This window comes from Trachemys scripta, chromosome 4 (genome assembly GCF_013100865.1).
Source record: "Trachemys scripta elegans isolate TJP31775 chromosome 4, CAS_Tse_1.0, whole genome shotgun sequence".
Lineage (NCBI taxonomy): Eukaryota > Metazoa > Chordata > Testudines > Emydidae > Trachemys > Trachemys scripta.
In genome coordinates this window covers 126,638,595-126,708,940 of record NC_048301.1, presented here as the reverse complement: position 1 = coordinate 126,708,940, position 70,346 = coordinate 126,638,595, and the positions used below count along the sequence as shown (strand labels likewise).

The window sequence follows — 70,346 nt, the reverse complement described above, 5'->3', positions numbered from 1 at the left end:
GAATTGTGTTTGTTTAGTCTGAAAAAGAGAAGACTGAGAGGGGACATGATAGCAGTTTTCAGGTATCTAAAAGGGTGTCATAAGGAGGAGGGAAAAAACACTTGTTCACCTTAGCCTCTAAGGATAGAACAAGAAGCAATGGGCTTAAACTGCAGTAAGGGAGGTTTAGGTTGGACATTAGGAAAGAGTTCCTAACTGTCAGGGTGGTTAAACATTGGAATAAATTGCCTAGGGAGGTTGTGGAATCTCCATCTCTGGAGATATTTAAGAGTAGTCAAGTATCAGAGGGGTAGCTGTGTTAGTCTGAATCTGTAAAAAGCAACAGAGGGTCCTGTGGCACCTTTGAGACTAACAGAAGTATTGGGAGCATAAGCTTTCGTGGGTAAGAACCTCACTTCTTCAGATGCAAGTAATGGAAATCTCTAGAGGCAGGTATAAATCAGTATGGGGATAACGAGGTTAGTTCAATCAGGGAGGGTGAGGTGCTCTGCTAGCAGTTGAGGTGAACCAACCCATGCAACAAACCTCGATGCCAACTCTGCCCACATATCTACACCAGCAACACCATCACAGGACCTAACCAGATCAGCTACAACATGACCGGCTCATTCACCTGCACATCCACCAATATTATATATGCTATCATGTGCCAGCAATGCCCCTCTGCTATGTACATTGGCCAAACTGGAGAGTCACTACGCAAGAGGATAAATGGACACAAGTCAGATATCAGGAATGGCAATATACAAAAACCTGTAGGAGAACACTTCAACCTCCCTGGCCACACAATAGCAGATGTGTGGGTAGCCATCTTACAGCAAAAAAACTTCAGGACCAGACTCCAAAGAGAAACTGCTGAGCTCCAGTTCATTTGCAAATTTGACACCATCAGATCAGGATTAAACAAAGACTGTGAATGGTTAGCCAACTACAGAAGCAGTTTCTCCTCCCTTGGTGTTCACACCTCAGCTGCTAGCAGAGTACCTCACCCTCCCTGATTGAACTAACCTTGTTATCTCCACACTGATATATACCTGCCTCTGGAGATTTCCATTACTTGCATCTGAAGAAGTGAGGTTCTTACCCATGAAAGCTTATACTCCCAATACTTCTGTTAGTCTTAAAGGTGCCACAGGATCCTCTGTTGCTTTTTATGGCTTTTTAATGCATCTCCTGCGGCTCTTTGCAGCACATGATATTAAAACACTGTGTGATTTAATGATTAACCAATCAGGATGCTTTTACTGTGTTATTAATCAACTGTAGTTGATAAAATAGTAACTTGGTCAGTCAATTTGCTGGGAGAATAATAGAGTAAATGAAACAGTGAATTCACACTACTGTGGCTCTTTGGGGTAATGTTGATCCCTAATTTGGCTCCTGAACCACTGAGGTCTGAATATTACTGTTTTAAACCATAGGAGACAGTCCCAAGCTAACAGAAGAGACAGTAGCTTCCCATGTGTAAGGGGACTGTTGCCCCTTACTAACATTCAGTGGGGGTGTTTTGGTTGGCTGCTCCCAGCACTAAAAGGGGAGGGGTCGATGGGAAATCAGGACCCTGAGACTGACAGTCCCCAGGAACAATGGCAAGAGGCCAATGTTCCAGGTCAGCCTGATTGACAGGGCGGGCAGGCTAATCAGCATGACAGGAGGCCAGGGTGGGTCTCGTCCTCTGTGTGAGTTGGAATTGCCTGGGTCAGACTGAGTGGGGCCTAGCTAAGGAGAAAGCAGGGGCCCAAGCTGAGCTAGGGAGCAGAGCCGGGCCAGATCCAGAGGGGAAAGAGGCGCAGCCACAGAGCCAGAGACGCAGCCCAGGGAGAGCAGATCCTGTGCTGGGAGCAGAGCTGCAGCCACAGAGCCAGGTGTGGTGAGCAAGTGGGGCCAGCCAAGGGGGGACCTGGGCAAAGGGCCCAGCACAGAAAGACACCCCTAGCCAAGGGCCCTCGCAGGCCAGACCGGGAGGGGGACCGTAACCCGACGGGGGGCTGACGCTGGGAAGAAGGGTCCCACCACTCAAAGTGTTGGGGTTGTGTGGCCACCACCATTGCAAGTGTACAACCCGCAGCATCCCTGCAGCACAGCCAGGGTCTGAGAAGGAAATCTGGGACCTACAAGGAACAGACTGGGAACTGCCCTTATGTCCAGAGACACTGTTTGTGATGTTCCCTGCCACAGAGCGGGGTGATGTGTTTTCCTTTAACCTCTCCCATTTTTCCTTATTCTTTTCTTTAGATTGTTAATTAAACAACTTGTATTTGCTTTAAATTGTATGGAATAATCAGTGGGTCAGGGAGGTGCCCAGTGCAGAGAGGGTACCCCGGAGTGGGGACACCCTAGCCCTTGTCCTAGGTGACCACAGCAGGGTTGGAGGTTGAGCCCCCCAGGAATCCTGGGCCCAGCCTTGTTGGGGTTACGAGGACTCTGCCAGACAGGAGAGTGGAAGGGGAGCCCTCAAGGGCAGGGAGGCATCTGGGTAAAAGGAGTGGGAGCAAGGACTCAGATCCTTTCGCTAGCCCACTTCACCGGGGTAGTGCAGAAGCCAGGAAAGTTCCCCACAGTAGCGGGACCATTCCCCCGCTTACACATGCATGGTTCAGAGGCTATTAAAAAAGGAAATACAGAGACTTTTTTATTTACAGGACCATGGATGGCTTTTAAAAACTGGATTGTGGATAATAGCAGATTAATGTTACATATTATACAGCACCTTTCAGCCCACCAGATCCAAAAGCATTTTGTAAATGACACTAGATAAGGATCCCTTCACTTACCATTAAGGTACAGCAGTTTGGGCAGACTTCTCAGAAGGGCTCGGAACTCAGCATGCTGGGGGCGGAATGTTGTTTAGAAAACCTGGCTCTAATTGTGGATTGCCGAGCTCCTGAAAATCTGGCCTCAGCTGGGCAAGGGGCACTAGCTGTTTGAAAGGTATCCAGCAGCACTCTCAACTCTTTAGGACAGGAAGTGAAGCACGGTTATTGGCGTGAGGCTGTGTGGTGGCAGAATGCAATTGCCCCAATTGGAATATCAAACTGGGACATGAATCACACCGACTTGTAAAGCACCATGTTCTCTCTAATGGCCCCAAGCAGTCAGGACTACCATTAACATCTCATCTGAAGGCCTCTGGTAGCACCGCAAACCCTAGCCCTGTGCTGGGACATTAGTTCGTTATTAATTCAGAGAGACAACACGGTTGTGTTTCAGATTACTGGGAGATGCTCCAATCCAAGCCACAGTGCTTGCTGCTGAGGTATCATTAGACCACAGCTAGAATGATGAATGCAGTGTAAAAATATGGATTGAGAGGTGAATAACTGAGGTTCATTGATCCTGTCCGACCGCTTGGCCGTGCATCTGGCAATGATTAAATTCCCAAGGTCCTCCCCCATCCTGTACTGCGCTCATTATAAAACCTGGGATGGATTTTCAGGGGGCTGGTCCTTTGGTTGTTCCACAGTTCTGGTCAGGAATATAGAAAAGATGTTGCTAGGGCTTTAAACACACACCGTTGCAGCACATTAGATTTTCCTTGGCCATCTCCCATGCAAATATCGAGCAGACCCAATCTTGCTTAGTTTATGTACGCTATACCTACTAGGTATGGCACTCTGTCCCCCTCTAGTGGTGGCTAAGCTTCATGGAGGTTGATGTACCTGCCATGGCTAAAGGAACAGCTACACTTACTGTGGCATTAGCGTACAGACACTGCATGCCCAGCTAGCATGGGTATAAACAGCAGTGTAGACGGTAAGGCCTGGCTTAGGTGAGTAAAGTGTCCTACCCCCAGAGTATATATCCTAGAAGAGCTGTCTACATGCCCAAGAAGTGCTCACCACTGCCTTCCACCTGCCAGAGCCTTTCCTTGCTGTAGTGAAAGGCTCTGGAAGTGGGGAGCTGCCAGAGCCTTTCACTGCAGCACGTAGCTGCACTGCACAGTGACAAGTGTGGACACGGCCAGCCTTCACTGTGGCATGTAGCTATATGTGTCGTACCTGTACTGTGCATGCTGCCATGAGTGCAGACGTAGTCTAAGAGCTGGCTCTTTCAGTTCAGGCAGTAGCGGCTCATGCATTGAGATCCAGAGTTCCCAGGTTCAATCCCTGTTTCTGATGACCCACCTGGGGGCATAGGAGTTATGTTTGGAAGATCCCACACTAGGAGAATCCAAGGCCTTCATCTGGGAAGAGAAAGGAAGACTCTCCTTTTGTTTAGGGGTGGAGCAGGAAGACAGCCAGGACTCATGCCAAATGATAGGAAGTGAGACGCTAATAGGCTGGAACTGAGATGGCTCAGACTCAGCCCTCCAAGGATTAAACTTCATGTCTGTTTCCCATCCTCCTCTTATTGCCCAAGTGGCCTGCATATGCAGCTTTCTGAAGTTGCTAGGTGCAAATGTCCGGCCCTCAGGATATGTTCAGCCAATGGAAACATTCTGGTGCTGTCATGCTTTTGCCTCATGTTCTTGTGGATGTTATCAATCAATATCTTGGTGGCGGAGGTGTGGATTGAAATTTGGAATAAAACAGAGTGTGTTGGTGTAATGTGCCCCACCAGAACAGGGTTGGAATTCAGCACCTTCAGCATGAAAGCATATACTTCTGCTTTTTTGCGCTAAAGAAGTAGTGCCGTTAGCCTGCTGCAATAGTAGGCTATTATCCCATGTGGACAAGCCTCTAGAAGGGCCATGGTGCATATTTGACAAGCTCACTCATGTAGACGAACTAAGCTCTTCCGCTCTTACAAAACAATGTCTGTTTTCTTTTGCAGTTTGCCTCCAGCATTTGCATTACTTTTCATTCCAAGCACGACATGAAGGATTTGCCTGAAAACAGGATCTTTGTTTCTCAACAGTGCATCTGCTCATTATTTTCCCCATCTTGGAGTCCTAAGAATCCTTTGTTGGTTAAATTACATCCAGTTCCACAGCAACCAGTTGTCATGCTACTGACCAAGGTTGTGACATCATCAGGTGCACATCTGAACTGAGTCTGAAGATTCTATTTCTGCACAAATGCCTTGGAAAGAGGAAATCTGGGACGTACACATAGAGAAGCAGGAATGTTACTGGAAAATATTGGGCCAGATCCTCAGCTGTTGTAAAGTTGTTCTTGTATGAGACTGTGACACAGAGGTCCATTGGTGGTTCACTACTCTGTGTCAGCAATTCTTGTGGGGCTTGATATACTCACCATACCTAACACACTGTTGTCATAGTATATCCCCAAAAGGTCCAGTAATATAGCACTGGAAAACTAATAACTCACTGATCATTAATATTCTTGCGTGGTGTATGGAGGGGGTGTGCACAGAGTTATAAATACTTGCTAGAATTATGTTCTTAAAATGTGCTTGGCAAGCAATGCATAAGCCCAGTCTGTCCTGGACAAAGAAATGTGTATTTGCCTGTCTGTACCAGCCTGGTCATCGATGAAGTGACAATGAAGGTACATCTATAAACAAGCTAAACAAAGCCATCAAACTAGTGGGGGAGACAGCCTCTTAGGTATGTAAACAGAGGGATCTGGACCTCAACTGATAAGCAGTTGAATCAACTAATTCTATACAATGTTACTGTATTACGCAAATGTATTCTGTAAGGGCTTTTATGTGACATACTGGGAATTAAATATCACTGTGAAATGTCTGCATTAACACTATGAGTTATGGCTACTCACTGATATTATGCTTTAAAGTCTGTGACCAAACACCGAGAGCAATAGGTTTTCTCCCAGACAGGAGTAAAGGCAGCTATTTTCCTGTCTCCAATGTCAACTAAGCTGCGAGGAATCAAAACAATGGAAGCCCAATTTGCATACAGGGGGATGGAGACTTCACCCCTATGAGCCTTCCTATCTCTTGAAGCAGGGCCAATAAGCTTTCGGATGACAGCAGGGCATCTACACCCCAGCAGGAGAGAGAAGCTTGGTCTGGGCTTTTTCAAAGAATACATTACAAAGGTTGACTGGAGTATAAAAAGACAGGGAAGAGAACCCCATGGAGGTCCATCACGTGGGGGATTCAAGGGGCCAGAGCTCTTAAAATCACAGAATGTTGGGTTCTTCAACCAATGGGGCTGAACCCTCTGGGAATTGAATATAGATGAGAAACCTGCATAGGCAAAGATTGTAACTTGCTGACGTTACGTTTTAGTCTTAGATACCTATTTTTACTTTTCTTTGTAACCATTTGTATCCTTACACTTGGTGTCACTTAACTTTTTGTTTAATAAACTTGTTTTACTTTTACACTATAAACCAATCCAGTGCTGTGATTGAAATAAGAATGTGTCAAACCCCAGTTCAATTAATAAACTGCAGTGTATTGTCTCTTTAAAAGAGCAATGGACTTAACTTCTGTGAGCGTTCTGTGAGACAGCTGAATTCTGCAGGGAGACAGTTTGGGGGAAATTTGGGAGAGGAAGGTGTTGGGGTCAGTTTGCAAAAAATAATTGGGTGGTGCAAGCCAGCGTGTGACTTGTACACTGGCTCTGGGTATCAGACTGTGAGCCACAGCACAATAACATGTAAGGTGCCCTGAGTTACAGGGGTGACAACTCCTCACTGGTCTGGATTGAACCCTGACACATTCCAAGGACACACAGGTATTTTGATGATTTCAATGGGAGTTAGGCACCTATGTACTTTTGAGGACCTGGCCAAAGAGACTGAGTGTTTCATGACATTAGGTCATGCAAGAAGTCTATGGTAGCAAAGGGTCTCCCATGTCCCAGGGTGGCACCTACCACTGGAGCATGGATCTTCTCAATAAGATGCTTTACGTGCTCCACAGTTTGATAATCTAGTTATGTCAACACATGGAAAAAATGAGGTTTACAGAGGGTTGTATATCACACAGCATTTGTTCATGTCCCAGATTTGCTCTCAAGTGTCATGTGAATGTTTGTAAACAAAAAGTTCTTAAAATACATTTTACAGAATGTAGGAATGCTATGTGATCTTACAGCTTCTTGTGAAGTAGATGGGCCAGATTCTGATCTCACTCATGGTGAAATAATTGGGAGTAACTTAGTAAATTTACTTCCAATTAACATCACTAAGGACATACAGCTCAAGAGTGCCAAACCTTGACAGTCACACTAGTTGACACACATTTACTTGCAAAGCAAAGACTGTCACCACTTTGTTAATGACAAGCGCCTTCAGACTGTCAGGTGGGCAGAGTGCAGATGGGATTGTTAATTGGAGAATTACATTCCATGACCATTCTTTTCAAAGTCTAAATTCCACTGGAAGGGAGCATAGCATAGTGGCTAGCTCACTTGATTTGGAATCAATTCCCAGTTCTGTCTCAGGCCTGCTGGGTGACCTTGTGCAAGTGACTTTCCCCTGAGTGCCTCAGTTTCTCTATCTGTGAAATGGGATTAATGATACTTTGTAAAGCACTGGGAGATCTAGCGATAAGAGCAATAAGTGTATTGTAAAGTTCATAGGTCAAATCCTACTGTCTTTACTCAGGAAAGATTCCCATCAGGAATGGATCAGATCCAAGGTCCATCTAGTCCAGCATCCCATCTGAGAGTGACCAACAGCATCTGCTTCATAGGAAGGTGCATGAACCCCTGTAGTGAATCATTACGGAGGAATCTGTTCACAGGAAAATCTTTCTTGTTGGTTTATATCCCAATGCAGGAGGATTTGGAATAATCCCTAGCTCTTACCTAGCACTTTTTGTCAGTAGCTCTCAAAGCACTTTTCAAGGAGCTCGGTATCAATATCCCCATTTCACAGATGAGGAAACTGAAGCACAGAACAGGGAAGTGACTTGCCTACAATCTTCCAGCAAGTGAGCCACGGAAATAGAACAAAGGTCTCCTAAATCCTAGTCTGGTGCTGAAGCCACTAAGCAACACTGCCTTTCTGTTATGAATCCATATATCCTTTATAAATTTTAACCCATCTAAGATAGCGAGGACTGTTCTCATTGGCCATATAAATGTCCAATCCTTTTTTGAGCTCTTAGCCTCAATGACATCTTGTGGCAATGAACTCAAGTTGTTCACTGCAATGTGCTTTACCATGCATCTGCCATCAGCTTGTCCATTTACCTGGCTTTATTTAGAACTTCTGACATTCCTCGCCGGCTCCTCTGGCTTTGATCTACATAACTGTGTGTCCCCTCCAAACTCTGCCATCTCACTGCTCGCCCCTTATCCAGGCTGTTAACAGATATACCAAACTTCATCAGCCCTAGAGTGGAACTCAGGGGGACCTGACTATAAGGTTTTGTCCTGACAAGTGTTATTCCAATGCTGTCTTTAGCCATTTTCTAATCAATGACGGTGCTTTGCTTTTCACCTGTGGTGCTTTGATTTCTTCAATAGCCTCTTGTGAGAGACTTTGCTAAAGGCTTGCTGAAGGCAAGGAGAGTTATGCCCAAGTAAGGACCACAGTGGTGGGCCTTATGTCAGGCTAAAAGGCAGTTTGAGAGAGCACTGGGCTAGAACTCAGGAAACCTGGGGTCTATTTCTGACTCTGCCATGGGCCTGCTGAGTGACCTGGAGCAAGCTAAGTATTACTATTAAAACTCCACTTATTCTGATCTTGGTTAGGCAAATGTAAATTCAAACTAACCTCACTTCCTGGATTGGAGTTACTCTAGATTTACTGCTGCATAAGTAAAGATCAGGACAGGGCCTTTAGGTAAGCACCACTCGGCTTCACTTCCCAGCCCTGAGCTGCTCCTAACGGCGTGCTCTATTGCATAAGCCTGAGTTAGAAGTCACAGTCATACAAGGTACACATCTGAGTTTCCTCCAGATAGATTCCACGAAGCCATCCCATTTCCCTTTGCCGTCAGTCCTAGCCAATCACCTTAGTCTCCCATTTAATTACCACTGCATTTACCGCTTGACAGCAAGGGAGCTATTGCTGCAGCAATAAATCCCAGCCCCATCCTTCTCTGCACAGAGATATATTGGGACCAGCGAGGTGCCTCTCCAAGACAGAAGGGTCAGTGCAGATCTTGGAGGATGTTACACTTCTGCCTCCAACCAAATGGCTGGCCAAAATGGTTTCACAACGTGGGAGGTGGATTCCTTGGAGATAAAGTTAGGTCAGGCCTTAAACCCTGCTGTATCCTGGAGAAAGCACTGTGAGAGCACACAGTGTCGCTCCCTAAAGGTTACCTTAGGGTTAAGGGCCTGTGGTCACTGCAGCATTCTGCACCTGGATTCTCTAGCACTCTGGTGCAGCACGCTGGAAGTCCAGGTCAATTACAAACTGGGGGTGTTCACTGACCCAAAATACAAGCAGGGTAGAAGTGACTTATGTTTCTGTCAAATTCAATTTCTTGTCTCTATCCTTCAATCGCTAGTTTTCCATGCGCTGCGGATTGTTGCATTGATGGCGCGTAACTGCTCTGGAAGCATTGGCTGGAGGTTCTGACAGGTGGGCAGACGTTACCTGGGGCTTTTGGCACCCCGGAAGGCAGGCTGGGAACATGGGATGTTCCATGCTGGCTGGATAGTTCTGCGGAAATGATCGGCAGTGAAATAATGAACCAGGTTGCCATTTAAACTGCTGTTCCTGGTTTCGGAGTAAACGCTCCCTGGAGGTGAACAGGGATAGTTCACACCTCTCAAAGCTATTGTTTCAGGCTGTCGCCAGGTTCAGGAATGACATGCACGTTCAGAAGGTTCCTTGTGGCCCTAACAACTAGGTAAGATATTTTGAAACCAATTAAAGTTTAGATGGTGGAGCATGATTCTGCGGTGAGGGAGGGTGTCCATGGGAAATTTGGCAACATCATAGAATATATGGGACAGGGGTTAATGGAAATGGAGAGCCATCTGGGTGCCTTGGCCGTGCCGGAGCACAACAGTCCTGCATCCATAGCTATGTGGCAAAAGCAGGTGCATGATTGCCTCGTACCCTAGCCTCCATGGAGCCCCTGGAAATAAACCAGCATGGCACTAGGGCTGGGAAACGTTCAAAAATAGCCGCAGCTCTGCACAGGAACACCCCTGGGAACTGATGTGTACACTGCTGGCTTTGTCTTCTGGCAGGTTGGCTGGGCGTGTGCTTCCTGTCATAGAATTCCCAGATTAGCACGGGCCTTGGGCTGCCAACAGCTGCTGCAGCTCAGCTCATGCAGCCTGTCCGGAAGAGCCAGGGATTGGTCCAATTAGGAGTCTGAGGCCAAGGCAGAGTTTGGAGAACACTTGCCCGAGGTCACTGGTTGAAGCGCTCAGCGCTGCTAAAACATGGGGTGGAAGTGCAGGATGAAGTGAGGTCAGCTGCCACCTCCCAGGCTTGGGGTTTGTTGACACCATTAGTCGCAGTGGCCTGTGCGTAAGGGTGTCTGACTGGCAATGGTGGCACACTGCTGATGGTGTGACTCCGCACCAGCACAGAGCAGGGGTCCTCATAACAAGAGGGATGGGTTTCTGTCATCCTCTGATACCTAGGCTACCCATCAGCAAATGGAGGAGGTGGGATACCTCTCTCTCCAGTGAGTGACAGAGCCAGGGAAGAGGAGATCTCATTTCTCACTCTGCAATTGGGGGAGACCCCCACAAAGTAAACAGAGGGGTTCTCTGTCTTTCCCTCTCTCAAAGTGAATGGAAGATGCTCTGCATCCCTAGTCAATCCTGCTTTGGTGTGGAAGTGGACCTGATAACCTAACAATAGATCTTTCTCCTCTCTAAACTTGGCCATGAGTGGGGAAGGCAGGAGAGATTTGTCCATCTTTATGCTCCCTGCAATTTTCTAAATGATTTTTTGAACATGGAGTATACAAAGAACCAGCAAAAAAAAAAAAAAAAAAAAAAACCACACACACACAGGAAATTAATTCAACACAGAACTTCATTTAATAAGTGGGGAGGAGTCTGTGAGTTTAGGGGGAACTGAGAACAATCAATCAACGTAAAACACTTACTCTAAAAATACAGTGGATGCCAGCCTAGTACAGATGGGGTCATCCCTCAGATGGCAGGGAGAGGAGAAGGCAAGAGGATAAACATTCAAAGGGGGGAAGACATAGACACTGAAAGAGGAAACAGGAACAAGCTGGCAGCTAACAGACCTTGTCCCAGACACCAGCCTAGTGGGGACCAAAGAACAGGTTTCAATCTTCTTTCTTCATCTGCTAGATGAAGGGGACTTGCAGACTCATCGTGATCAAAACATAAGCTTGGTCTTGGGGCCACTGTCACATCTCTTCTAGGTGCAGGCTCTGGCCAGGGCAGAGAGAAAGTGTGTTACCGAATCACTCTGGCGAATGCAGAGCTGTCTGACCAATAGCTAAGCCTGCTGCCCAATCCCACCAGCTCTTGGCACACAAGGGAACTGAGAAGTGACTCCTTCTCCGAGGGCCAGTCTCATGTGTATGGAAGAGGGATGGTCAGTCACTACTGGAGTAGGTTCTCTGGTATGCAGGAGGTCAGCCGAGATGGTCATACTAGTCCCTTCTGGCCTGGAAGTCTATGAATCTGTAGTCTCTCCCCTTCCCCTTCTGCTCACTCGCCAATGGCCTCCATACTCCCGTCCCACAATCGTGCCATTACAGGTGCAAGAGCTTTCTCCTCTGCATGTCCAGCCGTGTGGACCAGCTCCCCTGAACCTCACTTCCTCCAGCTTGCTCCAGCCCCCAGCTGAAGAGTCACTCCCCTTCCCTGTGGCTCTTCACTTCCCTCTCCATTTGTTGCCATTTCGCTTCAGAAGCTGTTACGAGCAGGGGCATTAGTGGCAGGGTAGACTGGGCTCAGGCATTCCCAGCACTGGGCCCTGAGGCCGTGGCCAGAAAAGGTGCGGAACCTGGACTTCACTGGCTTGTCCCATTGCTAGCACCAGTGCTGAACAATGGGCTGGACAGTTACTAGCATTGACAAGACCCAAGGGTTCCTCTCCCTCTGGTTGGTCTGGTGCTCACGCTCGTCCCCTCCTGCGCTTGCCCCCGGCTCTGCCTTTGACGGTGAGAACAGGCGCAGAAGGGCTCTGGGTTCTAGTCCCACTGACTCTGTTTGTTGCCATAGTCGCTACTTGGCCTCATTTTCAGAGATGCCAACACTGGCGGGTCCCCGCTGGCTTCTGGGCCCCTGGAAATCCAGCCCTTAACCTCAGTGCCTCGGTTTACCATCTGCAAATGGGGATCACACCTATCCACCTCACTGGCTTAATTACTGCATGCAGAGCCCTCCGAGAGCCTCAGAGGACAGGCACTGCAGCTGCGCACAGTGTCAGGATCCCACCCGCACTCCTGGAACACAGTTTGGAGGGGGAGAGGAAGAGCATTGATTGGCTGAGGCAGGGGAGGGGCAGATGGAGCTATAATCGTCCTTAGCAGTAAGTCCCCAGGTACCATCACAAGCTCTTATGCAAACTGCCACTGCCTGCGCATCACACAGCGAGCCAGCCGCGCCAAGGCTCGTGTGCGGGGAAAAAAAACTAAATGCCACGTTCTGGATGAGACAAGGCAAAGCAGCCGCCTCCGCACTAGGTTTTTAAAATGATAATTGGGCACTTCCCCTCCCCCCCCAGTGCAGCTACCAGAGAAAAGACAAACAATTGCACTTTGATCGAGTGAGAAACAAAATCCTCCAAAGAATTCCACACCCACCCACCCGCACAGGGCCGGGCAGTGGGCACAGGAGCCCAGCTGCTTCGCGGAGTGCTGCGCTATGCTTTGCTGCATTCCAGATGGGCATTTCCCACATGGGGTAGGGAGGAAGAAGCTTTGTCCCTGCTCCCAGCCGTCCTCGCTTTGTAAGGGAGCTTGCTGATCCCTACCTGCTCCGGTCTCGCACCAACGCTGAACTCGGGCTATGGGAGTGATATTGAACCAGAAGCACAGTGCCGTTTTTAGACTGAGGTTTGAAAATTCACTGCACTTCCTCCTCCTGGGGACTGGTGCTTTCTTTCACCAATCATTTTATAGCACACTCAACTTCCTCCCAGGATCTCTAGGCATTTTATAAACACTGCACTAACTCCAGCAACACGCCCGAGAAGAACAACTGTTATATATTCCATTGGAGAGATGGGGAAACTGAGGCACAGGTGGTCGAGGCCAAGATTTTAATAAATGGAGGACTAAACTCAAGCTCCTGACTCCAACATTTAGTCACCTAAATAAGTGGCCTGATTTTCAAAGTGCTGAGCTCCTATGGACTTCAGTGGGAGCTTCTGGGCGTTCAGCACTATTGAAAATCAGCTCATTTACTTGGGTGCCTAAGTATACGCTTAGAGCCTAACTTGAGGTCCCCTTTTTTGAAAGCCTTGGCCATCGCAACTCAGTCTTGGTCACACAGTCAACAGCAGCAGAGGCAGGAATAGAACTCAGGAGTCCTGCCTCCTCGTCTGCTGATGTAACCAGAAGAGCATATGCCATCTGGGCATATCCCACCTAATCAATCCCCCACCATTCCACTGGTAGCAGTTCGCTCTCTCCTCTCCTCTGCCTGTCACATGCAACAACGTAGTCTGCTGAGGACTGAAATGCTTTAGTTTAACCCAAATTTTGGGGCTTTCCTGGGGTAACCGGTGCAATACAATGGCCTGAAGAGGTCAGACTAGATGATCTAATGGTCTCTTCCGCCCCTAAACTCTATGGGTGCGTCTATCCTTCACACTCCTTATGGCAGCGTGTAGAGCATACACCTCAGCAGCTCCCCAACATGGCTCTCAACAGCATGGCTTAGGTGAGTAAAGACATGCCTGAACTTTACAGTATGTACCCTACGCGGCCCTCTAGAAGCCAAGCAGCGCCTCCCCCATCTACACTGCTTTATTTAGCAGCATAGCGTCCCACGGCCTCTCTGCTGCCGGAGTCTCCCCCGACTGCAGGAAAAGGCTCCCGCAGTGGGGAAAGGCTCTGGCAGGGGGGAGGCGGAGGGGAAAGGAGCCTTTTCCCACTGTCTCGCCTCTGCCAGAGCCTTTCACTGATGCATAGTGACACCCCACAGTGCGGACGCAGCCTGCTTTTCACTGTGGCGTGAAGCCACACATAACTTACACCACGCTGCCAGCAATGTGCAGTGTAGACCCAGCCTATGAGATCTAGGCGTGGGGCTGGCATTTTGAACGCTCAAAACGCCACGTACAGAAGAGCCGTTTACCACCAGAGTGTAACTTGGATTGACAAACAGCAGCCCCGTGAGAAAAGGGAATGTGTAGGGCACCAGCGCACAATCTCACAGCGCTCCTGGAGGCTGTAACTCAGTGACCCAGTCCAGAATGCCCTTCTGTTTCTGACTGACCTCAGTCTGCTTCAGGAGCTCCCAGTCCATTTGTTCTCAGGTCTACCTGGGCTCTCCCAAAGTGGCCAACAGCTTCCCCAGCTCCGTCATCAGGAAACCTGGATTGGAGAAATAAGTGCATCAGGAGAGACAATCACTGGAATTTACCCCACGCGTGCTAAAGAAAATAGGAATAATGCTTTGCACTTATCTAGCATCGTCCAAACACTTAGTGGATGAAGTCTCACAAATCCTCTGCAAACTAAATATTATCCCCCGTTTGCAGACGAGGTTAAAAGAAAGTGACTCAGTAGCAGAGCTGGGATTAGAACCCAGGATTCCTGACTCTATCCCCTTTCCCAGTCATTAGAACATGCTGCCTCCAGCAATAAACATGACAGCTATTGAACGTGCTGAATAGAAGAGGCACAGAGCCAAATTCTGATCTTGAGCAGTGAGAGCCAGAATCTCTCCACTGCAATCCAGCGAGTTACTCTGGATGTGCACCGCTGTAACTCAGAACAGAATTGGGCCCATTGTCTGTGTATGGGTATGTTTCTCCTCCATTGAAAAGTGGGTAATTTCCAATACCCATTCTACACCTTCAGACTTTATAATCTTGCTGCCAGCTAGCAGACCCCGAAACAAGCTCCCTAGTCAGTGTCTGGGCATGCTCCAGCTCTCTGATAATGGTCATAGATAAAACAACACTTAACAGACAATACACCTATTAAACAGTAAGGTCAGATTGTCCCACAGCCTGAGAGCAATTGAAGGCACTAACTACCTCCTCTGATCAGCAAGGGCCTTCAGGAGCTAATGGGTCATTAGCCCAGTAAAGAGATTCCCAAATTACTGATCGGTCAATACACAAAGTAAAACTATTTCCCCATGCTTATTCCCCCCCCCCCCCCCCCGCCCCCTTACAGTTCCTTATATCTTCTTGTCAAGTGCTGGAAATGGGCCATTTTCATTACCACTAGTTATTTTTCTCTCCTGCTGACAACAGCTCACCTTAATTGATCGCTCTCCTCATGTTCCCTGTGTATATATATATCTTCCTTCTGTATTTTCCACTACATGCATCGGATGAAGTGAGCTGTAGCCCATGAAAGCTTATGCTACAATAAATTTGTTAGTCTCTAAGGTGCCACAAGTGCTCCTGTTCTTTTTGTGGATACAGACTAACACGGCTACTACTCTGAAACCAAATTACTGAGGAGCCTAGAATTCTGTTTGTGTGTCTGCAGGAGTCTAGGCAGCAGTTTTACATGGTTCCCATACTTCCGCCTTCTCAGCCCACAAAGACGGAGCAGTTCTTGCTTTAGCTTGATTTAAAGAAAGCTCCATTAGATGTTGGATACATCCCCCAAAGGAAGGGGTGGGAGACCCATATTTGGGACATTTCAAAACAGAGAGCCAAAAGCCCCGGGGAATGGACTATAGCAAATAATTTTGCATTGGGAGGTGGGAGGAAAGGAGATGGATAAATGATCCAGCAGGCTTTCTCCATCCCCAGTTGTGTGGCTGTACAAAGAACTTCTACAGGACTTGGACACTTGGAACATACATGGCTTTAGCTGCCACACAATAGATGCACGTGGCAGCAGACACCCCCGCTTTGTTCCCTTGTTTGTACAACAGAATATCACAAAGCATATTTATAAATTCTTTTGTTCTAACCAGGTAACAGTGATGTTCTCCAAATGCCTGAAAAGCACAGCCTGGCTGCGGATGGATTCTTTGGACATGGGCAAAGAGATCATTTGACTAATGTAGCACACTGTACTGCAGCTATTATAGGAGGGAGGCCTGGATCTGTTGTGTTTTTAATTGATTTGGCAAATTTAGTGCAAGCGAAAAGTGCTGGGTCTGGAGACTGATTTCCTCTCTTCATCCAGAGCCTAGATACAGCACAGCAATTATAATAGGCCACTCTCTTACCACTTCAGAATTTATTTCTCCTCCCTTGGTATCCTGCTGTTAATTGATTTATCTCATTAGACTGACTTAACACTTAGTAAAGCAACCCACATCCTTTCATGTATTTATACCTGCTCCTGTATCTTTTACGTCATACATCTGATGAAGTGGGTTCTAGCCCACGAAAGCTTATGCTCAAATAAATTTGTTAGTCTCTAAGGTGCCACAAGGACTCCTCGTTTTTTTTGTTGATACAGATTAACATGGCTACCACTGAAACTTCAGCTTTGAGATTCCCACCATGGACAAAAGGTGATTTCGCTCTCCCTGGCCCACTTATTCCTTGGCCTCTCTGCTTAGAATGCCAGGATGTGCATTTAAACCAGGTCATGGGTTTACACATTTTGGATGTCTGAGACCGACCAGTTCATTTCAGAACCAGAGATCTGGGAATGAAGTACATCTGGACTCCTCTTAAAGCACTTGTCATCAGTGACTTTAAAAAATGGCACCTTCTTACTAACTGTATCAACTCCCTGTGCATCATCAAGTCAGAGCATGTGACTGACACAAACCGTCCTTTCCTCCTGCAGTTGCAGTTATAGGAAAGTGAGCTAGAGTCTGTTCTGCCTCACCCATTGTCTGAAATGAATCCTTATCAAGAAGCACCCTGCACAGGACAGAAATACCTATGGTCTGACCAAGGCTGATGCTCAAGGTGAATTATGTATGTGCAGCCCGGTAAAGCACTGGCTTTTTTGCAATAACATCTTAATTATTTTTATTTATTATTTGTACTGTGGTAGCACCTAGAGCCCCAGTCACGAACCAGGACCCCACTGCGCCAGGTGCTGTACAGACACAGAACAAAGGCATGTCCAGCCCCAAAATGCAAGCACATGGTTAATGTGCTGCCCACTGTATGAGATCAGTGTTTTTATTATAGCACAGAATGATACAGGAAGCTGCGGAGAAATTTTCACATATTTACCTCTAGGTTGCTCTAGTTCAGGGGTGGCCAACCTGAGTCTGAGAAGGAGCCAGAATTTACCAATGTACATTGCCAAAGAGCCACAGTAATACATCAGCAGCCCCCCATCCGCTCCCCCACCCTGCTCCCAGAGCCTCCCACGCATCGGCAGCCCCGCTGATCAGCGCCTCCCCCTCCCTCCCGATCAGCTGTTTTGTGGTGTGCAGGAGGCTCTGGGGGAGAGGGGGAGGAGTGAGGGCACAGCAGGCTCAGGGGAGGGGCTGGGAAGGGGTGGAGTGGAGTGGGGGCAGGGCCTGTGGCAGAGCCAGGGGTTGAGCACTGAGCACCCACCGGCACATTGGAAAGTTGGTGCTGGTAGCTCCAGCCCCGGAGTTGGGGCCTATACAAGGAGCCGCATATTAACCTCTGAAGAGCCACATGTGGTTCCGGAACCACAGGTTGGCCACCCCGCCATAGAGACAAGTGTGTGTGGGTGAGTGTGTGTGTAAACTGCTGCCCTCTATTGGATGGAATGGGAACTGCTCAAGAGTGTGTCAGGATCCCTGCTGCTCTCAGTTTGTGATTTCCCTTTAGCCCTGTTGTTGCCAACAAATTCCAAGCAGCCAGCTAGCCAGGCCAGCATCACAATGTTTTATATTATACTCTCTTGTACTCAGTGTTTTTGAACACCAGGATAGCTTATTCACTAATGTACATGGGGAAATATTTATTCAGTCTATTTTGGGAAATAGATTATTTGGCTCATGTGAGTTGGAGATCAATTTCCCCCTCTCAAACGGACCCTGTACAAACTTACACCGCTCATCTCTACTAAAGACATTTCTAGCCCATCTCTGGGGTTTTTTTTAAAGTCAGACGGTGCCACCCAGTGGTCAGAGAAAGTATAACCATGGTTGGGCTTCCAGTTCAGTACATTCTCCCAACTGCACTGGTAACTGCATCGCTTGTCCTGAAAAAAATCTTAAATACAGTTCGACTTTGTGAAACTAGACAGAATTTGGACCGTATCTGATTGGGGTTGTGTTTATGCTTGCTGTCTTTGTTGAAGAGCGTTGTGGATCTCACCTAAAGATCAGGGCAGTACTGGAAGATTTTGAAGAGATGAGATGAGGCTCAGGTGTTGCAAATTCATAAACAGTTAGATTCAGAGTGGATCCCTCTTCCATTTCCAGCTGCACTGGGTTTTCCTGGAGGTGGAAATGCAGGAAAATGGAGGTTGAGGACAGATGAGAATAGAGAAAAGGGACTTATATCAAGATACTCTCTACACTGCAGTTTGGATCAAGTCGGGAAACTATTTTCAGGAGCTGACCTTGAAACACATTGTCCTTCTATACCGAGATTTCTATCAAAGGATCTCAACAGATTTTATCTTGTAGAATATGTTATTATCCCTGTTACATATGGGGAAACTGAGGCACAGACGGGAGGAAAACGACTTGCCCAGGATCACACACAGTGGCAGTGCCAGAGCTCAGAACAGAAGCCAAATCTTCTGACTCCCAGTCCCCTGTTCTCACCACTGGAAATTCCTACCTCCCCCAGTTTGTCAAACAGCTTCGGATCCCGTAAGGTGGTTCTGCTGGCTGACGTGGGCAGGGGAAACCTATCAAAAATCCTTAGATCTATGACAGTTTCCCTGCACCATTTTAAAAACCTTGCCCCTGTCCATGCTGTGTGGCACTGGCCAACAGATCATTTCTTGTAGATGGTGTCTTAATACAACCCACATTGCAGCAGAGATGGGGCCTGACTACTTCATTGTCTTGTACCCAAATAAATAAATATAATGGAGGTATCCTATCTCCTAGAACTGGAAGGGACCTTGAAAGGTCATCAAGTCCAGCCCCCTGCCTTCACTAGCAGGACCAAGTACTGATTTTGCCTCAGATCCCCAGGTGGCCCCCTCAAGGATTGAACTCACAACCCTGGGTTTAGCAGGCCAATGCTCAAACCACTGAGCTATCCCTCCCCCCAATGCTATGACATTTCCGCACCCAAGCAGAGAAACACTCAAACACAACTGCTTTATTGAATTGCTAACTCCTCAGCTACCCTGAGTTCACTTCCTGAAGCTCTACCAGTTCCTGTGTCAGCTTTAAAGTGACAATGTCTCTTGGCTGAACAAACATATTGTACTGCAGACAGTATTGAGGAAGGCAGCAGAAAAGAAAGAATGGCCCAGTGTCTAGAGGACTGGCCTAGGACTGAGGAGACCTGGGTTTAAGTCCACTACCTCTATGACCTTGGCCAAGTCACTTAGTCTCTCTGTGCCTCAGTTTCCCCCACCTATAAAAAGGGAGTGTAGCATTGTTCTGCCTTACAGGTGCCCAGATACTATGATAGAGGGGCCATATAAGTGCTGAAGACAGATAGCACCTAGAAATCTAGCCAGACAGAGAAGTGCATATTTGAGTGTCTTGGAAAGGGTGGGGCCTGGAGGGTCAAATGTAGCACTCCTTGCAGTAGAGAAATGGGGCTCAGTTGCACCCATTTATAGTCTATCTGGGTGAGTCCAAACCACTCGCCTCCATCTCAGAACCCCTTTTGGCGTCACTCAAACTGCCTTGCAATGACATTTAACGGAGGTAATGCCAGATGGTGGGAACTGTACAGCGCCCAGTGCTATGAATTTGGCCACCCTTTGAATTGAAGGCCTCAGAGAAGGATCAGATTGAGTTGTTGTGTCTCCTCTTGCACTGTTTGGAATGTTAATTAGGAAAATGCAGGTGTCATTTCAATGGAATTGTCAATGAAGGCAAAATAACTTTGCAGACATACCTCCTCTCATCCAAAGGACTTGATACACTAATTAAACCTCACAGTACACCTCTGTCAGGTGGTATATATCCTTTTCTTACAGATGCCTCGAGAAGTTAAATGACTATGGTCACTAGCATATCTGGGAATAGAACCTCAAAAACCCTGAATACCAGTTCCCTGCTCTAACCACTACACTGCACTACTTCAGTTTTAGCATTAATTTTTTCATCCTTCACAGCTCTAAGTGCCTCCAAGGCACCGCCCTCTTGCAATCGGGGAGGCCAGCTGTGTTGTCAGGACCACGCATCTTGCAGTTACATAACCCAGCAGAGGCTTTAGGTCATCTCTAGCAGGAACTTCAGGGGCACAATCTAGAAATACTGCTAGGTCCTGACAGCAGAATCTCAGTTAGGGGCAAGGATGAAAGAGGCAGAGAGGACCCAGCAGGATTTTCTGATCCCGGTTGGGTATACAGCATTAGCAGTTGCAAAAATATAATGTAAAAATCACTGATTTGAATTTGAAAGCAGAGCAAATGATATCTGGGATCAGCAGGCGAGAATAAAGGAGAACCCCAGGCTGTCCTTTTAACAGTCCCTTTTCCAAACGGGTGAGCGCTTCTCCCTGCTTGTAAAGTAAAAGTGAAAGTACCTCACCGCTAGTTTAGCCCACTGCTCTGTAGTATATAACCAACCTTAGGAACAGGAAGCTTCCGTCGCTGCTTGTACATGTTGACGAGTTTGTTCCATGGAGACAGCTCTGCCTTCGGAGATCCTCCATTTAGATCCTCTGTTTACAAAACCCCACAAATAAAGCAGTGAATCCTCTGAGTGGTCTCATCGTACATCCTTACGCTGTCCCATATGGAAGGGTAATACATGTCCCAGATACAGTATTTGATCAAGGGCTAACTCCTTTGCTGGCATATCTCCAGTGGAGTGAATGGTGTTAGGCCAGTGGAGAGCTCAGCCCCTCGTATTTAAACAGATGAGATCATATAAAATTAACTAAAATGAGTTATAAAGGGTGGCCACATACTGTGGTGATAAGGATCATAAATGCACTTGGATCAAAGTGTCATTTCTCAGCTGGACTCTTCATGGCTATAGAAAGGGCTTCTACTCTGTTTCTGACCCAACCACAGTGGCTTCTCCTCCCCAGTGCTGAGACCTGCTTCCATGTCCATTGGACTGAGCCCAGAGACTTTCCCAATACAGCACAGAGTACAGTAACTGAGTTCTCAAGATTCAGGGATCAGCATGGATGTGAAGGAATAGACAGAGGTATCTGGAAACCTCGTCTACCTACCAGAATACCTGACAATTCTCAAGAGATGTAATTCCCAAATGGATCATGAGGGATTCCCTTTCCCTGCAGCCCCTCTATCATTCCTCACCTTTCAGGAGGCACTCTCTCTCCTCCTTGGCATGGAAGTCCTTGGGGGTCATTGCCAGGGGTCCTGCAGTCAGTGTGATTCCTTCGTTGTCAGCAGGCAGAACCTGGGAGATTCCAGCCCTGAACCCAGAACACAGTTACGCATGGTTGGGTGCTTATGAACAGGATGGCACTCAAGTGACCACATGCTCACTCACTCCAACCACGAGAACAAGGCCTTCGCCCAGTTCAAAGCAAAGAGGTGGATCACATTTAAAACACCAGCACAACCGTCACTGACTGTCCCACTTGTTGAAGGACTTGACCTAAAGAGGCCAAGGACTGGAAGGGGCCACAACGCTGATCGCTCATGTACACTTAAGTGCAAAGCAACTCCATGAACGTCAGTGGTGTTAGTCCAGATTTACACTGGAGTTACTCCACATTTACACTGGCATAGCTCGAAGCAGAACTGGGCCTTTCACTTACAATGTCAGGAGTGGAGCCCGGTTACTGTACATCCCAGGATATTTCTATAGCCCAGCTAGTATGTGCTGGTGCTGACAGCCTATTGCAATGGGTGAAGAGCAAATAAGATGCTGCTTGCTTAGTGATCTTCTGTAAAGCCCGAACTAGTGGCCCTGTATAAATGGACCATTTCCCAGGATCTGACAGGCTTCCAGTTGTCAATATGGGCCCACAACAAATTCATATTTACTCTGAGGCATCCCACAACCCTCTCCACTATCTAAAGGCTGAATGCTTGTCTCATTTAATGGTCCCCCAGATCTGTGAGGGAGGGGGACTAGGAGTTTGGCCACCTATCTCAGTGAGGCCAGGATCCGGCCTTGTGTTGCTAACAACCAAACTCACTTTCCCCATGTTCCTGTGTCACCAGAAGCTTCTCCCACCCTTTCTGCCTCCCTGCCAGAGATTCCGCTGCATAGATCCTGGGCTGTTTTATCTTTGCCCACAGCAGTGTTGACAAAGCCACCAGAGTCTCCCATCTCCATGCCACTGGGGTCCAGCATAGGAGGGGATCTCCTGCCATGGCTGGAAGGGGCTCCCCCAAGACTGATATTCTTCAGTTCTCCAAGGATCTCCTCCATGCGGTTGCCTGTTGCATCTCCATGGGTCTCATCGGTCGGGTGGTCGCCCGTTAGCTCTTTGGCCGCTGGCTCGCTGGTCTCAGACTCAGCACCAGCAGGCAACAGGGAGCTGTTTTCTTCTAGGTCCCTGACGTCCCCGCTCTCTTGTGCATCTGCTCTGGCTTCTGGGCCCTCCTGCACGCTCTGCCTGAGCCCAAAGAGGTTTCTAACAAGCTGGAGCACCGAGGGCCTGCTGGAAACAAGGGGAACAGTCAGAGGATTCATCTCTCTCAACCTTTGCAGGAGGGGATCTGGTGAGCTCACCCCGACAGCTAGGCTGAGGTTTCTCAACAGTTTAGAACCAGGGATTCAAATTGAAATATAGCCGCCTCCAGAATTCAGAACTGCCTAGGAGTTCCAGAGTTCTGCGGGGGAGGCGGAAGACCAATCGAGCTGAGATGCTGTGCAAGAAGGGAGCAATCAGAGAAATGGTGGGCGCTCATGAAACATTCAGTCATAGCAAGATGACTTATTTATATGGAATCTCCGCTCCCCACTCCTGTCATCTGGCATTGATTTGAAGGCTCTCCACTTTGAACTCTTACAACAAGATGGAAGGAAAAGATAGGTCAGTAGAAATGTGGGCAAATTGCTCCAAAAAGGGATACTGGTTAAATAAGGAAGCTAAAAATATTTACTTTTGCAGTAGGTATTGTTAGAGCAAATGGTCTAAAAGGAAGCAACTCCACTGGTCACTGGGAGATAATTCATTCCTTGCAACCATAAGAAAACAAAGAAAGCAGTTCATTTCTGATGGTTTTACAGTTTCACTGATGAGTTCGGCCAGGTCAACATTAGAAACATTTGCTGGTTCACATTGGCTCACAGCAGTGTTGACAAAACCACCGGAGTCTCCCATCTCCAAGCCACTGGGGTCCAGCAGAGGAGGGGAAATGGTGGGTAGGGTTTGTGATTTTTTGGTGTCTTTTCTATACTGGCAAAAGCCCTAATCCTTTGCTAGTATGAACTGCATCTACACTAGGAGCGTTCGTCAGTGTAGATACACCAGTAAACCTTTTTCTAGTGGAGACCTGGTCTTAGTTCTCAGTTGTTGTGCAGGCTGCTTTTTGCAGGGTGACATTTTTCCACTTCGGCTCTAAGGTCCCCTCTGCATCGTGACAATCAGGGACCCTTATTCTCCACAGTCCCGCACCCCACCATTTACACCAGTCCACAGTGGGTATAAAACACTGCCATTCTGATCTGGGAGCATCTGCCACCCTCTTTGCACTGGCGTACGTGCCTCTGCAAAGCCAGGGCAATGGAGAATCAGGCCAGGGTGTGTGGGATCCCTGTTACAATACAGAACTGCTCTGAGGCGGTTAAAAGACAGCTCAGTCTTGCCATGAAGATAAGACCAAGCAGCATTAGCACCAAGTTCCTGAATCATGCAACGGCCTTGGACGCTGCTGAGCTCCAGCACAGTTCAGTCCCATCGCACTGCACGACCAAACCGGGCTTCACCATGTCAGCAGAGCATTGCATTGTACGTGGATCCCCCTTCACAGTCGATACAGAAGAGATGGGATCTCAAAGACCTGATGATCTCAATTACCTTCAGCTGTCAACACCATTTCCCAGTGGTCTTAGTACCTTTCCCCCCTTCATATTTAATACTTTCAAATCCATTTCCTGGTGTCCTGGATACCTCTCTCTTTTCCCCCCTCTCTCTGACACACACTCCAGCCACACCCATTTGCAGATGTATCATGTTACTAGCGAGAGGAGACGCTTGTTGTTTGAATCGTAGCTTCCCCCCGGGGTGGAATTACTGGGAAGCTCATAGGCCTAGAGTAGAATCTCTCACAACTCTTTTGTGGACCAAGGAGCAGGTTCTGATGGCCCATGAAGACCTGGCTGATCAGTTGATATGAGTTCTCCTCCTTGTTTCCAGGCACTTAAGGACAGCCACACAAGAGAAACGTAGGATTGTAACTGACCAATGAGTATGTCTTCTATAAGGCTGTGTCTAGACTGGTATTTATCTTAACATCTCTCCCCCTTGCTACGGCGATAGTAACAGTGGAGATGCTAGCATAGCTGCTCAGAGCAGATCTGGACAGCAGAGTGGTCAAACACCAGCAGCCAGTGCCCACTAGCAGGGCAGCACCAGTGTTAATGCAGCGATGGGCCGTTTTAAGAGGAAAAAAATCCAGGCCTAAAACTCAGATCTGCCATTAGCTAGACTGAGCCACAGACAACAAACTTGTTCATGCAGAAATAAGATTGCTTGGAGCTGCCTTGTGCCCTTCCAGCATGTCAAGGTCAGCTGCACTCAAACCTTTGAAACCAGGAAATAGGAAGTGAACTCACTGAAAAGTTCAATCAACAACATATTAATGCAATGCTATTACACGGCACTAGTGCTCAGGAAGCAGATGTGGCAAAGTTGCCCCCACCTGACCTTGAATATTCTTATGACTAATCACAAACAGAAGTGGTTGGATTCAGTCCACTCACGCCACTGGAGTTACACTTTGCCCATAGTGCTTCAGTCATTCACTCCTGTGTGATTTGCCGCCCCATCCCTACTCTCTGCCTCCCATCAGCCATCAATGCCTTACCTCCCCAAGGGCCATCTCTCAGCAGATGCTCCTCCTGCATCTCCTGTTTCAGAGCATTGCCCGCACGGCTCCCCTGTTGCTCCACTTCCCATGCTCTGCTTCTCCTCCACATCCACGCTGGCGTCAATGCAGCTACCGCTCTCAGAGAGGTCTGACAAGGCCCAGTCACCGGAGTCTCCCATCTCCATGCCACTGGGGTCCAGCATAGGAGGGGATCTCCTGCCACGGCTGGAAGGGGTGCCCCCAAGACTGATATCCTTCAGCTCTCCAAGGATCTCCCCCATGCGGTCGCCTGTTGCATCTCCACGGGGCTCATCGGTCGGGTGGTCGCCCGTTAGCTCTTTGCCTGCTGGCTGGCTGGTCTCAGACTCAGCCCCAGCAGGCACCAGGGAGCTGTTTTCTTCTAGGTCCCCGACGTTACCCTGCTCTTGTGCGTCTGCTCTGGCTTCTGGGCCCTCCTGCGCGCTCTGCCCGAGCCCAAAGAGATTCCTGAAGAGCTGGAGCACTGAGGGCCTGCTGGAAACAGGGGGAATGGTCAGAGGATGCATTTCTCTCAGCCCCGGGGAGAGGGGATCTGGTGGGATCACAAAGGCAGCTGGGCTGAGGTTTCTCAACAGTTTAGAACCAAGGATTCAAATTCAAACATCCTCCCTCCCCCCTCCCCGGCAACAGTTCCCAGGAGTTCTAGAGTTCCATGGGGGAGGGGAGGGATGCAGCTAATCTATCGGTAACGACTATTATATCACTTAGATTGTAAGGGCAGGGACCGTCTTTTTGTTCAGTGTCTGTACAGCACCTAGCACAATGGGGTCCTGGGCCACAACTGGGGTTCCTTGGTGCGACTGTAATAAACAATAATAATGTACAGGAATCAGTTATTATTATTTGTCACTGTTCATACTGCTGCTCCTCCACATCCGAGCACTGTCCATGTAAAATTAATAGCGAAATCCCTAGTAGATTCCATGGACTTTCTTGGACTGCTCCCTTTTGGGGTGAAATTGCTGCTTGGACTAGAGTTGGTGTTTTTGATTTTTGTTGTTGTTGCTAGATTTTATTAAGTTATTCTCCCCCCCAGCCCTTATGGCTACAATTTTCAAAAGGGCTCAGCTCTCATTTAGGAACCAAAAACATCTAGCAATTTAGTGTAAGAAAAGGGAGTTTCTGGGTGAAGATCTAGCCGCTATTGCGGGTGGAAATCTGACCTGAGCTCTTGGCAAAATCTCCCCCGAAAACTATTACTCTAGTTTTGCCCCCCATTTATTTCCTTTATCTGTAGACGATTCTAGGAATGTTGCTCTGTGTGTCAATCTGAAGCATCAAACGTCTGTTGGGTCAGTGAAAAGCGCAGGAAGCAGCTACAAGCATGGCTGAGAACTTTTTCCTTAGAATATCGCCACGTTCAATCATCCCTGGTTTCCATGGTCCGTTACCACCTGGTTTTTAAGTTCACAGCCATTTTGACGTTATGAATTACACCCGTGCAGCATACAGCTACAGTAATGCATGTATCTATAACATGCCAAGACATCTAGAGACCATTGTACAAAGGTAACAACCGGTCACCCTTACTCTACAGCTAATTTGCACGCAACAATTCTATGGTTGTGTGAGGGAGACTGCACAGAGGGTGGATTACTTGGCCCTAATGCCATACCCGTGCACCCAGCTGCCACCTGCCCAAATCTCCCAGCACAAGTCAACATAATCACCCACAACACCCCACAACCAGCAGATACCCTCCCAAATGCTCATAGCCCCTCCCTGCAGCACACATCCCTCATTCGCCACCTGCACAAATCCACACAACTCTCCCAGCACAACCCAACTCACACACCGATCAACACACCCACAGAGCCAGCACACACGATAACCCCAAACATTATTCTGGAGCCTAGAATGTCTAAGTCAGTGTGAAGGGAGGGAAGCGCATGGCCAAGAGCTTTTTTTGTACAGAACATCACCAGGTTCAATCATCGCTGGCGTTTGCAGTCTGTTGCCACCCAATCTTTAAGTTCTCAGCCATTTTCAGCTTTGCCTTGCTTTTTTTCAAATACACACACATGACTTTATGGACTACACCCATGCCACTGTCACCGTTTCAGGCTAACTGCCCCTGTATTTCCCTTCTGTGGCCCCTCTTGAGGGCATTGACTTAAAGATTTCTGGCTCCCAGCCATTACCTCTCTTGGGCAGAGACCTGTGTGTCTCACTCCCTCCGGACCCCGGGTTTTAAGGCTGCACAGGTCCCTGTCTTCTACACTGTAATATCCCCAGCGAGCCAGTCTGCCGAAAGAGACCAGTACCTGTGCATTCCTTTTCCTCCATGGGCTGTGACTAGTGTATTGCCTGCAGTTACAGACTACCACAAAGCTCCTTCTGAGCAAACACATTTGTTGTTAAGGTGGACACATTACAGAGAAAGCATCTAAAAACAAGAGAAGAAGCTACACGCGTGCTAAAAGCCTACCAGAGATCAGCCCCAAATCCAACCGAGGGCCCTGGTGGTGGGTGTCAGTCCTTCAAACCCCACAAATGGGTTTTCCCTGTGGTTAGAAGTTCGTATGTCTTTAGATCAGGAACCAGAACGAAGCCCTAGGTTAGTTTAAGCTCAAGCTATTTATCCAAAAGTCCTTTCTTTACCTGGTGGTCCCTGGAGAACCAGTTTGAACCAGAATATATGAGCCTTCCTAGGAGGCAGTTTTCACTCCTGTTTTCACTTGGTGGGGCAGCTGTGGCCCACCATAATACATAAACAGCTCATACACTTAATACAATATGGTCTCCCAAAGTTATTGCAGGAAGTTGCCCTATCTGTCACAGCCACTGTACAGGCTTTTAGCTACTAGCTATTTTAGCACCTAAAACAGTGGCTCTCATCCTTTCCAGCTTGCTGTATCCCTTTCGAGAGTCTGATTTGTCTTACGTACTCTCAAGTTTTACCTCATTTTAAAACTACTTGTTTACAAAATCAGACATAAAAATACAAAAGGGTCACAGCACACTAGTACTGAAAAATCGCTGCCTTTGTCATTTTTACCATATAATTATAAAACAAATCATTTGGAATATAAATATTCTACTTACATTTCAGCGTATAGTATATAGAGCAGTATAAACAAATCATTGTCTGTATGAAATTTTAGTTTGCCCTGAATAAACCACCCCTCTGAGTGACATAAATTACACTGACATAAGCGCTCATGTGCACAGTGCTATGTCGGCAGGAGAGCTTCTCCAGCCACCATAATTTGCCATTCGTGGAAGTGGTTTCTTCATGCTGATGGGAGAGCTCTCCCATCGGCATAGAGCATCTTCATCCCACGTGCCGCATGTGTAGACATGACCTAAGCAATAACTAGACCATTCCTGACAGATATTTGTCTAACCCAGGGGTTCTCAATCTTCATTTCACCGCAACCCCCTTCTGACAACAAAGTTATGACATGACCCTGGGGGTGGTGGGCTGCAGACTCAGCCCTGCCACTCTAGGTGGGGGTGGAGCTTGGGTTTCAGCTTCAGCAATGGGTCCCAGCAAGTCTAATACAGGCCCTGTCAACCCTATTAAAATGGCGTCGCGACCCAATTTTGGGTCCTGACTCAGAGAACCGCTGCTCTAACCTGCTCTTAAAAACCTCCAATGACAGAGAATCCACAACCTCCCTAGGAAATTTGTTCCAGTACTTAACCAGCCTGACAGGTAGGAAGTTTTTTCCTAATGTCCAACCTAAACCTCCCTTGCTGCAATTTAAGCCCATTGCTTCTTGTCCTATCCTCAGAGGTTAATGAGAAAATTTTTTTACCCTCCTCCTTGGAACAATCTTTTAGATACTTGAAAACGGTTACCATGTCCCCTCTCCGTCTTCTCCTCTCCAAACCAAACGAACCCCATTTTTTCACTCTTTCCTCGTAGGTCACGTTTTCTAGACCTTTAATCGTTTTTGTCGCTCTCCTCCGGACTTTCTCCAATTTGTCCACATCCTTCCTGAAATGTGGCGCCCAGAACTGGACATGAGACTCCAGCGGAGGCCTTATCAGCGCAGAGTAAAGCAGAAGAATTACTTCTCGTGTCTTGATGCATGATACTGTTGTGCTTGCTTTTCCCTGAAGAAAGCTATATTTCCCAGAAAAGTTCCTGCTGGGAGGGTAGTGGCTGATTCAGCCCCCTTCGCATCACATGTCACATAGCTCAAATCCGCATGGCCCCAGCACCCAGCCACGGTGGAAGGAGCTTTGAAAAGACTCAGTGAGAAGCTTTGGGCTAGAAGGAGCCTCTAGAGGGAGCTGAAGCTGTCTTTCTATTTGCATCTATGGTCAATTCGTTATCTCCACTCCTTCCTTTCGCATGCAATCGGCGTTCCCCCCCCCCCCCTTCCTAGGGTAAGGAAGCCGATGCAGAAGCAGGCGAGGAAGCCGGGGATGATGAACTAGGGCGCAGGGGCAGCTCCAGCCGCATCCCCCCCCCCCCGAGCGCTGTAAAGCCCCGGTGCAGACGGGAGGAGGAAGAGGGTGAGTACGAATCTTGCGGACGCTTCCTCCCCTCTCCCAGCCCAGCGCCCCGGGATGCAGCATCTCAGCCGCGAGCTGGACAAAGGGGAAGGGAGGGGTCCAGCCAGCTGGCGGGTGGCCCGATGTGCCCGGGGGGGACAGAGCCGGTGGGGCTAGGGGAGCTGCCCCGGGGCGCCCGCTGCTCGGAGAGCCCCGACCCGGGCAGGGGGTTGCTGCGCTGGGAAGGTGCCGGGCCTGGCACGGGCGCTGGGGTTGGGACACCGGAGCTCCCGGGATGGGGCTGGGCGCGCTCTGCCCGCAGCGTGCGGGGCCCGGGAGCGGAGCGTTGGCCTGTTTTAGTGGCGGGACGACACAGGGATAAAGCAACAATCTATAGGGATCCAGCCACTGGTGCCCAGGAACTTGCGTGGCAAGGGTGCAGGGCTCCACCGTGGGGGTGCCACTCGGGCGATGCAGACCTGTGACAACTCTGGGGGCATCACTGTCATGCTGGTATTGTTTGGGGTTGGGGAGGAGGAGTGATTAGCGCAGGGGTCTGGAAAGCATACACCGAAGGGATACCGTGTCACCGTGGGCGAGTCACCACCTATCTCCCAGCCTCCATTTCCCCATCTATAAAATGGGGATAATGCCCTGGCATTCTGAGGGTTAACTAGGAAGTGCTTGGGAATGTATAGTCCTCTGTAACTGGTCAGGACAATCAAGGGCCCTGGTCATGGAATCATAGAAGTGTAGGACTGGAAGGGACCTCGAGAAATCCTCTAGTCCAGTCCCCTGCACTCAAGCCAGGACTACATAATAACTAGACCATTCCTGACAGGTGTTTGTCTAGCTTGTTCTTAAAACCCTCCAAGGATGGGGATTCCACAACCTCCCTAGGCAATTTATTCCAGTGCTTAACCCCCCTGACAGTTAGGAAGTTTTTCCTAATGTCCAACCTAAACCGCCCTTGCTGCAATTTAGGTCCATTGCTTCTTGTCCTATCCTCAGAGGTTAACAAAATACCAACGGCATGTGCTTGAATTAGGCATATGAGCAGATGAGTTAATACCATTCAAGTGCTTAATGTTAAATGTGTGAATAAGTATTTGTAAGGTCAGGGCCAAAGATTTCACTGTAAGTTGACTGCTGGAAGAGGGGGCGTAGAACCCCTTTGTTAAAATATATTCTCTGGTGTTTTATAGTCATGCCAAAGCATGACAACCTACAGCAGTGAATTGGGACAGCCCTGCAGTGTTTTCTTATAAAACAAGTAAATAAAGGTGGATTAAAGGCTTAAATACACCCAAACGATTTTTGAATTTGGACTGGGATGCGTTTCTGAGTTAATGCTGCAGAAATCTGCAGTCTCCTGACTCTCTGTGTCTCTGTAGCTTTGGGCACTGTCTTCCCATGCTGAGTTACCAGACATAACCAGTCACGTGTATAGTTTTGAAATTAATGAATCATTTCAGCACCTTCCCATGTAGCAGTGCAGGGGGGGCCCCTACTACATGGGCCAGCAGCGCTCTCTGTTTGGCCTGTGCAGGCAGACAGGAAGGGAGCAGAGGGGGCGGATGTGTGGCTTTCTGTCAGAGCAGGTCCTAAAGGGGAATGGGTCAGCAGCTGTGGAGCCTGGTGACCCTAGTTTGCCAGCCCTGTGGCTGTGAGTTGTGCTTCCCGGGATAATATTAGCAGTATGAGTATTCATTTGTAATGCAGCATTGCCCCAAGGCCCAGGGTGTTAGATGCTGTACACACACACACACACACACACTGCAGGCAAGTGTTTAGTTACCTTCCTGCCCACTGTGCATCCAGTGGTGGAATCTGCCCCAAGTTCCTTTGTGTGGGCTAAGGGCCTTGCCAAGAACATGTTTCCTTCGGGAGATATGTGCGCACTTCCTGAAACCGCGTCAGACTGTACAACACACCAATGGCAGTTTTATTGCTCCCACAGAAGAGGGTGAGCCGGCTTCTGTTCAGAGCTGCAGCTGCCAATCAGAGGGTCTCTCTGTCTCTCCTTCCCCTTCTGTGCTTCTGCGGATCCCCCCCATACCCCGTGATAGGTAATGGTTTCTAGCCGCCATGCTGGCCTTTCTCCTTAGTGCAGGGCCAGTGGCTGAATTTCCACCTCACCTTTTATTGAGGTGGGTGGGGAAGCCTCAACCGGGATTTGGTCTAGGGGAAAGGTGCTGAATGGGTTTGGTGGATGGGGAGGCAAGCGAGGGACATGCGATCCAGGAAGAACAGGAAACTCACCTGAAACCTTTAAGCAAAGTGGAGGAGCGGGAGGGGAAATGCACTCAAGGCAAAGGTCTGTTTTACTCGCCAATAAAGATAAGCTGCTTTGCCATCTCTGAGGTGCTGTTACGCCCACACGTCACTGCGGCTTTAACCCTTCGTGAAAGTAAGGGCTGGGTGAGCTGGGAGGTGATTAATACCTCGGTAGCAAGTGAAGACTAAACACAGCTCCTAGCAAACCAAAATCCTGGAGATGCTGAATAGGCGGTGAGTTATATGTGCCCGTGGTGCCCGTGCTCCACCAATATTCAGGAACATGGGCCCGGCTCTACCAATGTTAGGCTTATAGTTAATCAGAGCCATCCTGTCCATAGGACGGACCAGGGCAACCGCCCCGGGCCCTGCGCTTTGGGGGGCCCCCTGCTTCAGGGGGACATGGGGTCCAGGACAGCCTGGGAGGTTAACAGGGGGCCTGGTGCCGGCAGCAGCGAGCGACCCAGCCCCAGCCCGCCCCCCTCTGCCCTGCCCCCATTCCACCCCTTCCCCCAAGTCCCTGCCCTGCCTCTTTCCGGCTTCCACTCCTGTCCCCCGAGCGACGCTGGGAGCCGAGTCGCTTGCTGCTGCTGGTGCCAGGACCCCCACTAACCTTCCAGGCTGCCCTGTACCTCGCATCCCCCTGAAGTGTGGGGCCCCCCAAAGCGCGGGGCCCGGGGGGGGTTGCCCCAGTCAGTCCTATGGATGGGACAGCTCTGCTTGGACCCGGTCTGGGCCCCACCAAAAATTATACAAACCTGGCGCCCATGGATGCTGGGGGAATTGTACTGTCAGGTGCCCCTCCTCCAACTCGTTCCTGGCCATACTCTTTGGGCCACAAGGTGTCTGAAGCCCTTGTTCCCAGGAGCCTAGGGACCTCTTGAAAACGTGGGTGGCAGGTCCTCCTCTACTCTTTCTCAGGGCCATAGGGATTGGTCCCCATTAGATTGGTCCAACTCCAGATTAGCTTGGAAGTGGTTAAACTTGGGAGGAGAGGAGGCTCTTCTGGTGCTTGGGACCCTGGCCAGCCTAAGATTTTGTTCAAATCTTAGTCCATCCCTCTTTGTTGCTGTTGGGGAAGATGCGTATTAGCAGCAGTTGGCTGTGGATTGTTGTTTCGAATGGGTGAGAGGCAGTTGGTAGTTCCCGATGAGTTCGAGGAATGTGACTTACACACCCCTGCATGACTTTATTGTGGTAGAGAAGAGATCTGTGTAAGAAATGTGATGTGATGGGAAAAGGCCAAAAAAAAAGAAAATAAACGGAAATTTTCCCTTCTTAGAAATGACAAGCAGAAGAGGAACCTGCCTGACAAAAGGGGCTCACTTCCTTATAAGTTTTGCAAAGGGTAAACATGAAAAATAAGAGTAAACAACTGCGTCATGAATGCAGAAATAGCATCAGTGCGGACAAGCTGAGACTAGGAATCTTTCAGATGCAGAAACCTGCTCTGCGCTAGAAGAATTCCCCCTTGCCAATGGTAGGTGTTGGGAATGAGTGCAGCTGGACTGGTATTAAACACAACTGAGCTGCAAGGGTGGACAAGCATGATGAGTGTTCAGGACTGGACTAGAATCTATGGTTAAGACCTGCACCAAGCAAGCTGCAGGTGTTACCAGTGGTGGGTCACTCTTCGAATATGGCTAGATCCACCAACCAGCTCTGTGTTCTCCCCTACCCTTGCACCTGAACCAGAGTGACTCCAGCTCTGCTTTTCTATGATTCTATATGTAAAGTTAAACCAATCTGGAATGAGTGCAGCGGGTTGGGTGTCCATTGGGTTCGATTCATTGACTTCAATTGGCCTACACAGATTTGTACCAGCTGATGATCTGGTCCTTTGTTCTTTCCAAGTCCTGTTATTTTTATTACCACAGCGTCCCTAGGAAGCTGAGTCATGGATTAGAACCCCATTCTGCTAAGTGCGGTACAAACCCAGAACAAAAAGATGGTTGAGGAATTTCCCCTCAGTTTGTGTTCTTGTTTAAATATTAAACTTGGTTTTAAGACGCTCTGGTCATCACACAGGTGCCAAAGTGCTTTATAAACTCCAGGTAAAATTCCGCTCTCCGATCAAGCTATAGTATGATCATGTACTGAGTATTAATGGTGTGCTTTGTTCATAGAGGGAGAGCTGATCTCTGCTATATGGAGCAGGGAATTTAGAGCATATCTACATGGGAAGTTATACTTGTGTAAGGTATGGTGTGAATTTACACCCCTATAGTTATATTGGCAAAACTCCCCATGGGGACAGTCTAATTCTGGAATAAGAGTGGCTTTTTCTGATTGAACTTATGTCGCTTTGGAAGCAGCTTAAACTATACTGGAAAAAGACATTTAATTACTCTGGAATTAGAGAGTCCACCTGGGGAGTTAGCAGTATAACTATAAAAACAACAAGGAGTCTGGTGGCACCTTAAAGACTAACAGATTTATTTGGGCATAAGCTTTTGTGAGTAAAAACCTCACTTCTTCGGATGCATAGAGTGAAAATTACAGATGCAGGCATTATATACTGACACATGGAGAGCAGGGAGTTACTTCACAAGTGGAGAACCAGTGTTGACAGGGCCAATTCAATCAGGGTGGATGTAGTCCACTCCCAATAGTAGATGAGGAGGTGTCGATTCCAGGAGAGGAAAAGCTGCTTCTGTAATGAGCCAGCCACTCCCAGTCCCTATTCAAACCCAGATTAATGGTGTTGAATTTGCAAATGAATTTTAGTTCTGCTGTTTCTCTTTGAAGTCTGAAGTTTTTTTGTTCAATGATAATGACTTTTAAATCTGTAATAGAATGATCAGGGAGATTGAAGTGTTCACTTACTGGCTTATGTATGTTACCATTCCTGATGTCCGATTTGTGTCCATTTTTTCTTTTGCGGAGGGACTGTCCAGTTTGGCCAATGTACATGGCAGAGGGGCATTGCTGGCACATGATGGCATATATGACATTAGTGGATGTGCAGGTGAATGAGCCCTTGATGGTGTGGCTGATGTGGTTGGGTCCTCTGATGCTGTTGCCAGAGTAGATATGGGGACAGAGTAGTCAACGAGGTTTGCTACAGGGATAGGTTGGTGTTTCTGTGGAGTGGTGTGTAGTTACTATTGAGTATTTGCTTCAGGTTGGGGGGTTGTCTCTAAGCGAGGACTGGCCTGCCTCCCAAAGTCTGTGAGAGATAGGGATCATTTTCCAGGATAGGTTGTAGATCGTGGATAATGCGCTGGAGAGGTTTTAGCTGGGGGCTGTATGTGATGGCCAGTGGTGTTCTGTTATTGTCCTTGTTGGGCCTGTCCTGTAGTAGGTGATTTCTGGGTATCCGACTTGCTCTGTCAATCTGTTTCCTCACTTCCCCAGGTGGGTATTGTAGTTTTATAAATGCTTGATAAAGATCTTGTAGGTGTTTGTCTCTGTCTGAGGGGTTGGAGCAAATTCGGTTGTATCTTAGGGCTTGTTTTTACTCACGAAAGCTTATGCCCAAATAAATCTGTTAGTCTTTAAGGTGCCACCAGACTCCTTGTTGTTTTTGTAGATACAGACTAACACGGCTACCCCATGATACTTGACAGTATAACTATAGTGGTGTAATTATACTGGCCTAGTTTTACTGCTCAGTTTCTCATGTAGACAAGCCCTTACAATGTACGTCTCCCCATAGAATCATTGGACTGGAAGGGACCTCGAGAGGTCTTCTAGTCCAGTCCTCTGTACTCAAGGCAGGATTAAGTATTATCTAGACCATCCCTGACAATCTGCTCTTAAAAACCTCCAAGGATGGAGATTCCACAACCTCCCTAGGCAATTTATTCCAGTGCTTAACTACCCTGACAGTTAGGAAGTTTTTCCCATTCTGCAATTGGATCTAAACTGCTGGTACAGATCTCAAAACAATGCACAAAGGAGGTCAGTTTCATTATCACTTTATACAGATGGGGAATCTCCGGCATGGAGAGGGGACATGACTTGCCCAAGGTGAATCTGTGGCTGAGTGTGGGATAGAACACAAGTCTCCTAGTTCTGTGCTTTGTCCAATGTACCCGGCCTCCTCCCTGCCTCTCTTGTGCATTAGATGTTTCATGTATCCTGTGATCTACGGAATCTTTAAACCAGTGAGACTCCGACTGAGGCTGCATGTGGTTCTTCAATGCGTCTCCTGCGGCTCTTTGCAGCACGTGATATTAAAACACTGAGTGATTTCATAATTAACCAATCAGGATGCTTTTATTATGTTATTAACCAGTTGCAGTTGATGAAATAATAATACTTGGTCAGTCATTTTGCAGTGAGAATTATATATAAACTATTTCCCCTGTCATACTGTTTAAATATGGATATATAGTACTATATATAGTACTATGTATCCATAATGAAACAATGACTTCACAGGACTGTGGCTCTTTTGGGTAACGTTGATTGCTAATTTGGCTCCTGAACCACTGATGTCCGAGTATCACTGCTTTAAACTGAGGCCCTTCAGAGGGTGCATGTTTCGGAGCAGCATCCAAGCAGCAACTAATGATGCACAAATCAATGGGAGGAATAGAAGAGGGTGTCCGTCGATACCAGCATGGTAGCATTGCCCTGACACTCAGCGCTTGCTCAGCAGCAGTCTGCCAAGGGGCAGGCACAAGCTGCAGCCTGGCTTGGGGTTTCCACTCACCAAGTCCGTCAGGATGTGTCCCCCATTAGCACTAAGGGCATGTCTACACTACAGAATTACTTCGGTATAACTACGTCGCTCGGGGATGTGAAACATCCACACCCCTTGAGTGATGCTGTTATCCCCACCTAAGCGGCAGCGTAGACAGTGCAGTGTCAGTGGCAGATCTTCTCCCGCCCACACAGCTAGCGCCTCTCGCAGAGGTGGATTAACTACTCCAACGGCAGAGCTCTCTACCCTCGGCGTAGCACAGCTTCATTCAAGTGCTACAGCGATGCAGCTGCATGAATGCTGTGTTTTAAGTGTAGACCTGCCGTTTGGAGAGATGAAACAAGTTACCCTTTCAGGGAGCAGTGTTAGCTGAGACCCACGCAGGAAGTTCTTCTTCCTGCCCTTTTCCAGGAGGGGAAGGAGCAAGGCCTAGACTAGTGGCTCTCAACCTTTCCAGACTACTGTATCCCTTTCAGGAGTCTGATTTGTCTTGCATATCCCCAAGTTTCACCTCAATTAAAAACTACTCGCTTACAAAATCAGGCCTAAACATATAAAAGTGTCACAGCCACTAGTACTGAAACATTGCTGACTTTCTCATGTTTACCATATAATTATAAAATAAATGAATTGGAATATCAATATTGTACTTACATTTCAGTGTATAGCATATAGAGCAGGATAAACAACTCATTGCCTGTATGAAATTTTCCTTTGTACTGACTTCGCTAGGGCTTTTTATGTAGTCTGTTGTAAAACTAGGCAAATACCTGAGTGAGTTGATGTAGCCCCGGAAGACCTCTGAGTACCCCAAGGGTACCCTGGTTGGCAACTGCTGGTCTAGACTAGAGCCAGGGAGTTGGGACTGCTGGCTTCTGTTCCTCATTCTGCCAGACCCACTCTGTGACCTTGGGGAAATCACTTCCTGTCTCTGTGCCTAAGCTTCCCCATCTATAAAAGGGGGATAATGATGCTCACATGCCCTTCTGAAACACTGTGAGCACGGTATAAAAGCACCTTATAAACCTTTGTAGAACTGGCTGGGGCGTGAGGGAGGTAACTGAAGGTTTTCCTCACTCAGAAGATGGGGACTCTAGATTCGAAGGCAGCCTGCTTCATTTCCACCCAAGCCCAGAGCAGAAACCAGCAGGGGGAGGTTAGTCACTCAGGATTGCAGCCAGGAGGCAGAGGGTTAGGGATACTAGCCCTCGTGGGGGGGCAGTGAGGCCAGCCCTCCTTCCATGCTGTACTCTGAACCCCAGCTCTAATCCTCCCATCCCCTACACAGCCTTTCCCTTTTCCCTTGCCCTCTTGAAGAAGTGCTGAAAGAGGAAGCCATGGGTCCAACTGAACCACCCTCACTGGGCACATTTGAAGTTGGGGGGAAAAAAGGGGATGGCATATAGGAAAGACCATCAGTCATCCGATAAAGTGGGCTGTAGCCCACGAAAGCTTATGCTCAAATAAATGTGTTAGTCTCTAAGGTGCCACAAGTGCTCCTGTTCTTTTGCGGATACAGACTAACACGGCTGCTACTCTGAAACCAGTCACCCTACAGCAGTGGTTCCCAAACTGGGGTTCATGAAGTGTTACAGGGGATTCTTGGGAAAAAATTCCCTAATGGCGGACAGAGCTGTCCATAGGGAACCCGGGCAGTACGGGGCCAGCAGCCTGGAGCCTCTGGATTTCCAAGAGCTAAGCAGATCTATCACACGGAGGGGATTTAAACTTCAAAACTCCTTATAAGAAATGGAAAGGGAGGTGGATATTTTTTGCTGTTTTTAAAATAAATAGGCAGCTAGTATTGTTTTTAAAATTATTATGAAGAACAAGTTTAAGCTTTGTTGTAACGTGCGTTGTTAGCCTGGACTGCTCAAGACCTGAATGCTTGTGTAGCAGGAACTCTTTGAGTTGGCTTCTTAAATACCTTTATGCTGTTTCACATCTGATACTCCTTGATGAAACATAGGAGCCTTGTCTTATAACAGGCTTATTCAAAGTGATACAAGCTACGAAAGTGAGATCTTGGAAGAGTGTTGCTGTTTTCATAATGTAATAAAAATACTGTAATGATGATAAATAATAATTGATAATAAATAGTGTGTAATAAGCATGTCATAAAGACACATTTTATATTTCCAAGATCACTGCTTTTTATCATTTATACTCAGGTAAAGGAGAAAATCCCTGGAAATATTCATTTTTAGGAGGGGATTCATGAGACTTGACATTTTAGTGAAAGGGGTTCACAAGTTGTTAAAGTTTGGGAACCACTGCCCTACAGGCACAGTCCAAACCTTCTGTTTGTTCCCAAGGCACCTAGCAAGGAGTACCTGTCAGCTGGCATTGTCTTCTGAGCATTGAGATGCAAATGAGCATTCAGCAATTTCCTAAGCCCTGTTGATAAGTAAGCTTTGCATCCCCTTAGGTCCCACCTCCCCCCACCATTGGCACCTTGTTGAGGTGAATGATGGATTGTATTTCACACCTCTGTTGTTGGACTTCTGCCTCTGGAGACAATATTCTGTAAGGCTTGGAAAACAGGGTCATAGCCCTGGACTGGCTATGCACAGCATCTAATTGTGGCAGTGCATCGTTATCCAACCTGTTTAAGGGCACCCACCAAAACTAAGTAACTTAATTTTACATGGCTAACCAATACCAGACAGAAATAACCAATATAATATTCATTATTAATTGAGGTACAGTACAACTTACACTAGGCCACACTGCCTTCCCAAATGTTGATGTTCAGCTATTATATGCCTCAAATATCAGGGGGTAGCTGTGTTAGTTTGTATCCACAAAAACAACAAGGAGTCCGGTGGCACCTTAAAGATGCCTCGGTAGCTCCATTGAAGACACTGCAACCTTGATTTACAGCCACTGAGAATCTGGCCCAGGAGTGTGTACTAGTGCTGTAGTTCACAGACTTTATTGTTCACATGACACCTTCCTGAAGAACTGATGTTTGAAGTCCCACCTGCACATTAATCCTTTTTGTGTCCTCTTGGTTTAGGTCTTAATAGGGTTAATTAAGATATTTAGAGACACTTAGTCAAATAAGTTTTGTATGTGGCTGGTGAAGATCTGCCTGGGGGAATTAGAAGAGAAGGCAGTTTGGCTAGGGGAGTCCCTTTGGGAGGGTTAGAGGACATGAGGTTTAGAGCACGTTGGGAGTATTTCACCGAAACGCTGTGATGTTTTCTAACAAAAATGTGTCAAAAACCCAAGACTTGTCACAGCAACGTAGAAGTTTCTAGGTCCAGGAAGGAATTTCTGATAAAATTAGGGAGCGGGGGTGGGAGGAGGATGGAGGGGGGGAATCACAAACTTGAACTAGGATTGCCCATGGCCCAGTGAGTGCCCTAACCACTATGCTGTTGGCTGTTTTAGGGCGGGTGAGTCACTTTTATTTATTTACTGTAGTTATTATTTTGCAAACAAGTTCAGTTTGGAGGAAAGTTTTGAAATCCTGGAAAGATGGAAAAAACACTTCCTGCCCAGGTCTAATGAGGTGTGTGTGTAACTCTGTTATTCTCCAACAGTGTGTAAGTGTAAATGGGCAGAGAAGGCTTAGGCCATGGCTACACTACGAGGCTTTTAGCGACATGGCTGTGCCACTAAAAGGTACGCCGTGTAGCTGCTGTTTGTCGGCAGGGCGCTTTTTGTCGGTAAAACTTTTGTCGTTCTAGGTGGGATGTTTTTTTAAATACCCCTGAATGACAAAAGTTTTGCCATCGAAGTGCCAGTGTAGACAAAGCCTCAGAGGGGAGCTAGGGAGGTGGGTGAATGTTGGGAAGGCTCCCAGTTCCCTGCCCAGGGAGCTTTGCCAGTCCCACTAAACACCCTGGCCTCTTAGAAGAATCTTTCTGACAGGCCTTCTGCAGTGGACTCACAACTCTTTCCTCTTGGTTAAGGAATCCCACAACCTGCCTCCTTGGGGTGGGCTGTGAATCAGGCAGGCTTCCCCAGCCCACTAGTCTCTAGTGGTTCTAGTTCCCAGCTCAGGGAGCCTCTCTCCTGACCTGATGCTCCCCTGTAATTCTCTTCTTCAGTCTGTCTGCCTCTCTCCTCCTGGGGGTCATCTGACACCTGGGTTTTATCATATTAAGGAGGTAGACACCTGATCAACACCTTTTTCCCCCCCCCCCCCTGCTTTCTCAGTTAGTCTGCCGCTCCCCTGAATATCTTGCCTAAAAGGGGCCATGTCATGGAACAGGCCTCTGTCCCAGTACCGCTTCCAGGGACTGACAACCCTGATACAATGTACCACTTCCAACAAGCTCATGTGCCACCAGTGGTACATGAACCACAGTTTGGAAACCCCTGCACTGAGCAGGCGACTAGGAACTAGCTGTGTTTTCTTCCCAGCCCTGAAATCGACTCGTCACGCAAGTTCAGGCAAGCCCTCTCCGTGACTCAGTTTCCCCCACTGCAAAAGCTGAGTGAATACCTGTCTGGCAGGCAGGTTCATAAAGTGTTGATAAAGAACTGTATACATGCTAAGCATTGTGGTTAGAGATTTGCACTAGATATAAAATTTGGGCCTGGGTTTAGGATGACTGGGCAGTCAGGGATTTGGGTTCTAATGAATTTTTAATCATAGTTATTTTTTTAAGGGCATCTATGAGATGACGAACAGGAGGAAATAGTAGCTCCGGAATAAAGAGAAATGGGGAACTAATAAGACCCAGGATAGGCATACTGTTTGGGTGCACTTGAGAGGCGAAAACAGCTCAAACCTCTCCTGGGGATACACTGGCCATCGCTACACTAGGACACTGAACCAGTTCAGTGCATCCCAGCTGGTTGTGCAGAACCATTTTAAGAGCTTGCTCTGCATCTGTGCTCGCACCGCTCTAAATCGTCACGGTTGCAGTGCCTTCTGGGAAACTGTCTCTCCAGTTTCTGCGGCACAGCTCCCCAAAAGCAATGCGTTGCAGCAGATTTTGAAAGGTCACCAGTGCGCTAGACGTAGGACTGTTGGAACCAGTTGTGGTACGACACTAGTGACCTCCATCCGCGCTGGGACTAAATGGTACAGACTGGAATGGTAACTAGCCTCGCTGAAGGCAAGTTCAGTCCAGACGGTATCGGGTGAACATGCAGCCTGTGGAGGAGCACCTTTGTGTGTGGTCGTGAGGTGCTTCACCAGAGTGCTAGGGGGATCTCATTGTCCTGAGCATGATAAAGACTCGTGGCATGGGAGTGATCCTGTAGATGGAGGAGGAGCCTGAGGATGTGTTGGAGGGAACTAATGCTATCCAGCCAGAGAGATCGAGGAACCTTGGTGTGGGTGGGGATTTGAGAGTGGGATAGGGAGGGGAGGAGCCAGGAGGCTGTCAGATGTGCAGAGATAAAGGAAGGCGGGAGGCAAAGTGCTAAGAGGAGAAACTCTAAAGAAGAATTATCTTGGGGCCTAAGACTGTCCCTGGAGGTGTGTAAGGATCCAAGGCCACAGAACAGACCTTGAGTCTCCAGTTGTCTCCTCTGGCATCACCAGACTGGTCACAGTTTGCAGCTCCCCAGAGCCCTCCCCTGAGCAATCTGGTTCAGCGCCTTGTTCACCCTGCCTTCCCTTGTTTCCCCCTCTGCAGGGTAAAGCTGATCCCCTCTCCCCAAGCTCCCCTCCACCATGGCCTCTGGGAACAGCAGCGACCCACCAGACCATCATCGGCACAGGGCCAGAGAGGGACGTAGACCGTCGCTGAGGCTCAATTCAGGTAACAAGGTCTCTATTACGAACTGGGGTTTAACGTGTCTCTTTTAAATTCCTTTCTGTTTTGATTACAATTCTTGTATCCTGTCAGGTTCCTTTAAAAAGGGGAGGGGGAGAAGTACATGGGCCGGTCAAGGTTTAATCTCTGGGGACTTGGTTTCAAGTCTGTGGCAACACCAGCCAAGTCTTTGCTCAGGAGATGCTCGGCACTGAGTTAGTATCTAGTGGTGCAGATCAGGACTGAGGTGCACTGGTGGAGCGTGTGTGTCTCTGTCTGCCTGTTGCCTGCCCAGTTTGGAATACCAGAGAGCTGCAGGACAGAAGTGAGATGCACCGGCCGAGCAGTGTATGTGTGTATGGGGGAGGGAGTCCAGGACTGGAATACCAGAGAGCTGCAGGACAGAAGTGAGATGCACCGGCAGAGCAGTGTATGTGTGTATGGGGGAGGGAGTCCAGGACTGGAATAGCAAAGGGAGCTGCAGCAGGTCAGGACTGAAGTGTGTTGGTGGAGTTTGGGGGGGCGGGGAGGGGGCAGGGCTGCAATAGCGGTGGGATGCAGAGGATTGAGGTGCAATGGCAGAGTGATGGGTGGGAAGCTTGCACAGCACTTGCCTAGCTTCATTGCCATTATCTCCTCCCATCCATATAGGCAAATGTACTCCATGTTAAAGAGACCCGAGCCAGGCCAGGCAATGCTTAATGGCAGCGCAGTTGAGTTGAGGCTGAGAACGTCAGCTGTTGGGTAATGATGACTTTCCAAAATGTGGCTTGGCAATATCCGCATTGGCAAATTTATGGGGCAAAACATTGAAAATGTTCTGAGAACAGAGACCAAAACAAATCGAAAGGATCTGCTCCTCATTTCTGTCCCAAATGGACAGAATTCCTCTGCGCTGCCACCTTTTAAGCATGGGTGACGCTTTAACCTGTTTTACAGGTAGACTTGTACATGAGCATGAGTCACTGCAGCTCTGTCAATAACGCCCCTTCAGTAACTACACCTAACTGTCTATGCAGTTCACATCCAGCTCAGAGCTGTTTCACTGTCACGATTATATTATTATTTGCATTGCGGTAGCATCTGGAGGCCCAGCTAGGTTCAGAACCCCTTTGTTCTGTGTGCTGGACAAATGCATAACAAGACAGTCCCTGCCTTATCGAAGCTTGTAAGGTATTAAAATAAAATAAAATAAAATCAGGGCAGTCCTTATGCAGAGCACGCATTGGAGCTAGTGGGATTTTGCTTGAATAACAATTGTAGAATCAGGCTGTAAACTATAACCACGTGTGTTATATACACACACCCACACACACACACGCAATCTGAGTGGGATTCAGTGTTGGCTTCGCTCTGCTCCCAGTGAAGTCAAGAGGAAGCTCTGTCTCTATGTACATCCAGATATAACTTAGTGTTTGAAGTTAACCTAAGTTCCCGTCTCAGGCAAAAACTGCATTGACGTCAATGGAAATGGAGCAATGTGTCTCCCTCAGAGACATGCTGTGGGGTTGCTGGGTGAATGAAAGCTTTAGCGACTGGTTTGATTTCATTTTCTGGGTTCTGATTTTCCCTCATGGTTCTTTGTCCATTTTTCTTTTGCTGTTGGTAGGGAGCTAAGAGATTTATCTGCTGCTCAGGAAAAAACAAGTTCTCCCCCCAGAGGATCATTCTGAATTATTCCTGCACTACCAAATGTCTCTTAGGGGACGAACAGGGCTCCACCATCTTTGCCTATCCTGGGTTGCTCCTGGCATGTCCCCTATGTTGTTAAAGCATCACTGGTTCCTTAAAAAAGGCAAAAGAACTGAATTTGCTACACAAGAGGAACAAGCTAGGAAATATGGAAAGGATCCTGTGTAAATGGGAGCAAGATATTGTACCAGGAAGAAGGATGGTCCAGTGGTTAGAGCATTAACCTAGGAGTCCAGAGACCTAGGATTGATTGCCTGCCCTGCCTAGACTTTGGAAAAGTATCTTAGTCCCTCTGTGTCACAATAGGGTAATAGCTAACACAATAGCACTTGCCTACCTCAGAGGGTTGTTGCTAGGATAAATATAGTAAAAACTGTGAGGTGCCCAGATATTATGGTAATAGTGGCTTAGACAGATGAACTAGCACTCTGAGAATTAGCACTAGGTTCTGTTGTGTCCTTGGGAGGATTATATGTGCACTCTTTCCTCTCTTTTCTTTCAATTCCCCTAAGGAAATGATTGAAGAAAACATTGTTTGTATAGTATTATTTAGCACCTATATGGAAAACTCCTATCTGGAGTTCTCAAAGCACTTTACCAAGGAAGGTAAGTATCATTATCAGCTATGCAATTTGCTGGACCCCATCTAAACAAAGTGGGAATTGTTTGTTCTCAAACTGTCTGAAGTTCCTAATTTATGTCTGTCTATTTTAATACTAGCTCAGTAATATACATGTAATAATGATTGCAGGATCGGGTCCTTCATTTATATACTTTTTAAGTCTTGGCAATAGGACCTTGCACTGAATATGAAATGATCTGTATAAATAGTTGTTATCGTGGCATTGTTGTCAGACTTGCAATGACTCAGTGACTTCCCCATTTACAAGGCCACCTGCAGAAAGGTTAAAAAGAGATGATGACCTTGTGTTCAAATCAGGGTTAATATTCTCCTGAATTCTATAGGCTTGGGACCAAAACCCAAATAGGATTTTCTATCTGTTTCCTCCAGCCCTGCAAATCAGATTGCTGACACACAAAATAGGGATGTTCTGTAGGATTTTCCCACCAAGTTATATTTATACTCCATAGATATAACCAGTGGGAAGTCAAATGAAATAAGGAATATACCCTAAATGAATCAATTCAATTGATGCACCATCAGGCAGCAGTGTGGAAGATCAAAGCTCCGATCTTGACTCAAAGGGCTTCTGCAGTCCCATGGCTAAGGTATCACCTTAGATTTTGGGGATGGGAGCACCACAGCAGCCCATAGTATGCAAGTGGTGCAGCAATCTGTATCAATAGTTAAGGTCTGGGGAGGCACTGGTGTCTAGGGGCTAAAACAGGAAACCAGGACGCTGCCAAATCCGTGTGGGGCCCTGAGCAAGTCACAGCTCTGTGCAAGGGGTGGCTTTTCCCCTTGACCAGAGGCTGTTTGTCAAATCCGCATTTAAATGTACCCAGGGAGCCTTTGACATTAGCACCTCGTTAGAGCAATAGGGGCTAGAGATGGCTTTTCTGTAGATACAGCTATAACTTAGCTAGAGGGAGCCTGAGTGACTAGGTCATGAACATTACTATTAATCATGTTTATTATGCTAGTGCCTAAGGGACAGCCAAGAATGGGGGTGGGGGAAGGGCATTGTGCTAGGAGCTCTAGAAACAGAGTAGCAGACGGTTCTTAGCGGTTTACAGTCTAAGCAGACACAACAGACAGGTGGGCGAACGGGCAGAACACACAAGCAGAGCGAACCATGTGATGGCAGCAAATTGCATGTTAATTCCATTGGAGGGGGGGATACTTAGGAGGAGATCAGCTAAATGGAAGGAAAAGGAAGGGAAAGGGGTGAAGAGGATCGGGCAGGGGAAAAGAGGGTAAGAGAGGCAGGTGTGGTGTGAAGCTAAGGGGGAGGGAGCAGGTTGGAGCGAGCAGCATAGGGCAGAGAAAGTCAAGTCTAAACTATAGACTGTTCCCCGATTCACAGGACTGGCCCCGCCATGGAAGGAGGTGGGAATTTTTTTAATGAAAGCTGTTGGCTCCTATAGAAAGCAATGGAAAATCCAGGAAGAGGCCAGGCTGGCTAGGTCTGTTCCTATCTAGTCATTTTTGTGACTGTGAGACAGGCTGATCCATAACAGCTTGCACTGCTTGTGACTGCCGGGTGGGACACAGGGTTTGGGAATGAACCAGTCACCTTGCAAAGGCGGAAATGCCAGCCAACGGTCAGTATAATCTAACCGTTTTGCCTCAGAGGTCGGGATGATTGATCAGAAATCCAATCCGCCATAGATCCACCTGGAAACATCATGTTGTGGGTACAGCACAGGGCTGAGAGTTAGGACTTCTGGGTTCTGGCCATGGCTTTGCTACCAAATTGCTGTATGGCCTTGGGCAAATCACCTGACCTCTTTGTGCCTCAGTTTTTCCATCTGTAAAATGAAGATAATATGCAAACCATTGGGAGAGGTGAGGCATAACTCATTAATGTCTGTAACACCCTTTGGGATCCTTGGATGGAAGGAGCTATTCTTATCTAGTCTGGCATCCTACCTCCAGGAATAGCCAAGACCTGATGCTTCAGATGTGGTGGTTGAAGCCTACCCATACCTGGGTCTAGAAACCATTTACAAGTGGTTGGAAAATACCCCCAATACCCATCCTTCACGTGACCATGCTGTGGAAACCAGTTTCAGGGCGATGATCCTGCTTATGCGTAAGGCTAAGATTTAGTCATGGTATTTTTAATAAAAGTCATGGACAAGCCGTGGGCTATAAACAAAAATTCACGGCCTGTGACCTGTCCATGACTTTTACTATAAATATCCCTGACTAAATCTTAGCTGCTCAGCGGGATCCCGGGGACCAACAGCTGGCCCCTGCTCTGGTGGCGGGTGCTGACTACCCCTGGCCTCCTGCTGCTCCAAGGCCCCCAGAGACCACTGCTCAGGCAGCCTCCAGGACCACTCAGGGTGGCTGGCCCCGGGACGGCCCTGGGGTCAGCCACACTGGCTGCTGCAGCAGTCATGGATGTCCCGGAAAGTCATGGAATCCGTGACTTCTGTGACAGTCTCGCAGCCTTATTTATGAGCCATCTGATGGTCCCTTCTTTTTCTTAGCCTGCGAAGGATAGCAAAATAGGTCTGGAGTGGATGGAGGTCTGTTGCTGGGGAAAGGAGAGAGATCTGGCCAAGGTGTCAGCACTGTGGAGCTAGCTATCCCTTCCCTCCCTCCCCCAGCTCTCTGAGGCACAAGCAAGCAAGTTATTTCTGTCCTGTCAATAGGGGAAGCAGCATGTCCAGGCAAGATTTACGGGGCCCATCTACTACTGTGCAGTAATACAACCAATTTCCCCCTCCCCCAGGCCGTGCACCCCACGCTACGTCCAAGCGCTCTGCAGCAATATTAATGCATGTTGTTTCCTGTGTCGGTTTGTTCTGCGGTGAACTCACTGGCAGAGGCAAATGAGTAAACACTTAGCACCTACCTCAGCGCAAGGGGAAGTGACCTGCCTGAGTCAGAGGCCGCGTGGGGACTGAAAAATATCCATCCAAAACCGAAATCAAATGTTGAGCGGAGCAAGTTGAGCCTTCAGGCTTACTTTGCTTACTCCTTGCTGTGAAGTTCTGTGCCAGCCTGACAGCTCTGGAGAAGGTTGACCTCCAGTCATCCCTTATGCAAGATTGTCCCGCATTGCCATGCCAGCATGACTTTGGCCTGGAGGAATCTCCTCTAGGGTGAGAAGATGGATCAGTCCCCATGGCTCATTCAATCCCTGGCCTCTGCTGAGATTGCCCCTGATCAGGACTCAGCTAGTCCCCCTGGTGGGTGGTGGGTTTTATGATGGGGACGCTTGTCCACTGGGAACTGAACTGAGACCCACCAAATTCATTTCACACAGACCATCGCACATCTGTCATTTGGCAGCTATTTTAAATTACTGTTGATGTGGGCTGGAGTCAATCTTTCACCTCCACATTACATTTCCAGCCCCCTGAGCTATCTAGTTCCCTTGGTGTTGTGCAGATTTCTAAAAAGTGGAGTTTGCAAACCACAGCAATGGTTTTAAGATATCAAGACGCAGCAAATATTGTCCAAACTTCTGCTGCCCCACCAAGGGAGAGCCAGCATACAGGGGAAACTTCCCCTTGTGGCAAAGACAATTTGGCAATCGCTCACTAACATAGCTAGGCCAGAAGAGACTGTTCCATCCAGTACATTGGAAGGGAAACGCCTTCCACTGTATAGCTGCCAGACTCTTACTCGGTACGCCCTGAGATGTATTTGGCATGATGTCGAATGAAACTGCTGGCCCACTTCTGATTTCGCTTAAACCAGGGTTATTAATAATAAAGCATAGCACTTTTCATCAGTAGCTCTCAGAGCATGTTACAAAGGAAGTCAGCATCATTGTCCCCAATTTAAAGATGGGGAAACTGAGGCATGGAGCGCTGGGGTGACTTTCCCAGGCTACTGGCAGACTTGAGAATCAAACCAAGCTTTCCTGAGTCCTAGTCCTGACTGTATTGCATCCATGTATCCATTGTCAGGGGGAGGTAAGCTGCAGCAGGTACAATTTGGTCTGTAGCCGCTCTCTGATAACAGCCTTTGTATAAACAAATGCACCTTTTAGTGCATTAGGGCTGTTCTTGACTGATGTCTCCCATTTGAAAAGACACCCTCGGGTTAGGTCATTCATTATCACTATTTAAATGCTGATGGCGTTCTTGGGGCCATACCAGATGAGGTCATTGTCCTGAGGCGTTTACTATCTAAGGCTTTGTCTACACTAGCACTTTTGTCGGTCAGGGGTGTGAAAAAACCACACACACCCCCGGCCGACATAAGTTTCACCGACAAAAGCGCCAGTGTGGACAGCGTTGTGTGGACAAGAGGCTCACCCGCCACTCGTTGGGGGTGGTTTAATATGCCATTGGGAGAGCCCTCTCCTGCCGGCACAGAGCAGCTACATGGGAGACCTTACAGCTGTGCCACTGTCTGGTCTGTCGTGTAGACATAGCCTAAAAGACAATGGGGTCGATTCTTCCTCGCAGAGCATCTGTTTTGCACCACTCTGCAGGCAGACTGTAGCCTTGAAGCTACCCAGAGGATCACCCCAGTGCAAGGTGGGGGGTGTAGAACTAGCGTAGGGGCTTTTAAGATGCTCCCTCTCCCCACTGCTGGCCTAGCAGAGAAAAGGGGGCTTGGCTACAGGGAAAGGGATGTGGCCAAGATGCCCCCACACCACATTGATTCCTGGCTGCAGTTTGATCCATAGGTAGACAGCTGAAGTAAAGCAGACTGCACTATTCCCCGTCTAGTGCAGAGCCAAAGGGGAGCTGAGTTTTAAGCCACCTTTGCACAATCCCCGTCAAAGCAGCACGCTGTGCAGAGCAACTGCATGCCAAGAATCTGACTCAGAATGTACTGGGAGCTGGTCATGACTTGGCATATCTTTTTGTTTTGTTTTGTTTTGTTTTTAAAAGGGTGGAGGAGATTTCTCAATTATAGACCTGATGGTGTTACATTGATGTTGGGTAGCATTTGAAAAATATATATTTCAAAAAGATTATTATTTATACTGTTGGATCATCTAGGACCCCAGTCCTGGACCAGGACCCCCTTGTGCTAGGAGCTGTACAAACACAGAACAAAAAGACGGGCCCTGTCCCAGAATACTTCTGTCCCTGTGTTACTAGTAATAACATCTGGGGTTATTAAAACAGAAAGTGTTTTTTTTTTTTTTTTTTAGCCTATCTCCTCTTTGTTTGTCATGCTGTTTATTTACTCTTCTGTGTTTCATTGAAACTGTGAGTCAGTCAGTTTCGTTTTCTGGTTCCCCTTTGGCCAGCACTACACCCTTGCGTTCCGTGTTGCCACAGTCCGGGAATTGTTTACATCCAAATAAATCTGTTCTCGCTGAATCAAAAACAACCCCAGAAAGTATCGGCGAGGAGGGGTTGGGGGGTGTTTGTCATCCCTTCCCCTCCCCCCATCCCTTTATTTACACAACCTACATTTTATGTAACCTCACAGTGTCTCTGACTCACTGTCTGCTTCCATCTATCCATTGGTCAATTACCCAGTTATCTATTTCCAAACCATAATTGTGTTATTGGAGTGATCTTGGGCGTCATTTCTCAGACTTGCTAAGGACCCACAAATCCGCCTGAAGTCAATGGGAACTGCAAGTGCTTGGCACCTCTGAAACTCATATGAATGGCCCATGCCCAGACCTGAGTTTAAATGTATATGGGCCCCGTACTCCACTGCTTTGCACCTTGTGTCGGCATTTAGACTCTGATCCTACAAATGCTTATGCACGTACTTTATATTTAAGCAGGTGAATAGTCTTTAATTAAGCCAATACTTTTGTCTTCACTAGGCAAAAAGGTGTGCTGTTTAACCATAGTGTAGACAAGGCAATTTGTAACTTAACACAAATTAGCTGGTTGGGGTCAACCATAGGGACCCTGATCTATGTAATACTGGGCATTATAAGGTGGTCTGTTACCATTGGTTCTTAAGAGCTGCCGTGCTTAGCTGGGGACTCCCTACATGGGGACATTCTGATTCTGGAATAGCTGTTAGGGTAAATTTCCAAATGGAGACAAGCCCTAACATGGGCCTCGTGTCCGCTAGATTTCCCCTTCCAGCGTGGGAGCCACCAGTGTCGAGAGTGCCTGTCTGCACCACGATAGCAACAGTGGGGAAACTCTACGCCAGCCTTTGTTGTGTGGATCCAGCCACCTTTACCCCGCTGGCTCACTTCCTGAGCGTGTGTGGGAGCCTGCTTTGTTTTTATCTCGCACAGTCAGCCAGGTGACATTACTGCTCTGCATGGTATGCGTTGAGCCCAGAATACCTGGCGTTCCAAGCCGAGAGCTGTTTACAATCCTGACTCTGGGGAAGAAGCGGCTGTGTCCAGAAAAAATCACAGGCTTATCCAAAACACCCCCTGCCCCCTATCTCCGGCTGAGCCTCAGACCCATCCTGCCATGCTAGTGACTTATCTCTCCTGTCTTTGTTATCAAAGCAGAGGGTTTGGACACCGGCTGGTGCAGAGCAGAGGTGGGGATGTCTGGAAGGACGAGCAGCAGCCTTTCTGCAGGGCAGCTCGGCTTCAGATGCATCCCCTGGGTTTCACCGAGGTTTCTGTTTTGCAGCAGCACAGTTCTCTGGGGCTTTGGGAGTCAAGGGACTGGCCTGAAGTCACGCTAAAATTCACCTCTGTGCAGAGGGAGCCGAACAAGGCCTGTGCCTGGCTCGAGTGCTCCAGAGAGACATTTCAGCCATGAAAAGGAAACATTCTTTGCCCCTGGTTTGATGCTAGGAATGCTGCTGAAGCCACATGGTGTGAGTGTGTGTGTGGAATTTAGTGGTTAAAGCATCTGAAGCAATGCTGTGTGAGAGCATGGCTTTCTTCCGGTTATCGTCACCAGGTCACGCAAAGGACACAGAAACCCAGATGGCATTTGTGGCTGCCAGACAAACTGATGTAAGTGAGCTCAGATAGCAAGTGATCAAATAAGAAGGGATGGCACGAAAATGGCTTAGGCAAGCCTTCGTTGTCCACACTCACCTGGTGGATCTATACAACTGCACAAGAATCTTTGCAGGGAAAGCGGTGGCAGCCCCATCGCTTGGGCTATTTATATAAGGTTACCATACGTCTGGTTTTTCCCGGACATGTCCGGCTTTTTGGTAATCAAACCCCCGTCCAGGGGGAATTGCCAAAAAGCCGAACATGTCCAGGAAAAATACCGGCCGGGCACTTCCCCTCCCGGGCTCCAGCTGCTCTGCTCCTCCCCTGACTCTTCGGCTCTGTTTAAGAGCCAAGCTGCCCGAGCGCTCCGGCTTCGGGCAGCCCCCTTGCCTCCGGACCCCGAGCCGCCGGCCGGGCACTTCCCCTCCCGGGCTCCAGCTGCTCTGCTCCGGCGGCGCAGGGTCCGGAGGCAAGGGGGCTGCCGGTAGCGCTCGGCTTGGTTCTTAAACAGAGCCGAAGAGTCAGGGGAGGAGCACAGCCGCCGGAGCCCGGGAGGGGAAGTGCCCGGCCGGGGGCGCAGGGTCCGGAGGCATGGGGGCTGCCCGAAGCCTGAGCGCTACCGGCTTCACAGTTTGACGGGCAGTCTCCAGACCCTGCGCCCCCGGCTGGGCGCTTTCCCTCCCGGGCTCCAGCTGCGCTGGGGACGCGCCGGTCGGGGGCGCAGGGTCTGGAGGCTGCCCGGCAAACCGTGAAGCCGGTAACGCTCGGGCAGCCCTTTTCGCGTGGCTGGGAGGGAGGAGGGGGAGTTAGGGCAGGGACTTTGGGGAAGGGGCGGGGAATGGGCGGAGTTGGGGAGGGGGGAGGCGCGGAGTTGGGGCAGGGCCGGGGGTGGGAAAGGGACGGGGCCAGAGCCCGTGGAGTGTCCTCTTTCTTTTATTTTTTAAATATGGTAACCCTAATTTATAACTAGACCAGACGTATTGTTAGGAAATACCCTGTAGGGAACAATCCTGCAGTGGCTGCAGAGAGATGCCAGGCTGGGTTGATGGGTTGGCTCCCACTTGCCAGACATTTATAGCAGTCTATGATTCCAGTAACAATTCACATTGAGACATTCACACTTACAAACAACAAGGCATATACATGGGCAGTATGGCCAACCTCAAGTGTTCAAAAATTATTATTGGCATTGGAGTCTCAGTCCTGGACCAGGACCCGATTGTGATAGGCCCTTGCCCTCCAAAAAAAAATCTCAGAATGAGATTTTTAAAACTAATCAATATTGAATTCTTTTCATTTGCCTCCCAGTGATTGAACTTGGCACATCTCACCTAATCGATTCCCTGCCATTGCAATGGGCTCCTGTATCGATGCACCTCAGTCTTTCCTGTTCTCTGCTGATGGCACATAATGGTTTAGACTTCAGAGGACTGAAATGTTTTAATTTAACTCATTATTGGGGCTCTTTACAGCAGTACCTGGGTGAAATGCAATGGCCTGTGATATGCAGGAGGTCAGGCTAGACGATCTAATGGTCCTTTCTGACCATAAGCTATATGAAGAGAAGGATTAATGCCCTTGTAGGAGACACTGGTAAGACCTCGTCTGGAATCCTGTATACAGTTCGGGTACAAGAAAGATGAATTCAAACCGGAACAGGTGCAAAGAAGAGCTGCTAGGATGATCAGGGGAATGGAGGGCCTAGCTTATGAGAGGAGACTGGAAGAACTTGGCTTGCTTAATGTAACAATAAGGCCGATGGTGCTAGGATTACTCTCTATAAATACCAGGGAGGGTGCAGTTATTTAAGCGGAAGGACGTTTTTGGGACAAGAACAAATGGACATTAAACGGGCCATGAGCAAACTGAGGCTGGGAATTAGAAGAAGGTTTCTAACCATCAGAGGGGTGAGGTTCTTGGACAGGCTTCCACTAGGAGTTAGTGGGGAGGGGAAAGGAGGAAGGGCCAAGCAATTTAATTTGCTTTAAGAGAAAGCTGGACAAATTTATGAGCGTGATTTTATGATGGGGTTGTTTGTGATGGTGTGGGGAGCACTCAGCAGCCCTCGGACTCACTTCTGGTTTACTTCTTATGCTCCTAAAAGCTCATGCTTCAGGGTTTCAGCCAGACACCAGCAGGGGTCAGGAAGGGATTTTGCTCCCCACACTCCAGTGTATTCTGGGAGGGTCCATCCCCACCCCTTTGAGGCACAGCTGGAGATGGGACATTGGACTGGAAGAGCCACAGTTCTGAGGTGGCACTGAGCATCCTCTGTCTCAGGTGCTTGGCTGGCTGGTTCTTGCTCATGTGCTCAGGGTCTAACTGATTGCCATATGTGGTGTCAGAAAGGAATTTCTCCCCAGGTCAGCTTGGCAGTGAACTTGGGTTGTTTTTTTTTTTTCACCCAGTGCACAGGTCACCTGCCAGGATTATCTGGGGATCTCTCAATCTTTCCCTGCCATCGTCGAGGCCGTGGGCATTGATATACCTCTGACCCTCCTGTTCTCTGCTTGTGGCTTATAATAGCCTGGTCTCCTGGGAGCTGTAATACTTTGGTCTCATTTCGGTTGTTTGGTCAGTGTGCGGGTGCAGGGTGTGTTGGTGGCCTGTGCTACAAAGGAGATCAGACTGCATGATTTAGCGTTCCCATTTGGCCATAAACTCTCTGACTAACTCTCTGAAATGGTTAGGAATCTGCATTTTCAAGCTTTTCTCCACAAACACAAAGGCCAGAAACGATTTTTTTTTACATAATCACCTGACTCCAGCAGCTGGGTCTTTAAGAATGACATCAAGTATTGTGAAACCTGTGATAAAATCATGAGAATTGGCATTGCTTCCTGGGGATAAAAGTTCTCCTGTACATCTCATTTTTAGAAAGCCACTCATAAAAAAGTTTGCTTTGGTTTGCATGGGTGCATGTTTGTTTAAAAGCAATAAAACATGAAGCTAACACTTTTGAAGTTGACCACTGATTTTTTTGGCAGCCTCTAGGGCTTTTTTCAGTGCCTGATTTCGGACACCTTGGGGCTTGGATTTTCAGAGGTGCTGAGTGCCTGCAGCTGCAGTTGAAATCAGTGCGAGCGAGCTGTGGGTTCTCAGCACTTCTGAAAAATCCAAGTCTCAAGTCAAGCTTCCAAAAAACAGAGGCTCTCCATGGTGTGACTGCATCACATCTGTTTGAATTCCTCTCCTTCTGGAGTGTGCTCTCTGCATGTAACTTGGGGTGGGAGCCCCATGGTCTGTGGTTGTATCTTTGATATGGGAATCCTCATGTTTTTAAAGGGTCTCCCAGTTAGCCCTTGACTTGTTTCGTCTTGAACTTCTCTAATTTTCGTACCCTATTTGCCACTGATATGCTCCCTCCAAGGTCCAAGTTCAGCCCTCATTTGATCCTGTAGCGAGGCTTGTTGCTACGGCCTTATCTAACCAAAAAATTGCACTGGTTTAGTTAAACTGATTTAGTTCTATTGGTACAAAGTCCTGTGTGGAAATGCTTATTTCAGTTTGAGTGGCTTTATTATGGGAGGCAGCGTGGGGCAGTGGAGAGAGCACTGGCCAGGGACTCAGGAGTCTTGGGTTCTGTTCCCAGCTGTATCAGTGGCCTGCTGGGTGAACCTGGGCAAGTGACATCCCTATTCTGTACCTTTAGTTTTTCCATCTGTAAAATGGAGATGACGATACTGACCTCTGTATGAGAGATAGAGATGAAAAGCATATCTGAGTATTATAATTTCAGTTCATTTTAAACCCTTTTCTAATTGACTTCAGCTAAACTGAAAGAACACTAGGGCAGGCCAGAATAAGGGCACCCAGACCGCCTTTGGCACTGGTTTAATTTAATCAAACGGGTGCAGCTCTGCATAGAGGGCAAGCCCGCCAGGTGTTTCACATGGCATCTGACAATGCTTCAAGCTCCTCTGCTGGTTTCTAGAGCCCCCAAAGCACAGCAGACCCGTGCGGACCAATCTGCAGAGCCAGTCCCTGGTGCGAAGGGCTAGCTATCTAAGGAGCACAGTGGTCGTTTGGTCCATCAGAATGATGGAGAATGCAGCAGTGCAGGGGTTAGTGCCGTGGGGACACACTGTCTCAAAGAACAGGAGTACTTGTGGCACCTTAGAGACTAACAAATTTATTGGAGCATAAGCTTTCGTTGGCTACAGCCCACTTCTTCGGGATATGAGAGGGGCCGCACAGTTTCCCCAGTGTTATAAGAGCATGAGGATAAGGAGGGGTTTCCTCACTCCTGCGCACCCCAGAGGAGCTGCCTGCCTGACCCTGCCAATCATTGTCTCTCCCTCAGAAGATCAGGTGGCCCAGGAGACCGAGGAGGTGTTCCGGAGCTATGCCTTCTACCGCTACCAGCAGGAGAGGGAAGAGGGTGGAGGGGAGGTGCCGATGGACCCCGAGATTGCAGAGATCCAGCAGGAGCCGGGCAGGTAAAGCTCTTCCCATTACAGACTGAATCGTACGTCACCCAACACAATCCATGTTCAGGGTGGGATTCACACCCTATTTGTGGCCTGACCCTGGATCCTCCTGGCCCTGCGTGGAAGTTGGGCCCATCTCTAATGCTTTCCATCCTCTTGGCAGCACCAGTAACCAGGTGGGCAGGCGCCTGGCTATCATCGGAGATGACATCAACATGCGGTATGACGCAGAGTTTCAGAACATGCTGAAGACCCTGCAGCCCACGAAGGACAATGCCTATGAGTACTTCACTAAGATAGCCTCCAGGTAAGGCAGCCAGCTCCCAGCACTCCCAAGGAACGCTGGTGATGTTGCAGAGAGGGTCCGACTGGCACGCACGGTGAAAATCAGAGGAGCGAAAATTGGCATTGTTTTACCCAAGCTCTGCCCACAATACCAGGACAGCTGGCACCCAAATTCCACCCCTAACCCCAGCCCATAGTCCCAGAGAAGCTGGTATCAGCCGTGAACTGCTTCACAATGGAAGGCTGGCATTTCATGAAGCAGTGTCTGAAATATGCCCGCATTTTCTACCTGTCTGCTTTTGCGTCTGTCATCATACATCCATGTCGGATTTGGCAGCGTGTAAATGGGTCTTCGGTCCAGTTTGCAAATGTACTGGCAGTCCTTGCATGTGCTAATGAGCATGCAGAAGGATGGATGGCCTGCTGGCCTCCCGTGCTGAAAATCTGTCCCATCAGACTCAAGCCTAATCATGACAACTAAACGCTGGTTGAGCTGGCAGAGTAGTGGGGCCTGGCTCTCCTCTCTGTGACATCAGGAGGGATTTTACCTATGTCTGGAGTTACACTGGTGTAAAACCAGCACGAGAGGGGAATATAGTCACTGTTTTGTTCCTGGGCAGCAGTGTGTCAGCCTCCATTGCAAAGGTTTTTCTTCACAGTTAGAAAGGCTTGACGGTTAAAAGCGCAGGGCCTGATTTCCAATCGGTGCTAAGCAAACACAGCTTCAGGCAGCGGGCCCTGCAGGGCCTCAGTGCCTCTGACAATCAGACACCTTGAACCAGCTCAGTCTAGCCTTTGATCTTAGGTACTACGCAGACCTCGTTACTCCACAGTCCTCTAAGGAAGGCGTTGTCTGCCAGTCCTCCTGCCCTGCTGTTGCGGGGCCGGGTGAGGGGTGAAAAGTGAAAGCAAAGAGTCTGAGGAGTTGGGACTCTGATCATCTAGCTTGCTCGTTCGCAGTGGGAGGAGAGTCTCTCTCAGAGGTCAGTGGGTGGAGAGGGAACCTGTTCTGATAGTGCAGAGAACGTACAGGGCTAGATCTTCCCATGTGATCCTCCCAGCTCCTCGGGCTATGCAAAAGGGACTGGATTCTGGCTGTAACTGACCATCCCTGTGTGAACTCTGAGCTGGCATAAAGCTGGTGGCGCTGACTCCTGGCCTGGGCATGTTCCACCCCCGTGGAGGGCAAAGGGCAGAGCTCCACTTCGTTACACCAGTCCTCAGTCTCCCAGGCTGCTGTAACTCACACCGGGACTGGCATAGACCCTCTCATCGGTTTCCTGGTGCCCCTTGCGCTGAGAATAGTTTGGACACAGGGGAGAAGCCTGCTCTCTGTGTCTAAAACCAAGCAACGGACCAGCGGTGCCCGGAAACCTTCCGATTTCAAGAGCAGCCTGACGGACTTGGCGCGTTGACTAATGCATGCTGTGTTGAAATGGCTGCAGAGATGCAGGGGGATCAGGGCAGTTTCCTAGAGTGCTGGATTTTGTACAGTCCAGTGGCCCCACCTGCCCTTTAGATGTCCCTCCCATATCAGAGAGGAGATAGAGGAAATCACTTCACCCCTCTGCTGCTATTGCTTGCCTGGCCACAGGTGAGGTGGCTTATCCCGGGGTGAAGGGGAAGACAGCAGGCATGTCTGGTGAATCCAAAGGCCCCTGAGGAGACTGTGGTTCCCTTCCCACTTGCCCCCCGGCTATCTCCCCTATTTTGTGATAGCCCCTAGAGGCCTCATTCTGTCTGGGTTCTCTCATGCCCTGAATCACCATGGTATCTGAGCACCTCGCAACCATCAATGGATTCTATCCCTGCAGGCCCCCTGTGATGGGGGGGAATTCCGGCTTAGCTCTGTTTCACAGCTGGGGATCAGAAGCACAGAAAAGATGAAGTGATTTGCCTTAGGCGTCTAATTCCCTATCCACTTCCTCCCTCGTTAGGCCAGGCCTTGTACAAATGCTAGCCCTGTGTCACGGCAATGCTGGGAAGGGGAGGCAGCTTCTCGACGCTGACAGGCTCCACACCAACACGCCTCTCCTAGCCTTCCCCCCCGGGCACATGCTGTACATTGCCTAACTGTCTCTCCTGTCCTTTCTTCCTGCTCCCTTTCTTCGGGAAGCCACGCTTTGCCAGCCTGAGGCGGTTAACGCACAGCAAACAGGTAAATTAACCTCTGTCACTCACTCTCCATCCTGCCTTTTCAGTGTTGTTCCTTCCTCCGTCTCCACTAACTCGTCTCTTTCCATGATGCTCTGGAAGGCCCCCATCTGCATTATGAAAATCCTCCTCTTTATGCTGTGGGGCAGGACGGATACCTGCATTAGAACAGTTTCTCTACAGTGGTGCGAACAGAAATAGCCATGACAGGCACCCAGGTTAAAACCCGGGGCCTGATTCTCGTCACACACATACTCTGGTGTAAATCAGGAGTAACTCAGTATAGTGACACTGGTGCGAAACCCCATGTAAACGGCTGTTGTTTGTATGCACCTGGAAGCTCAGATCAGGACTGGGCCCCCGTTGGGTTGATGCTGCACAGCTATATGTTGGAAGTCCATCCTTGCCCTAAAGAGCTGGCAGGCTAAAGTGAGATCAGAATCCAGCCCTGTGGGAGGTATTTAATTTTCATGCATCCAGGCGAAGAAAAAATCGTGTCCTAATATGCCTGGGTCACAATCCTGTTTAGACCTGCATATCTCTGTTGCATAGATAAAGCCCCAGGGCGAGTGTGTTCCTTCCAGGATAGCTCACAGAGTGCAAACTGTTAGTGGTTGTGGTTGAGCGTGTGGGAGAGCAGAACTGCGCAATTAGTTGTGCTTGTTTTTCACCACTAAGCTGTTACTAAATTTGTCAGGGTAGGATGTAGCTTGAGGGCTGAGAGTGCTCCAGGGGTGCACAGGACACAACTGTGAACCCCTGGACATTCCACCAGCTGCAGAGTAATGTGAGTGGACGGAGCAGCCCAACAGGGGGCAGCAGAGCACCAGAACCAGCGTGTTGTGTTTTTTTTAACCAGGAGGTTTGGTTCTGTTACAGCTTGTTTGACAGTGGCATTAACTGGGGCAGGGTGATTGCGCTGCTGGGGTTCGGTTACCGGATGGCGATTCATGTGTACCAGCATGGGGTGACCGGCTTCCTCCGGAGCATCGCTCGCTACGTGGCAGAATTCGTGCTCCGCAACCGCATCGCCCAGTGGATCGCCGACCAAGGAGGATGGGTAAGTGAGCCGGGCTTTTTTTCTCGGCAGGGCAGCTGGGCCGGGCTAGGGACAGCACGATTCCTCGCTTAGCTGGGCTTGTGAGCAGTGTTGCTGGTCAAATTGGGTCACAGGCGCTTGCAGCTGAGCTTTGACCAGTTGGGGGTGCTGTGACACAGAGGGGGACGCATCAGAATGCAGCCAGCTGCGGGGATGCTTCAGGAGTTAGGCCAAAATGTTCAAACTTGGAACCTAAAATTAGGTACTTAATCCACACTTAAACACCAGTATCTATTTATCTAAGGTACTTACATGGCCCCCATCTCCATGATATTTGGGCACCTCACAAACTTTTCCATATTTATTTTCGCAACACCTCTGTGTAGCGGGCCAGTGGTATTATCGCCACTTTACAGGTGGGAAACTGAGGCACAGAGAGGCTAAATGACTTGCCTAAGGTCACACAGGGAGCCTGTAGCAGAGCAGGGAATGAACCCGGGTTTCCCCAGCCCTAGTCTAGTACCCTAAGCACCCTCCCTGTGTGTACGAGCAATCCAGTTCTCAGGAGGGCTAGGCGCCCACAGCTCCTGTTGTCTCTGGTGGCAGTTGAGTGTGCTCAGCAAATCAGGTCCTGGTTGTTTAAAGCTGGACATCTGAAAAATGAGCACTCCAAATTTGAGGGCCGCGTAGAAAGTGTAGATCTGAGTGAGGTCCTTCTCCTGCCGTGTTAGTGAGTGTCCGATAATAGAAGAGATGAGAGCCATATCCCCTTAGGAAACGGATAGATAATAAGATGGAAAATATCATAACGCCACTATATAAATCCATGGTTCACCCACACCAGCATGCGGTTCTGGTCACCCAATCTCAAAAAAGATATATTAGAATTAGAAAAGGTACAGAGAAGGGCAACTAAAATGATTAAGGGTATGGAACAGCCTCCATATGAGGAGAGATTAAAAAAACTGGGACTTTTCAGCTTGTAAAAGAGACAGCTGGGGGGCGGGGGATATGATAGAGGTCTGTAAAAATCATGGATGGTGTGGAGAAAGTGAATAGGGAAGTGTTATTTACCCCTTCTCGTAACACAAGAAACAGAGAATCTAATTCTTGTGTTACAAGAAGGGGAAATGAAATTAGTAGGCAGCCATTTTAACACAAACAAAAGGAAGTACTTCTTCACACCATGCACAGTCAATCTGTGGAACTCCTTGCCAGGGGGATGTTGTGAAGGCCAAAACTGTAATGGGGCTAAAAAAAAAATGTAGATAAGTTCATAGAGGATAGGTCCATCAATGGCTATTAGCCAAGATGGTCAGGGATGCAACCCCATGCTCTGGATGTCCCTAGCTCTGACTGCCAGAAGCTGGGAGTGGATGACAGGGGATGAATCACTACCTGTTCTGTTCAGTCCTTCTGAAGCATCTGGCACTGGCCACTGTCGCAAGACAGAATACTGGGCTAGAGGGACCATTGGTCTGACCCAGTCTGGCCGTTCTTAAGTTTTTATATTGAAACTGCTGTACTGAAAGTAAAGGGCTGATTGGACCCCTTAACTGCAGCAGGCATGTCTATTGTGTGTACCCTCGAGCTGGCTGATGGATGAAAACGCTTATTCACTGATGATGATCTGAAGTTTCTGTGGGTTTACCATGGTGTAAAGGGGATCAGAATCTGGCTCATTCGGTTGCAGGGCAGAGCACAAGCATATTTTAATGAATCCGATGCTGCCAAATTTGTGCAAAAAGCAACCCAGGTGATGTCTGAGTGCCAGGCATGCCAGCAACACTAGTGCAATTGGATCATCCTGTTGCTGCGTCTTTCACCTGCCAATTCTCTCTCCTGCTAGGTGGCAGCACTGGAGCTGGATAACGTTTACGTGTTGTACATGATGGGGGTGTTGGTCGTGGTCCTGCTGGGTCATTTGGTGGTACGACGCTTCTTCAGCCCATGACTGGAGTGGAGGCCGAGGCCGGCGATCCGGCCAAACTCTCTCTCTCAATACTTCACGCCGTCATAAAGACATCTCCTGAGAGAGAGGGGCTCAGGGAACAAACAAGGGAGAGCAGTTTGGAAATGATGACTCCTCTTCGGAGACAGCACCATCCACGGAGAGACTGCCATCCGTGGGGAGACTGCCAAGAACTACACAGAGAGGTGTTAATGGGGGGATTTTGGGGGTGGGTGGGGAGGGATTGAATTATCTCATCCAAAGGTTGAATGCAGCAGTCAGGAACATCAGCACGATGACATTCCCAGCATGCAGCGACGGGCGAGGGTTACAGGCTCCTGCAGTGTACAGAAACTGGAGAAGCCCCATTAGAGGAACAAACGTTGTTAAAGTAATGCACGTGTCTCCCGCATCCACTGAGTGGCATTCTCAAGAGCCATCCCAGGGAAAGGCACGGAACATCCTCTAATGGATCTCAGCCCAGATCTCGCCTGCCTTCACAGAACAGGATTACAGCCGGAGCCGATACAGTCTCTGCTTATAAGTCATTGGAGTGGGTCAGCCAGTGCTGGAGAATCCAGGCAGGTTTTGCTCTTACTTTCTCTTGCTCCCAGCCTACCAAGCCCAGATTCTTAGCTTTCCCGGTTACTTTAAAAGAGCATCTGTGTCCACCTCTAAACAAATACACTGTTTGGCATGTGACAATCATGACTAGAAAACCAGTTGCCCCTAGACAAAATGACAGACTGATCCTGTCAGGATCTGAATTTGGAGATCTGCTTTCCCTCCCAGGGACATCGCAGACACCTAACCAGAGCAGCATCCTAGGACTGTGCTAGTGGTCCTGGTTGCCAACCCTTCCTAGGGGAATGCAGAAGCCTGAACTTCAGGGTGGCAGCAGGTGTATAAAGGAACGGCTGGTTTTCAAACACTAAAATACGGTCAGGTTAAAAATCCTGGGGTAAATCAGGAGTAAATGTTCTGGGTTGCGATGCACCATCCCAAGTCTGCAGTGTTTGGCTTACAGGCACAGCAGATGATGATCTTCATCCACAAACCTTTCTATGGAGAATCCGTCTGGCGGGGCCCCTCTCACTTGACTCCTGTATTTCTGTCCGTGATTGAGATTGTAAACCTCTCCCTGTTGGCAGTTATTCAGAGTGGCGGCAAAGCAGAGCCCCCGCTTTGAAATCCCCTGAACTTTTGTGCAGTGAGCGTGGGGTTTCTAAATCTGGGTCTGAGGCTTGGGACCATCTGTGCTTCCCACTTCAGGTTACTGTGTAAAGCTTGCAAACTGTGACTGGATTTAGGCTGTGTCCACCTGGGCCTCAGATTGGGTTTAGACCCAGTTCCTGCTAACCCTGTTTCTAGCACTGTTCAGCCAGCCAGTGGGGAGGGAGCCAAACTCTCTTCTGGTCGAAGGAGAGTGGGAGAGCCAGTTATCAGCTAATCTGTGGCTTCAGTGCCCTGAAGCTGAGGACCTGGCTCCTGTCTAAAGGCTCCTTTAGCTGGGGCCAAGGCTACTTATTTTATCCTGGAGACCGGATAGAAGCAGCAGCAGCAGCATTAAGACTAAAAGTATCTCAGGCGTTATCAGGGATTTTTCCGTTCTTGCCTGTGTCATGAACCTTTGCTGGTTGCGGTGCACAGCTTGCTGGAGTAGGAGGGGAGGAGGCAGCTGGGATGGCTGGTAAAGGGATGCTGTGATTACTCTTCTAGGCAGTTGTAGGGGATCTCGTAGGGATTGCCAGAGTGCATCAGACCCGTGCCTTGTCCAGTCTGGTAACCTGGCTCAGATAGTGGCCAGGTGTTTCAGAGGAAAGTGAAAGAAGCCCGCCATAGGAAAATATGGGGTAATCTGCCCGCATGAAGGCCTCATCCTAATCCCTAATAGTTAAGAGATTGGCTTTAACCCCGAAGCATGACGTTTAATATCCCTTCTGAAATTTGTGTTAGCATTAACTGTGATAACCCTGGCTATTCCTGTTATCCATCTAAATTCCCACGCCCTCTTTGAACCCTGCTAAATGCTAATCCTCAGCAACATCTGCATTGGTTCCTCTATCTAATTATACTCTATATGGAAACAGTATTTCCTTTTATCGGTTAGAATGACCCAGCTTTTGTTTAATTGAATGTCTCCTTGCTCGAGAAAGGAGAACATTAGCTCCCCTTCTCTAGACCATTCATTATTTTATATTCTTGTCCTCTTTTATTCTTCTCCTTTCTAAGATTAAAATGGTAGCAAACTTCCCCTCGTATGAGTGTTCTTCCAGGCCCTTGATCATTCTCTTCACCCGTCTCTGAACCTCCTCTTGTTATGCAATATCCTTTTGGAAATGGGGTGCCCGATACTACACACAGTATCCGCAAACCACAGATTTTTAAAGACCTTAGAATATTTTCTATAGCATGCTGCATCCGATTCCTTATACATCCTGCCATCTTGTTTGCTGTTTTTCACCAACTGCACATTGAGTGAAGGTCTCACTGAGCTGTCACATCCAGGCCCGTCTCCTGAGTTCATACAGTTAATTTGGAATCCTGTACACTGTATGAGTAGCTCTTTCCCCCCCTCCCCTCCCTTCAGTGTGCATTACTTTGCCTTGATCAACACTAAGCATCACTTCCCATCATGTTGCCAATTCATCTGGCTTGATTAGGTCCCTCTGGAGTTCCTCTGTGTTCTCTCTGGTCTCACCAAACCTAACTAACTGGGTATTATCTGCAAATTTTGCCACTGCAGTGCTCACCCTCTTGTCTAGATGACACTGAACTCCAGACCTAGTACAGCACCTTGAGGCACCTGCTGTTAATCTTGTTGACCCATGCCAGTGATTCTTCATGACTAATTAGTTTCTTTAATAGCCTCTTGTGCAGGACCTTGTCAGAGGCCTTTGGAAAGTCTAAATAAATTATGACAACGGGCTCTATTGATACGTTCCAACACTCTAGTAGATTAGTGAGACATGATTTTCCTTTGCAAGAACCATGCTGATTAGACCTTATCATTTTGATCCAGAACAGTTTACCAAGGGCCATGCTGGATTCTCCATCAGTGACCATTTTTAATCATGATTAGATGTTTTTTCTAGAATATCTACTCTATAAATTATTTTGGAGAAGTTCTGTGGCCTGGGCTATCCAGGAGGTCAGACTAGATGACCACAGTGATCCCTTCTGCCCTTGCAATCTATGAATCCGCCAGATGTATGAATTATCTGGTTTTTGTTTCAATCTACAGATTCAAGGCTAGTAGATTTTTTTTTTTTTTTTAATAAGATGCTTTATGGTAAGTGATCAAGTCCCAGTGGAGTCAGTGATACAGGACCCAAGAAGGGAATCTTTAAAACTTGAACCTTTGCTTTGTTTACCGCTTTTATTCTCTGTCACCTCCAAAAATATTCAACGGGGCACCGTCAAACTCAACCCACTGCGAGGACTGTATCGGGGCATTTGCTTGTTACCCCCGTAACCTTACTAGACAATCATCCCTGTTGCTAGCACTAATTTCTAAGTGGACAAAAGGCAGGTTTGAACTGGGAGATGAGACAAATAGGGCAAGGAGCTGCTAAATGAATTACTGATCTGCAGTACTGTATTCAGTCTCTGGCTGGCACTGTTGCACAAGTAGATAGCAACCAGAGGCATTGAGGAGAGGAGTGGAGAAGGGATATCTTAAGTTTAAGTCTATTTGGAACCTACCTTGAAAAAGGGAGAAAATCCAGTGGGGAAAGCTGCTGTGTGATTTTTAACAGTATCTTACATTGGTCCAGTTGGCCCCACGTTTCATCTGCTAAACCCAGCACCCATTAGGAGCTGCCTTAGGGTCTGTGTTCTGAGCTGCTTTGAAATAAGAATGTCGTTTTCATCTGTTTTTAATTGGGCTGCTGGTCAGGGATGCTTTGGGGGACAGGACTGGGAATGGGCAAGGAAAGCCTTTTCTCCTTGGCCCTGGAGGTTTGACACCAGCGCGGAAGAGAGAGAGGACCAAAAAAACTGCGAAGAACAATTGGGTGAGCTCAGTCCGGAGAACTGTGGACAGGTGTCTAACTTTAATCTCCACTGCCATTGGCCCTTATTAGCTGTCTCAGCAGGGGAAGCTTGCAGTGGGGCTGTCTGCAGGGGTGTTATTTCAGAAAAACGTTGGGGGGAAGAGGCAGGCAGTGGAGCAAAGTTGTCAGCATATAGAACATTATATGTGATTATATTATAGCCTGCAAAGCTGGGAGGATTGGTAGGGGGGCATACAGACCTATGAAAAATCTGGGGGAAGGGAGGCAACTGCCCCCCTTGCCCCATAGCAAATGACACCCCTGGCTGCCTGTGCTGTGCACAGAGCATTTCAGTCTCTGGGTTAAGCAATGCCACCAATTCTTCCCCCCGCCTCCTTTTTTTTCTTGGAAGGAGCCCTCCTTGCTTTAAGGAAATGAACGCCCTACGAAGGGGGAACTAGGTTACAGTCCTTGCAATAATCCCAAACCACCAAACTGCGGTGAAAGCAGCCAGCGTGTAAAGATGCCTGTGACGGGTGGTGATGAAGTTGACTGTCTGGAATCCTTAGCGGAGTGTATGCTGGATGCTAACAGCCTGCCTTGTAACTCCTCCTTGCTCCTGTTAAGAAAATGTGGGTGTTTGCTGCACTGAACAGCAGGGGTTTCCCTGCAAAATCCTACTGTAATACTCCTAGCCACATGGTACTAACTTGTGGGGAGCTGTGGCCAAACCACTACAAAAGCGACACCTACTATGGCATGCTCGTCCCCACAGTGGGGACAGACAGGATTCCTGACCCAAGTGAGGTGCTCAGGAAGAGACAGGTGGGTGCTGGAAGAGGAATGTTTGGCAGTGATCTAGTTCTTACACAGGAGTGGGAGGGGAGGGATTAATACAGATTGCTGGGTGTTGTTCAGGTGCTGAACTGGCAGCCAGCTATAGAGGGGAAAAGCCATTTGACCAGGAGATCGACTGAAGCGAGGGATGTGGTTGAGGAACAATCCCTGCTTCCCAGCTTCAGTTCTAGCCCCAACCGTTGGTACCAGGGACCATGAGGTTTTACTGACTGTTGGGGGTTAGGCAGGGGTTGATTCTCCCAGGGGGCTGTGCTCAGTAATCTGCCCTCCCCACATGCCTCTAATGGACTCCTTAGTGCGGCATGCCCACAGGGTTCCCATCTGTCACCCCTCCCTGCTGAATGTCCAGCCATCACAGTGCCCAGCATAAGCAGCAAGTCTCAGTGGCAGCAGACGGGTGGCTGGCAGGAAGTCAGTTATAGTTCCCTGATTCTCTGCCTTGGTCCCAGAGCAGTTTAGAGCAGCCCCCCACAGACTGTGCCAACTGGCTCTGGTCCCCTAGAGGCCATACATCAGCTGGGGATTGTCAGAGCGACCATGCTCACCTCACTGCCCTTTCCTGTCCCTGATGTGCCTCTTGAGGCTCTGCCTGCTGGGGTCTCCCGAGGATGGGTCTTAAGGGAGCGGAGTGGCACTAGGCATCTGGCCCAAGAATTCTTGATTGGAGTGGAAACAAAAATAGAAAAGCAGGGAGAGGTGAAACCAAAATCAGAGCATTCGATGTGATGTGTGAAGAGGGTCAGGAGTTCAAGGGCATTGGCTCAAGCTACAGGATCACGTCTGACTCACCCATTCCTTGCAGCCACATCCCCAATTCCGGATGGCCGAGAATGGGGGCAAGTGCGGTGACGGACGGATTTCAGGAGGAAGCTTGTAACGTCCTGCCCATCTGGCTTGCAGAGCAGGGAAGGGCTCAACACTGTCCTAGAGGGGGACTTGTCCCTTGACAGTCAAGACTGGTGGCGGCCCTCTGTGAAACTTTGTGCATGTGGGATGGGGGGAGGGGTTACATGTATACTTGAAAGCCATACTGTAGCTATTATCCGACTTTGTTTTGCTTTATTAATGGTTTCTGGAAAGCCTGTTGTTCCACAGATCGCTTCCTCTGAGCCCTCCAGTGATTCCTGACTGCCCCAATATGACTGGGGGCAGCAGGGGACCTCCAGTGAGGGGATATGGGGACACAGTACATGGGGAGCAGTAAGACACACATCATGCCGCCTCAAATGACGAGGGGCTTGCAGTATCTTGTCTCAGTATGGTGGTGGTTGTACCCCTGAAGAAGACATGGGTAGTCCCCTTTTGATCCCCCCCATGTATGTAAACCATCTTTAATAATAGCTCAGGGGCAAGAGGTGTCTAGAATGCACTGGGTTGTTTTCCTGGAAAACCATTTCCCTGCAAATAGTCTTTTTAAAAAAAAATGTTTTTTTTCCAAAATAAAAGTTATGTGCATTTGCAGGTCTCCCTCCATACTGGTGTGTGCGCGCCCGTCTCATACATACATATGTATACTGAGGCTTTTCTTGGAGGAGTTCTATTCCACTTCTGCAGCTCTTGCCAACTCAGAGTGGGAGGAGGAATGCCCTTGTGGTTAGGGTGTTAGCCTGCAACTCAGGTTCAGTTCCCTACTCTCCCACAGATTCTCCTTTAATCTCTCTGCTTGTTGTTCCAGCTGTAGACGGGAGATAACAATTCTCCCTCCCTTCCAGGGGGTGCGCTGAGGAGGAATTCATCATGGTTGCAAGCCTGGCCTAGCCAAGCCTACGAGGGCCTAAGGATGCCTGGTTGAGCAAGGCAGTTGCCACTTGTGGACTGGACATGGGCCACCTGCAGCTAGGGTTCTAGAATGCCGTGTGTACCAGAGCCAGACCCTTTCTATTCCCTACACTTGCTGCATGGGCTAGGATGGCTGCCCATGCCCTCATGTCATCTCCTCAGCTCCACAGCAAGTCCGTGAGCTCACTGAGGGAGAGACCCTTGCACAAAGTACCAGCTTTCTAAAAAAAACCCCAAAAGCTGCATAGTTGGTGCTACGGAGCTGTAGCAGTTACAATGTCACGAGCCACCCCCAACGGGGCAGTGCTGTCAAATTAAGGGGCTGCCTTGGGCAAGCCAGGAGGAGCATTCCTGTTTCCATTAACAAGAGCGGCGCTAGGGCACAAGGGAGATGCATACCCAGTGAGGAAGAGTCCCAGCTCAGAGGATGCTTGGTCGTACCCTGTCCCCAAAACACAAGAGCTGCTGCAGTTCTTCACCTTTAAGCAGAACAACGACGTGCCCTTGACAACAGAGATTGCCCTCTATGTGCCCCCGTCTTCTGCTGCCTGGAAGCAGGAGTCTGGTGCCCTCCCTTGTCTTCTCCCTTGGACACTTCGCTTCACTGGCGAGCCTCACTAACCACGCTTGCCCACTAACCACATGGCGGTAGAGAGCACAAGAGGCTTTGCAGAGGTCAGGGAAGAACCAGGATGGCTGGGGTGTGACCACAGGCAGTAACGTGGCGCAAGCGTCCACACTTGGAGAAGCTGAGTCCAGCCAACATGGAGGGAATTGCAGGGCACTCTGTGCTCCTGTTGCTCGCCATGGTGCAGAGGTGAGAAGCTTCCAGCCAAAACTTTTCTCCCATGGCAATTTGACCAAGGATATCATTCTTTCTATACAACGGTCCGAGTGGGGACGTGAGTGGTTGGGTGTTTGCGTAGCTCAGCAGCGAATGGGAACATGGGGCCTGATCCAACACCCATTTGCAGTCAGTGGCAAACCTCCCATTGTCAATGGGCATTGGAGCTGATCAGTGGAGATTAAATTCCTCTCCCACCACAAGGGAACCGCCAGTCAGAAGAGTAACCACTCAGGGCACTGGAGTGTTAAGTCTAGCCTCTCTCCCCACAGCCTCGAGTCAGCTAGCTGACATCTAGAGTATAACCAGTTCACAAGGCTGACAGAAAAGCAGATGAAAGGTGGAGAAGCCAACAGGCGGGTCCACTGGGGGAATAATTATTAAGTGAAGATCCTTGCAAAATCCTATTTCTCTGGTGCATCTCTTCACTCGTTTTCTGAGAATCAGGCCGAGGAGGATCCGTCAATTCATAGTTCAGGTTTAGGGTGAGTGTTATTTAACAGGCTGACTTTCCAAGCAGAACCTTAGCTGCCCAAGTTAGCTGAGACTCTGAACTAGTCTGTGAATAATCACAGGAAACAGATGCAAAGCCTACACAGGACAAAACATGGCCTGAGATTTTCAAAGGGGATTTAGACACATTCATTAAATAAAACTGAGTTTAAGTCCCCTAGACTGCCTTGAAACTCTCCACCACAGCTTTTGCTGGGAAAAGCAGATTTCATCATTAATCTTCCACCCAGCTTAAAGCAGTAGCTATTCCAGTCAGTGTCTTCACCATTCTGCCTGTTGTCCGGAAAAAGTGTTTATTGAAATCCATAGTGCTTCAGGCCAGAAGGGAGCACCAGAACATCTTGTCTGATCTCCTGTACATCACAGGCCACCATCATCACCCAGTACCCACACACCAACCCCAACCACAGACATTAGACCGAAGTACTACAGCTCCCAGGAGACTAGATTGTTCTGTGCCGCAGGCAGAGAATAGGAAGGGCTGAGGTGCACCAGCGCTCAAGGCCCTGCAATGGCAAGAAAATGATGGAGAGAGAGCCAGCGAATCCTGGCAAGTGACCCACACGCTGCAGGCAAAATTCCCCCCAAGCTGGCCTGGGGAGGTGGCAAATTCTGTCCCAACCCACATAGAGTGAATATTTAGAGGTCCTGGCACAAACCAGGGCCAGCTCTAGGCACCAGCAAAACAAGCTGGTGGTTGGCGCGGCACATTTTTAGGGGCGGCATGGCCGGCGCCAGAATGCCATCCCTGCCGCCCCTAAAAGTGTGCCCCGGCCGCCCTAGCTCACCTCCGCTGCTGCCGCTCGCGCGCCACGGCGCACGAAACAGCTGATTTGCGCGCCGCTGCTCGCCCTCCCTCCCAGGCTCTCAAACCTGGGAGGGAGGGGGAGAGGCCACGGCGCGCGAAACAGCTGATTCGCGTGCCGCTGCTCACCCTCCCTCCTAGGTTTGAGAGCCTGGGAGGGAGGGGGAGACTCCGAGTGGCCGCGGCGCGCACGCTGCTTCTCCCCCTCCCTCCCTCCCTCCTAAGCTTGAGAGCCTGGGGGGAGGAGGCAGGGCTGGGGATTTGGAGAAGCGGCGGAGTTGAGGCGGGGCCAGGGGTGGGGTAAAAAAAAAACGGGGGGAGGGGGCAAAATTGTTTTTGCTTGGGGCGGCAAAAATCTTAGAGCCGGCCCTGGCACAAACCACCACATTTTCTAAGAGTGGCCAATGATTCC

General features: G+C 48.7%; 3 protein-coding genes across 7 annotated transcripts in view; 1 reads left to right on the top strand and 2 right to left on the bottom strand.

Annotated features, from left to right (window-relative positions):
- Nucleotides 1-3,063, bottom strand: part of ITPR3 (inositol 1,4,5-trisphosphate receptor type 3) — a 106,728-nt gene extending 103,665 nt beyond the window's left edge. Inside the window, exon 1 of the mRNA XM_034767387.1 lies at nt 2,775-3,063. The gene's annotated coding sequence lies outside the window, so the exon portion shown is untranslated. The remainder of the gene's footprint in view (nt 1-2,774) is intronic.
- Nucleotides 3,064-10,829: 7,766 nt separating this feature from the next.
- Nucleotides 10,830-29,303, bottom strand: LOC117875862. Of its 5 annotated transcripts, none has more exons than XM_034767379.1 (8): nt 28,770-29,303; nt 24,967-25,482; nt 22,128-22,595; nt 21,277-21,395; nt 20,575-20,669; nt 18,183-18,304; nt 14,225-14,322; nt 10,830-11,202 (listed from the first exon to the last, which is right to left on the bottom strand). In XM_034767379.1, exons 1-7 carry the CDS (start codon nt 28,856-28,858, stop codon nt 14,226-14,228), a joined length of 1,506 nt encoding a protein of 501 aa, XP_034623270.1. In that variant the 5' UTR covers nt 28,859-29,303; the 3' UTR covers nt 10,830-11,202; nt 14,225. The 5 variants fall into 5 exon arrangements, with proteins under 5 accessions (XP_034623270.1, XP_034623272.1, XP_034623271.1 ...); XM_034767381.1 differs by having other exon boundaries at nt 22,128-22,592; XM_034767380.1 differs by having other exon boundaries at nt 24,967-25,479.
- Nucleotides 29,304-29,307: 4 nt separating this feature from the next.
- Nucleotides 29,308-67,454, top strand: BAK1 (BCL2 antagonist/killer 1). Its single transcript, XM_034767385.1, has 6 exons — nt 29,308-29,475; nt 41,983-42,108; nt 55,585-55,720; nt 55,875-56,018; nt 59,030-59,210; nt 61,039-67,454. The coding sequence occupies exons 2-6, from the start codon at nt 42,021-42,023 to the stop codon at nt 61,141-61,143; spliced, it is 654 nt and encodes a 217-aa protein (XP_034623276.1). The 5' UTR covers nt 29,308-29,475; nt 41,983-42,020; the 3' UTR covers nt 61,144-67,454.
- Nucleotides 67,455-70,346: the final 2,892 nt, after the last annotated feature.

What these genes read in the sequence shown, in the direction of transcription:
- LOC117875862 (XM_034767379.1), bottom strand. Translation starts at nt 28,858, where the DNA reads ATGGGGTTCGTTTGGTTTGGAGAGGAGAAGACGGAGAGGGGACATGGT. An exon ending in GACACAGGAACATGGGGAAA is followed by an intron (nt 21,396 to 22,127) that starts GTGAGTTTGGTT and finishes TTCTGGGTTCAG; the next exon opens with GGCTGGAATCTCCCAGGTTC. An exon ending in GGAAGCTTCCTGTTCCTAAG is followed by an intron (nt 18,305 to 20,574) that starts GTTGGTTATATA and finishes TTCCACCTCCAG; the next exon opens with GAAAACCCAGTGCAGCTGGA.
- BAK1 (XM_034767385.1), top strand. Translation starts at nt 42,021, where the DNA reads ATGGCCTCTGGGAACAGCAGCGACCCACCAGACCATCATCGGCACAGG. An exon ending in TTCACTAAGATAGCCTCCAG is followed by an intron (nt 56,019 to 59,029) that starts GTAAGGCAGCCA and finishes GTTCTGTTACAG; the next exon opens with CTTGTTTGACAGTGGCATTA. An exon ending in TCGCCGACCAAGGAGGATGG is followed by an intron (nt 59,211 to 61,038) that starts GTAAGTGAGCCG and finishes CTCTCCTGCTAG; the next exon opens with GTGGCAGCACTGGAGCTGGA.